The sequence below is a fragment of the Meriones unguiculatus genome, chromosome X, assembly GCF_030254825.1.
Source record: "Meriones unguiculatus strain TT.TT164.6M chromosome X, Bangor_MerUng_6.1, whole genome shotgun sequence".
In the NCBI taxonomy this organism is placed as follows: Eukaryota; Metazoa; Chordata; class Mammalia; order Rodentia; family Muridae; genus Meriones; species Meriones unguiculatus.
Window position 1 is genome coordinate 57,299,447 of NC_083369.1, and position 72,089 is coordinate 57,371,535.

The following is a 72,089-nucleotide window of genomic DNA, read 5'->3' on the forward strand; positions in this document are numbered from 1 at the left end:
AAGGAAATGTGAAATTCTGGGGAAATTTGTTGCCAGCCAGAATTCATACTCTGGGTATCCCGTTAAGATGAATTTCATGCAGTGTTCTAGGCCATTGGTTTTCAGATTTCCAAAACTGGTGGGAAGGTTCTTCTGAGTGCCAAGTCTGTGCTGAGTGCTGCATTTGAGGCTCTGGGTGAACAAAGGAAGTAATGCTTTATTTTTACCTTTACAGCCTGCTAGTTGTTATCTGATTTGTAGCTCAGGCACTGACTAAGTTTAGAGGGTGATCTGTCTTTTGTAAAACAAAACAAAACACCTATTGTAGATACCAAGCTGCCCTGGGAAAGGGTCTGAGTAGATCCATTGATGTGGTGCTTTTAGATACTTCTAGGAGGCTTTGGGGAGTTGACTTGTTATAGAAATAATATTCCTTCACAGTGAGAAATAAGAGACTAATAAAGGAAAAGCTCTTTACTGGAAAAGTCTGGCCAGCTGTTGCTAATGCCCAAAGAAGAACAGGCCTCCAATAGAAGGTTTTACTACCTTATATACATCTTAGGTTTACTAATTCTTATTCATTTTACAGTTGCTGTAATCCTTAAATTTCTTTCATGTCTAGGACCCAGGTTACACTTTGAATAATTTAAGAGGCAGGAGCCTGCAAGTCTAGCCACTTGGGCAGATGGGAGATTTACACAACAGAGGTATTGCCAGAATTGTTTTTAAGTATGCTAGAATTCTTTTCCAATCGTTCTTATTTGCATTAAGCTTGCCCACCTGACTAAATTATGCTTTTCCTGAAAAGAGCACAGGAGACCTAATTGCAAACCAGGACTTAATGATGGTTGTGACCCTACACTGCCCCCTTATAATGATCATTGGAGTCATGTTCTCTGGGGATGGAGCTAATGTCTGGTCAATCCTGGTGAACAAAAATGCACATCCTACCAAAAATGGTAATTTAATCTATCTTAAACAGACCTGCTTAGCACACTACTTATTTCTGAATAAGTATTTTGGAGAAATCCCTCCCTTGGCTAAGTTCTGCTTTCTGTGATTTATTGTCTCCTAAGCAAATCTATTTAGTAAATCCACTATAACTTTGATTCTATCACCTTGAGCTTCATTTGCATCAGACTGTACAGATAAGAATTGTTGGTGTGCAAATATGAGGACCCTAGTTTTAAACCCTATCACCCATGTAAAAAGCTAGAAGTGGCATCCAAGATAGGAAGATCCATGGGGACTTGCTTCCAGCCAGCCTAGCACCACTGTTAGTGAGATACACCATCTTAAGAGAATAGTGCTCAGAGTGGAGAGCCAGACATTGCCAATCCTCCTGTAACCTCCATGAACAGCTAACCCCCACTTCATTACACACATAGTATAACAAAAAATATTCTGAAGATAATCCCCATTACATGGGAGGCTGATGTAGGAGGATTCACAAGAGTAGACGGTGGTCATCCTTTGCTACATAATGAGTACTTGAGAACTAGCCAGGGCTCCATTGCAAGACACTGTCTCAGTCAACACACACACACACACACACACATACACGAGAAAGAGAGGGAAGTGTTGGAGGGTAAACTGCACAAAATATTCCTCCAGGCATGTTTCTTCATGGTGTTATCTCCATATGCCCCTTTGCTACAGAACTAAGTACCACTTAAGGCCTAAGACCCAAACTACTTAATTGGTTGTCAGATCATTTTCCCTTGCTATCGTAGGACCCTCTTGGAAAATCAGGTTTAGCCCAGGGCAAGAAAGAGCTCCATTTACCCATGATGCCTATAATTTCACATGAGGACATTGACGCAGGGCTTACCACCTTGCAGGCTTGAATACACAGAATACTTCTGTTCTAATTATTTGTTGTTGTTGCAAGCTTAATTCACAGCGGGAAATTGGGCACATACCATCAAGCAATATTTTAGTGATTTGGAATCACCTAAACCTACTGCTCTTAACTAGATACACAACTGGATAGCAGGTAATCTCAATCAGTGGTTCTCAAACTTACCTGTTTGAATCACCTAAATATTGATTGAAGTTCCCAGAAAAATGTCTTCACCCTTGTTAAGATGCTACAAGACTGATTGACTGATTAGAACTTTTATGCTTTTTTTTTTTTTTTTTTTTTGGAGAGTTGGAATGGTGCAGACTTGGAGCAAAATTATCTTGGGCTCTTTAGCTCCCCTCTTTCCAGGGTTTCTCTGTTTAGCCCTCCCTGTCTTGGAACTCACTCTGTAGACCAGGCTGGCCCAAACTCACAGAGATCCACCTGTTTCTGCCTCCTGAGTTCTGGGATTAAAGATGTGCAACACCATGACTGCCTTTTATCCTCTTTAATAGCCTTTTATTGCCCATATCTGTGTTTGGCCTAACATATTGGTGACTTTTAGGTAAATCTTCCACTTTCGAAAAGACAATTAGCTTCTTCCAACCCAAAAGCTAATATGTCATCATATAGTATCTGAGGTATATAATAGATTTCCCCACCTTGCTACATAGCCTGCCTACCTGATCTTCCTATGAGTACATTTGAAAATTGCCTCAAGCTGTGACTTCTTTTGTTCTATTACTATAATAACTTCATAACCCATAGTAATGTTGGAGCATGCTATTCAGGGCAACCTGAGCCTGTATTCCTTAGTCATGGTCACTGAAACTTGTTTCCAGAATAAACTGTTTCTTACTCCCCTTGAGATAACTGCTGTCTGTGGTTTTGCATTGACACTGGTTTCTTTTTTTTAAATAATAATTTTTATTTTTTATATTAATCACAGGTTATTTACTTTGCATCCCAGCCATAGCCCCCTCTCTCATTCCCTTCCAATCCCACCCTCCTTTCCTCGTCTCCTCCCTGCCCCTTTCCAAGTCCACTGCTAGGGGAGGACCTCCTCCCCTTCCGTCTGACCCTAACTTATCAGGTCTCATCAGGACTGGCTGCAATGTCCTCCTCTGTGGCCTAGCAAGGCTGCTCCTCCCTCGGGGGGGGGAGGGGAGGTCAAAGAGCCAGCCACTGAGTTCATGTCAGAAATAGTTTCTGTTCCCCTTACTAGGGAAACCCACTTGGATACTGAGCTACCACAGCCTATCTCCAAGCAGGGGTTCTAGGTTATAACCATACATGGTCTTTGGTTGGAGAAATATTCTCCTAAAAGACCCCTGTGCCCTTGTGTATTTTGTCCTTGTGGAGCTTCTGTCCTCTCCAGGTCTTACTAACTCCACCTTCTTTCATATGATCCCCTGCACTCTGCTGAAGGTTTGGTTATGAGTCTTAGTATCTGCTTTGATACACTGTTAGGTAGTCTTTCAGAGGCCCTCTGTGGTAGGCTCCTGTCCTGTTACTTATTTTCTCCTACATCCAATGTCCATCCCATTTGTCTTTCTAAGTGAGGATTGTTCATTGTGCCCTGGGTCCTCTTTCTTGTTTATCTTCTTTAGGTGTCTAGATTTCAGTATATTTAGCCTATCTTATAGGTCTATATAAGTGAGTATATACCAAGTGTGTCTTTTTGCTTTGGGGATACCTCACTCACAATGATCTATCCATAGAGTTCCTATCTGCTGTCCTGTGAGGGGCCCTGATTTTTTTTTTTTTAATTCAAAGGGACTTTATTTGTTCATTTATTAGCAACAAGGTCTTGATATACAGCCCAAGATGGCCTGAATCTTGTCCTGTGGTTCAGGGAAGTCCTAAATGGACGTTTATCTCCCTTATTCATCCACTTGAGTACTAGGATTACAAGTATATGCTAACATGCCAAGCTTTGGCTGTTTTTTTTTTTTTTTCAATGCAGTTTATTCAGGAACCTTGAACAATCATCTGACCCTGGGTAAAGCCAGCCCACTTTAAATAGCCTCTGGGTAGCCAACCTCAGCATGCCACGTGGGCAATGCAGATAGGTCCACATACATGGAAGCAAGCCAGATCCTCAGCCTTAGCCAAATGTGAAGTTGTTTGTGACAGAGAGCACTCACCATCGGGAAGGTGGAAGGCGGAAACCAGCTCCATCTTTAAGGCGCGGCATTACACAGCTCTCTACAGTTCCCCCTTTTTGTTTTGGACGCATCAGGCAAGAGTAGAGGTCTGATCTCTGATATTAGAAATAAATTGGGACTTTGTACTGATGTTCATTTAGGTGTCATCCACCCAAAGAGCATCAGACCCGTCAGATACCTTTTTCTCAGAGGCGGGACCTGGGGCATCAACCCACATGCAATCAGACATGCTCTTCTCTGGGTCCAAAGCGGCTGACCCTGAGTGCAGTGCTTAGCCTCGCATCCTGAGCATAACATTTTGGCTTTTTATGGTAGCCAACCATGCTTGGGGAGACTGTCCTGCTTCAATGGCTGTAAAGGCCTGAATGAGGGGCCCTGAATTTAAGTTGCAAACAAATACCATGGGTCAATATGTTGACTCATGGGCCATAATTAAAGAACTGGTGCTTTAAACAAAGATGACCTAAGAAATTTTTGTTTGTTTGTTTTTTGACATACAGGTTTCTCTGTAGCCCCAACTGTCCTGGAACTTACTCTGTATTCGAGACTGGCTTAAAACTTACTCTGTAGATCAGGCTGGCCTGGAACACACTCTGTAGACTAGGCTGACCTAAAACTCACAGAGATCCAACTGCCTCTGCCTTCTGAGTGCTCGGATTAATGGTGTGTGCCACTACATCTAAAATAACAAAACAAAACAAAACAAAACAAAAACACACAGAAAAATTCCTTAAAGCTAGAAGGCTGGGGGGTCTAGCTCAGTTGGTAGAGTACTTGTTTAGCATGCATGAAGCCCTATTCCCACTCCCAGAACTGTGCGAAATGAGGGTACTCAGGAAGGGAAGGCAGAGCTGGGCTGCATGAGACTGTGTCTCAGAAAAAAAAAAGTAGAGTCCCAGCCATAAGAATTTGTTCTTAGCCTGAGTGTGTACCCACATTAAGAAATAAAGAAAGGGGATGGAGAGATGTTTCAGCAGTTGAGAGTACTTGTTGCTCTTGAAGACGATTAAGTATGATTTCCAGCTACCATATGGGAGCTCATAACTATCTGTAACTCTAGATCCAGGGGATCTAAATCCCTCTTCTGACCTTGATCGGCACCAGGCATGCACATGGATCCAGAGACATACATGCAGGCCACACAGTCATACACATGAAATAAATAAAATCTTTAAAAAAATTAAAAAAAAATATGGAACAAATGAGGTTATTTATAGTTTTGTTTTTGTTTTTACCCTAAAACACAGAATAGAGAAAGTTTATCAGTTTTTCTCTGGCATGCACTTATCAGTGCTACAGCATAGAACAGATAAAATAAAAGTCAAAAAACACCTCTAGATTTAGCTGTGTAAGAAGTTAGTGGTACCTGGAAGTTACATTTTCTCCTGGCACCAGCCTCCAGGGATCTTGGAGTGGGCTATTTTCACTCTAGCATGGCATTTCACAGAGGACTCTAATTCCTGGGACATTTTGCAAAGTTATATCTGTAAGAAAGTCTAATTGCACCCTCAGTGCTCAGCTCTGAACTAAATCCCAGGTATGAAATAAAAATTTTTTATATAAGGAAAAACTGTTTCATTCATAAAGGTGCCCCATTTTCTTTATCCATCTGTTACTGGACACTAAAGTTGGCTAACGTGGTTATTGTCAATAATACAGCAATGAATATGGGAGTGCATGTATCTCTTCCATATACTGATTTCAGATCCGAGTGCGGAGAAGGTGGGATTGGAGGGTAGTCAGTGGAAGAACACCTGCTTGACAAGTGGAAGGTCTTTGGCCTGAGCTTTTTACACCACACAAAATTTAGCTTTGAAGCATTAAGTGGTTCTTCAGCTTTTAATTTTTAGGAAGTATATGTAGTTTTCCTTAATGATACTACAAATTTACATAAAATTACGTTCTCATCAATAATATGGTTCCCTTCACATCCTTTTTGTGTGCTTTATTTTTTTTATTTATTTTGTGCACGTGTATGTTTTGGTAAGTATCATGTATGCCATAGCAGCCATGGAAGGCTCAGAAGAAAACTTGGAGGAATTGACCCTCTCTTTCTACCATGTGGATTCTGAGGCTTGAACTCAGGTTGTCAAGATTAGCGGTAGATACCTTTACTCACGGAGCCATCTTGGCAGCTCTTTTTGTGGGATTGATAAAACAGGGGATCTTGACATGCTGGACAACACTCTGCCATTGTGCTACAATTCTAGCCTCTCATCTTTCCAATACATAGATACAAAGAAAAAAAAAACTTCACTTGCATGTGTAGCTTGCTGCACTTGGAGAAATCACCCCTTTTTTGACCATATAAGCAGGATGGGAGGCACTCTCCTGCCCTGCCTTTCTTGGTGTTGTAGCATTAATCCTATTAAAAAGCTTCTCCAGGGGTCGCTTGTTTTCTGCTGATAGGAATGTAGGGCCTACACCAGTAAGAAGAAGGGAGAAGCAGAATAGCTGCAGCTTCGGGAATGGCTCTTCAGATGCTCCTGCTGTCAAGAATGGCAAGGTGACCTGCTTCCGAGTAGCGGAAGATGCAGGGCTATGCGGTTGGCCGGCTAAGTTACAGAAGTGACAAGGCACCTGGTTGTACAACAGCTGAAGGTTAAGGTTAACAGTTCAAATGGGTATAGAAACGAGTTATAGAAGTAAGGCAGATGGAGAGCTGAGGCTGAAGAAAGATCAAGGGTTGCAAAGAGCCAGTTAAAAACAAAGGCCCTGGTTGCTAGGAGAGTTCCACAGAACTGTCAAGATTCAAACATACCCTAAGGCTTGAACTGGAACACTGGTCGATATACAGGTACAAGTAATGTCCATACATAGACCCGATGAAAAGCTGTAATACAAGCTGCTGCCAAGGGCTAAAGAAATCCTTGTTTCCCAAGTAGAAACAAAAGCAGTACCACTTGATATTTTTGATACTTCCTGTCTTTAACACCAGTCACAGTAGTCCCTATCTAGGAGGGAGCATCTTTTCCTGACAAGGTGGAAATGGTCTCATGCTAGAGTTCAGTGCAAATCAAAAATTCTCCCAAGTTCGCTTTATCTCCTCACATAGATAGCCTGTGGAACTAGGAGTGCATTAGGCACAGAACTAGTGCAGAGAGAAAAACTCAGCACCTGTGGAAAGTGGAGATCACTCATTATGCGAAATCACACACCATGTCACAGTCTGACACTTGTAACAGCAAAAGCACCACCCTACACTAAAACTGCCTTACTTGGGGCTGGGCCTTCAGAAGCCAGAGCAAGCATCTAGAATCACCGCAGTTCCCTCAGTACATCTGTGGAGTAGTCAGAGTAGAATTACTGGTGTCTAGGTAACCTACAAGATTAAGGCATCGAGCTTCCCCTTACAGCAAGCTGAGGAACACGGGAGAAAAGGAGTTTAACAACTTCAAGTTAAAGGGTCAGTGGTCTTGCTACCAATGTCTTTGCTCACCACAGGGAAATGAACATCATAAGGCATGATCATAATCAGAACTTACTACAGCTTGGTATAACATACACTGCTAATCCCAGCACTCATGAGGCTGAGGCAATAGGTTCATGAATTCTGGAACAGCCATTGGGTACATAGCAAGTTCCAGGACAGCCTGAACCACATAGCAAGGCCTCCTCTCAAAAACAAAGCAAAATAAAAACAAACGAAAACTCAGGAAACTACAGAAGTAAATCAACATTAGCAGTGATAATAATTTTAACTGGGGAGGGGACAAGATGGCGGCGCCAGGAGAACACTGCGTCTGAGGAGCAGGACAACATTTTCCAGACAGCGACCAAGAGACTGAACTCTGGGCCCTAAAACAACAGCGATGTGTTTCCCAGGTGAGAGGAAACCCCCACGGCGTGAGAATCAGTCTTGACCACGCTCATGTGATCCAGCCAGAACCCGGAAGAGATCCCAGTCATGCAGGCACTAGGTCGCCAGACCAGAGCCACACGCCTGCATGTCCTGATCACATTCCTAGGCTGATTGGTGGGCACAAAAAACACCAGAGACTGAGAGTCCCAGTCGCATGAAAAACCTCACAAGGAAGGAAGGAAATGGGACTGGCCACAGGTCACTCAGTCTTTCCCTGGAAAAAGTCTTGCAGACCTCGGGTACCCGCCGCCAGCATGAAGAGGGGCTGCTCGTCCAGCTCTCTGGCACAGACGGAGTTGTGTGCACCAGTGCAACAGAGACTGGGAGTCCCTGTCGGGAGAGGGCCCCACAAGGAAGGAAGGAAACAGTGCTGACTTGGGCCACCCAGGCTTTGCCTGGGGAAGATCTCGCAGACCAGCAGGTACGAGCCGCCATCACTGAACTGGGCCCAAGCAGGGAGCACAGAGAGTTGTTGGGCACCCAGATCTCCAGCACAAACAGAGCTGTGTGCCCCAGGACAACAGAGAAAGGGAGTTCCTGTCAGGAGTAAACCCCACAGGGAAGGAAAGAAACGGGGACCCGAATTAGGTCATCCAGTATATCCCTAGGAAAGGTCCTGCAGACTAGCAGGCAGCGAGTGTGCCACCAGCCTAGAGACCTGCTTTGTACCAACTATTCCTCACAGATAGAACTGTGCGCCCCAGGACACCAGAGACTTCGGGTCACTGTCCGGAGAAATCCTCACAGGGAACAAAGCAAGGGGGACAGACTTAGGCCACCCAGTATATCCCTGGAAAAGGTCCCACAGACTGGCCCAACCCAGGGACCTGCTGTGCACCAGATAGCCTGCTGTTACCAGGAGAGCGGTACTTACCCACCACAGATTACCACTTGGGTACTGGGGCACAAAGCCCCAACCTCAGACCTACAAAAGCCCGGGATCTCCGAGATCAACCCCCAGATACTGCTCCAAGGGGCAACCAGTTATCCCTAACAAAACCGACCAAACCATGGGACACACAGGTTACAGCAGAGGATCACTAAATTCACAGCAAGAAACCCAGAAGCAGGGCACCCATCTCCAGGACTTCTGCGGGTGAGAGGAGAACCCTCTCTACTAACAAGGACCACAGTTACCATTCAGGTCTCTGTGCCTGAGGTGAGCTGTGGCAACTCCTGAAAAACACCAGCTGTACAGTGACTATACCAAAAAAGCTGAGGAGGCTTCCTTCAGAAAAAACCATCTTCTTGCCAAGGGGATTCTCTTCACCACAGGAATCCAGGAACCACCAGAAACTAACTCTAAACACCTACGATAGCCCAATGGGTAGAAGCTAGCGTAAAAGCTCAACCAACAAAAGACAGAGCAATATGGCATCTCCAGAACCCAGTTATCCAGGGGCAAGTAGCCCTGGGCACCCCAGCATAAATGAAATTAAAAAGGATGACCTAACATCTATGCTCATGAAGAGGATAACAGAGGAAACAAATAAAATGTGTAAAGATCTAGAGGAAGATGAACTCAGATTATGGCAATCCATAAGGAAATAGAGGAAGATAAAAACAAGCAGATTATGGCCATCTGTGAAGAAATAGAAGAAGATAAAGAAAAACAGATTATGGCTATCCGTGAAGAAATACAGGAAGTTGCAGCCAAACAGTTTGTGGCCTTTAGAGAGGAAATATTTAAATCACTGAAAGAAATAAAAGAGACAGAGGATTGTTCAAACAAACAGCTGAAGGAATTAAAGGAAAAACAGGAAAATACAGTCAGACAGGGGAAGGAAATCAACAAAATGGCTCAAAACCTGAAGATAGAATTGGAAAAATTAAAGAAAACACAAATGGAGGAAATTGTGGAAAGAAAGAACCTAGGGAAGAAAATGGGAACTACAGAGGTTAGCATAGCCAATAGACTACAAAAAATGGAAGAAAGAATCTCAGGTGTGGAAGATACAATGGAAGAAATCCATGTATCTGTCAAAGAAAATGTTAAATCTAAAAAATTCCTGACACAGACCGTCCAAGAAATTCAAGACAACATAAAAAGACAAAACCTAAGAATAATAAGAATAGAGGAAAAAGAAGATTCCCTCCTCTAAGGCCCAGAAAATACTTTCAACAAATTCATTGAAGAAAATTTCCCCAACTTAAAAGAGAGGCCAATAAGAATACAAGAGACCTACAGAACACCCAATAAATTAGACCAGAAAAGAAAATCCTCCCACCACATAATAATCAGAACTGTAAGTATACAGAAAAAAAAAAAAAAGAAAAAATACTAAAAGCTGAAAGGGAAAAAGGCCAAATAACATATAATGGCAAACCCCTTAGAATCACACCTGACTTTTCAACAGAGACTATGAAAGCCAGAAGGGCCTGGACGGATATCATGCAGACCCTAAGAGAACACAGATGTCAGCCCAGGTTACTATACCCAGCAAAACGCTCAATCCTCATAGACGGAGAAAACAAGCTATTCAATGACAGAAACAAATTTCAACAATACTTACACACAAATCCAGCATTACAGAAGACACTAGAAGGGAAAATACAACCTAAGAAAACTAGCTACTTTCAAGGAAACACAGGAAATAATTAACCTCACTGCAGTAAAACAATAAGCAACCACGCACACAAACTTATGACTACAGCCAACATCAAAATCAAAGGATCTAACAGCCACTGGTCATTAATCCCTCTCAACATTCTCAATTCTCCTATAAAAGACACAGACTATAAGAATGGATGCATAAGCAATACCCAGCAATCTGTTGCATATAAGAAACATGCCTAAGTCACAAAGATAGACATTACCTGAGGGTAAAGGGTTGGAAGACAGGTTTCCAAGCAAATGGACTCAAGAAGCAAGCAGGAGTAACCATTCTAATATCTGATAAAATAGACTTTCAACCAAAATTAATCAAAAGAGATGGGGAAGGACACTTCATACTCATCAAGGGAAAATTCCAAAAAGAAGACATCACAATCTTGAACATCAATGCCCCAAACACAAGGGCACGCACATTTGTAAAAGAGACATTGATAAAACTTAAACCACACATAGATCCCCACATATTAATAGTGGGAGACTTCAACACCCCACTCTCAACAAAGGACAGGTTAACAAGACAGAAATTAAACAAAGAAACAATGTCTCTAACAGGGGTCATGAATCAAATGGACCTGACAGACATGTACAGAACATTACACCCAAACACAAAAGAATTTACCTTCTTCTCAGCACCTCACAGAACCTTCTCCAAAATAGACCATATAGTTGGTCACAAAGCAAGCCTCAACAGATACAAGAAGATTGAAATAATCCCCTGTATCCTGTCTGATCACCATAGAATAAAGCTGGACCTCAACAACAACAGAAATAGCAAAAAGCCTACACACACATGGAAACTGAGCAACTTGCTACTAAATGACAGTTGGTTAGGGAAGAAATAAAGAAAGAAATTAAAGTCTTCCTAGAACTCAATGAAAATAAAGACACAACATACCCAAACTTGTGAGACACAATGAAAGCAGTGCTAAGAGGAAAGTTCATAACACTAAGTGCCTTCAAGAAGAAATTCAAGACAGCTCATTCAAACAACTTAATGGCTCACTTAAAAACCCTAGAAAAAGAAGAAGCAGACACACCAAAAAGGAGTAGACGTCTGGAAATAATCACACTGAGGGCTGAAATCAATCAATTAGAAACAAATAAAACAATTCAAAGAATCAATGAAACCAAAAGCTTGTTCTTGGAGAAAATCAACAAGATAGACAAACCCTTAGCCAAGCTAACTAAAAGGCAGAGAGACACCATCCAAATCAACAAAATCAGAAATGAAAAGGGGGACATAACCACAGACACTGTGGAAATCCAAACAATCATTCGGACTTACTTCAGAAGTCTATATGCCACAAAATTTGAAAATCTAAATGAAATAGACAATTTTCTTGATTGATTCCACTTACCAAAGCTAAATCAGGACCAGGTAAATCAATTAAATAGTCCTATATCCTCCAAGGAAATAGAAGTGGTCATTGAAACTCTCCCATCCAAAAAAAGCCCAGGGCCAGATGGTTTCAGTGTAGAATTCTTCCAGACCTTCAAAGAAGAGCTAACTCCAATTCTCTTCAAACTATTCCACAAAATAGAAACAGAAGGAACATTACAAAACTCATTCTATGAAGCCCAAGTCACTTTGGTACCTAAACCACACAAAGACCCAACAAAGAAAGAGAATTTCAGGCCAATCTCCCTTATGAACATTGATGCAAAAATACTCAACAAAATACTTGCAAACCCAATACAAGAACACATCAAAGATATCATCCACCATGACCAAGTAGGCTTCATCCCAGGTATGCAGGGGTCGTTCAATATACGGAAATCCATCAATGTGATCCACCATATTAACAAACTGAAAGAAAAAAAAAACACATGATAATCTCCCTAGATGCTTAAAAAGCATTTGACAAAATCCAACATCCATTCATGTTTAAAGTCTTGGAGAGATCAGGGGTACAAGGCACATATCTAAACATAGTAAAGGCAAAATACAACAAGTCTATAGCCAACATCAAACTAAACAGAGAGAAACTTAAAGCAATCCCACTGAAATCAGGGAAAAGGCAAGGCTGTCCACTCTTTCCATATCTCTTCAACATAGTGCTGGAAGTCCTTGCTAGAGCAATAAGACAGTTAAAAGAGATCAAGGGGATACAAATTGGAAAGGAAGAAGTCAAATTATCACTATTTGCAGATGATATGATAGTATACATGAGTGACCCCAAAAACTCTACCAGGGAACTCCTACAGCTGATAAACGCCTTCAGCAAAGTGGCCGGATACAAAATTAACTCAAAAAAAAAAAAAATCAGTAACCCTCCTGTATACAAAAGACAAAAGGGCTGAGAAAGAAATTAAGTTAACCACACCCTTCACTATAGCCACAAATGACAAAAAATACCTTGGTGTAACCCTAACCAAGCAAGTCAATGACTTGTATGAAAAAAATTTCAAGGCTCTGAAGAAAGAATTAAAAGAAGATATCAGAAGATGGAAAGATCTCCCATGCTCATGGCTTGGCAGGATTAACATAATAAAAATGGTCATTTTACCAAAGCAATCTACAGACTCAATGCAATTCCCATCAAATTACCAACACAATTATTTACAGATCTGGAAAGAAAAATTCTCAACTTCATATAGAATAACAAGAAACCTAGAATTGCTAAAACAATCCTCTACAATAAAAGACTCTAAAAGCAACAATCAATAAATGGGACCTCATGAAACTGACAAGCTTCTGTAAAGCAAAGGACACTGTCATCAAAACAAAGCGACTGCTTACAGATCGGGAAAGAATCTTCACCAACCCTATATCTGACAGAGGGCTAATATCCAGTATATATAAAGAACTAAAGAAGCTGAAAAGCAGAAAACCAAGTAATCCAATTAAAAAATGGGGAACAAAGCTAAACAGAGAATTCTCTGTAGAGGAGTATAGAATGGCAGAGAAACACTAAAAAAAATGTTCAACGTCGTTAGCCATCAGGGAGATGCAAATCAAAACGACCCTGTGATTTCACCTTACACCCATCAGAATGGCCAAGATGAAAAACTCGAGTGACAACAGATGCTGGAGAGGCTGTGGAGAAAGGGGAACCCTCCTCCACTGCTGGTGGAAATGTAAACTTGTACAACCACTCTGGAAATCAATCTGGTGCTTTCTCAGACAACTAGGAATAGCGCTTCCTCAAGATCCAGCCATACCACTCCTAGGCATATATCCAAAAGAGGCTCAAGTACACAATAAGGACATTTGCTCAACCATGTTTGTAGCAGCTTTATTTGTAATAGCCAGAAGCTGGAAACAACCCAGATGCCCCTCAACTGAAGAATGGATGCAGAAATTTTGGTACATTTACACAATGGAATATTACTCAGCAACGAAAAATAAGGAAATCATGAAATTTGCAGGTAAATGGTGGGACCTGGAAAGGATCATCCTTGAGTGAGTTGTCCCAGAAGGAGAAAGACACACATGGTATATACTCACTCATATAGACATGTAATATAGGATAAACCTACTAAAATCTGTACATCTAAAGAAACTAATCAAGAGGGAGGACCCTGAATAAAATGCTCAATCCCTATACCAAAAGGCAAAGAATAAGGACATCAGAAGAAGAAGAAAACAGGAAACAAGCTAGAAATCTGCCACAGAGGGCCTCTGAAAGCCTCTGCAGACTATCAAAGGGGGTGGGAGGGTGGGATCGGGAGGGGTGGTGGGAGGGGCTTATGGAGGGGATACAAAGTGAATAAAGTGTAATTAACAAAAATAAAAATAAAATTAAAAAAAATTATTTAACTGATTTTGATAATTGGTGTCTCAGGAATATATGAATTCTCCTCATCAGTATCATTTATGGGCAGTTCTTCATATGTCTATTGACCATTTGTATGTATGCCTTTCTTCAAGAAATGTGTGTAGGACTACTCATTTTTAAAATGGGTTATTTGTTTTCCTGCAACTGAGTTCTTCACATTTTTGTTTGTTTGTTTGGTTTTTTGAGGGAGGGTTTCTCTGTAACCTTGGCTATCCTGAAACTTGCTCTGTAGACCAGGCTGGCCTCAAATTCAGAGATCCCCTGCCTCTGCCTTCTGAGTGATGGGGTTGAAGGTGTGTGTCACCACCCTCCAGTACAACTGAATTCTTTTATAGATTTTTAGCACCAGCCTTTAATTAGATGTGTTGCTTGCTGAGACTTCTTATTGACCTTGAGGTTGTCTCTATAATTTTCCTTTGCTGGGCAGTACTGTTTTAGTTTGCTGTACTCCCATTTATCTCCGCTACTTCTAGTTGCTTTTTTGGTTAAATCCTCCTCTTAAAATAATTGTGCATACCTGTGACATGTTTTTCAGGTTTCTTTTTGGTATTTCGTTTGACTGTACTAAAAGGGAATTGTTTGTGTTACCTTTGGTATATGCTTAGATGGTGGAACAAAGATAATCTCAAATTAAACAAGGGACTTTCCCTTCAAGTTTGCCTTAAAACCACACACGTTTGAAATGACAAATTACTCATTTTCAATTAAAATTCCTTTCTGAGTTATATTCAAGAGGTAGTCATTTACAATGGGACTCTTGTTCCCACTTCAGTCATCAGCATTAAAGAGGTGTTTCTAATATCTGACAAGTTATGTAGAAAAATATATTTGTGACAATAACTGACAAAAATATTAATTATAAGATTAATTATCAGAAGGTATAATCATTTTTTTAAAACTCAGGGCCACAGAGTCAGAAATGCAATTTTAGCAGACCTTTTTTTGATGTCTCCTTTCACAGATTCACTTTAAACAGTTTCCTAGAAGGAGGCAGCCCATGGTTACACCCACCCTTGAAACTCCCCACCAACCTGAAAATGGTCAGGACACACTGCATTAATTACAGACTCCCATCAGGCTCTCTGCCAAATCTGTCCCTACACAGATTACAAAACAAATGAAACCCAGCCCTAAATACACAGATATATATATATATATATATATATATATATATATATATATATATATAAAATAACAACAGAGCATCCAACCCGGCCAAGGCAGATCTCTTCTACCTCTGTTCAGGGGACCAGGAAGATGCTAAGATTGAATCCACACCAAACTTTGGGCAGAGTGCAGGAACTCTTACAGAAGAAGAGGGAGATAGAAAGAACTCCACAAGGAGACCAACAGAGCCAAAAAGCCTGGGGCCAGGAATGTCTGCAAAGACTGATACTCCAACCAAGGGCCACGCATGAAGAGGAAGCCCATAGGCTGCTCAGTTTCCAAGTGGTTTCCCTAGTAAGGGGAACAGGGAATTTCTCTGGCATGAACTCAGTGGCCATCTCTTTGATCACCTCCCCTTGGGGGGTGCAGCCTTGTAAGCCACAGAGGAAGATGATGCAGCCAGCCTTGATGAGACCAGATAGGCTAGGATCAGATAGAAGGGGAGGAGGTCCTCACTTATCAGTGGAGTAGGGGAGGGCCATAGGGGGAGAAGAGGGAGGGAGGTTGGGATTGGGAGGAGATGAGGGAGAGGGCTACAGCGGGATACAAAGTAAATAAATTGTAATAAATAAATAAATAAATAAATAAACAAATAAATAAATAAATAAAACAAAAAAGAAGAAGTAAGAACCTCCTGGGGGGGGGTCTTTTCTGAGACTGATTCTCCAACCAAGGACCATTCATGGATATAACCTAGAACCTCTGATCAAACATAGCCCATGGCAGCTCAGTATCCAAGTGGGTACCCTAGTAATGGGAACAGGGATTATCTCTGACATGAACTCAGTGGCGGGTTCTTTGACACCCCACCCCCTCCGAGAGAGGAGCAGACTTGCTAGGCCACAGAGGAGGACATTGCAGCCAGTCCTTATGAGACCTGATAAACTAGGGTCACATGGAAGTGGAGGAGGACCTCCCCTATCAGTGGACTTAGAGAGGGGCAGGGAGGAGATGAGAGAGGGAGGGTGAGATTGGGAGGGAATGAGGGAGAGGGCTACAGCTGAGATACAAAGTAAATAACCTGTAATTAAGATAAAAAATAAAAATTATTAAAAGAAAAAACAAAAACTCATGGGAATGACAGGTTGTGAGTGCTAGGGTCTCTTTAAAAGAGTTTTAGTATTTTGTAACTGGGGGATCCTGGGGCCTATGGCTAAATCTTTATGTGCGTAGTTTCTGATTTTACTTCAACTTTTTAAAATTTTTAGCTAAAATGTATTCAACTTAGGGTATCATTCCTGCTAAGTAAACACTCTCCCACTGTTTAATCTTTTCTGTAAGTTGTGTCATGGCCAAGAGAAAGGCAGAAGCATTGAAATTTTCTTTTTCCTCAGCTTTGGCCAAAATTTTCAATAAATTAATTAGCCTGTTTTATATAGATTTGTTTTTCTATTAATATACACAAGCATTTGGGCTCAACGCAAGGTCTTACAGCTGAAGGATCAATCAACTGGTTGGTCAGTACCTTGGAGGTTGTAGAATTCTAGTGTGTGTGTGTGTATGTGTGTGTGTGTGTGTGTGTACAGTGCTGGAGAGTCAGCCCAGACTGTTGCCTGCTAGGCAAGTGCTTCATTACCAATATACATGTCCAGCTCACTAACTGTTGTTCTGGGAAGGCATGGGGAGGTTATTATTTTGTCATTCAGAAAGTCCTTATACATAGGTTTTATTCTGTATAGGGTGCAATCATTTCAATATAAAATAATCCTGCTATGTGTGGATGTTTGAGTCTGAACTTCTTAGCAGTTGTCAGGATTTAAGCCTATATATATATATCAGTGTGGCTTATTCTTGTATCTTAAGAATTCTCCAAGATGGTCTTAGAGCTGAGGCTAAACTATGTTCAGGAGGAAGCTATTGAATGAGTACCATTGGCACTGAATGAGACCATGTGTTTTGCTCTTAACAGATAATTTCTTGGTCTGTGGATATGAAAGTACGGCTGAGACATCCCATAAATCCCAGGGATAAACAACTTCAACCCTCAAGTACAACTTTTGATCCCCAGGAAACTCTGTAAGAGATGAGAAAGAATATGATTAACTTTAATTGCCTCACTTAACATTTCACTCTGATGACTAAAGCATCATCAAAGGACCATGCATGGAGAGGATCTAGACCCCTGCACAGATGTAGCCCATAGGCAATTCAGTCTCCAAGTGGGTTCCCTAGGGGGGAAGGGGCAGTCCCTGACATGAACTCTGTTACCTGCTCTTTGATCACCTCCCCCTGGCAAGGTGGCCTTACTAGGCCACAGATAAAGAGGATCTAAGCAGTCCTGATGGGACCTGATTAGGGTAGGGTCAGACAGTAGAGGAGGGCTTCCCCTATCAGTGTACTGGGGACAAGGGATAGGGGAGGAAGAGAGATGGATGGTGGGATCAGGAGGAGATGAGGGAGGGGGCTCACAATCGGTATGTAAAGTGAATAAATTGTAAAACAAACAAACAAACAAACAAAAACATTTCACTCAGAGGTTTTGTGCCTTTCCAGAATTTTCTAAGTACAGCCAGAGTTCATGGAAAAAAAATGTTTACAGCCCCTAAATGAAATAATACTAAATAACCACCAGGTGGTAAGATTGCATATGGGTTTAAGCAGCACAGGCCAAGACCTGCCTCATTCCAGCCTAGAGGCCATGTTTATGTCTATATCAGGTTTTCTGTCTAGGTTACAAAAGTTCAAGTGGTGATTTTATTTCTTTTTATTCAGTTGGTTTTAGAACACTTCCCTTCCTGTCCAAGCTGCTTTGGGAGCCACGTGGTGCTGTACCTGCTGTGTCATTACCAGGTAGAATCGAGAAATCATGTACAGAATGCTTCTAGTTCTTTAGCTGTTGAGATTCTGGTTCCCACAGATCATCCCTGGACTTGCCACCATAGGGCTGTGTACAAAGGATGAGAAAAAAGCAAAAGTAACAGTTTTTGAGACATCAGATACTTTAATCAGAAATACAATATCTTTACTTAATTGCTATGAAAATATGAGACCCTGAAAGATAAATTTGTTGTTTCATCTATCACCTTGATTTAGTAATTATTTACTAGGCATTGCCAATATTGTTTCAAGTATAACTGGGCTAAGCCCACAGCCCTGTATTATTTTCAGGCAACTTGAAAGTAATATTCATTTTAGAATACTTTCACCCATACTACTAGAAGATAAGGACATTTAAAATTACAATACTGATAGGGAACTTAAATTCTAGAATATTATAATGAAATATCCGGCCAGTGTTCAGATTTACTTGGTTGTGTCATTTAAAAAAAATTTTTACATTGGATTCCAGGCAAAGTTTATACATTGGATTCACTTGAAGTGTGAACTATGAGGGATTTTATGTGAAGGGAAGCTCATGATCAGAGAAAAGCATATGTTCATTATCCAGGTAAGATTCTCTGCTTGTGGAGAAAAGGGAACTCTCCTCCATTGTTGTGGGAATGTAAACTTGTACAACCACTTTGGAAATGAATGTGGCATTTTCTCAGACAATTAGGAATAGTGCTACCTCAAGATCCAAATACCACTCCTAGACATATATCCAAAATATGCTCAAGTATACAAAAAATACATTTGCTCAACCATGTTCATAGCAGCTTTATTTGTAATAGACAGAATCTGGAAACAACCCAGATGTCCCTCAACTGAGGAATGGACAAAGAAATTGTGGTACATTTACACAATGGAATACTACTCAGCAATTAAAAACAAGGAAATTATGAAACTTGCAGGCAAATGGTGAGACCTAGAAAAGATCATCCTGAGTGAGGTAACCCAGAATCAGAAAGACACACATGGTATGAACTCACTTATAAATGGATATTAGACATACAATATAGGATCATACAATATAGGATAACCATACTAAAATCTGTTCACCTAAAGAAGCTAAGCAAGGAGGACCCTAGGGAAGTTGTTCAATCCTCATTCAGAAAGGCAAATGGCTTAGACATTAGAAGAGGGAGAAAACAGGGAGCAAGACAGGAGCTTACCACATAGGGCCTCTGAAAGAATCTACCCACCAGAGTATCGAAGGAGATACTGAGACCCATAGCCAAACTTTGGGCAGAGTACATGGAATCTTCTGAGAGAAGGGGGAGAAAGACCTGGAGGTGACAGGGGCTCCACAAGGAGATCAACAGAATCAAAAAATCTGGGCCCACAGGTCTTTTGTGATACTGATACTCCAACCAAGGATTGTGCATGGAGATAACCTAGAACCCCTGCACAGATGTAGCCCATGGTAGCTCAGTATCCAAGTGGGTTTCTTAGTAAAGACAACAGGAATTGTCTCTGACATGAACTTAGTGGTTGCCTTTTTGATCACCTCTCCCTTAGGGGAGAGCAGCCTTGACAAGCCACAGAGGAAGACAGTGCAGCCAGTCCTGATGAGACCTGATAGGCTAGGGTCAGAAGAAAGGGGAGGACCTCCCCTATCAGTGGCCTGGAGAAGGGGCAGGGGAGGAAAAGAGAGAGGGAGGGCAGGCTTGGGAGGGGATCAGAGAGGGGGATACAGCTGGGATACAAAGTGAATACATTGTAATAAATAAAAAAATTAAAAAGAGTCCAAAAAACAAAACCAAAAACAAAGAGTCTCTGTTTAATCTATTAGTCCTTTTGTTCGGGCTATGGATTTTAGGAAGCCATAGTCTTTGTCCTCAAGGAATTCGGTCTTGTGTTCCTATAATGATCTATGAGTATATGCATCACAAGCCTTGTGTAATTAATTTGTTTCTTCATCTGTCTTCTCAGATTGCTGGTAGCTTCATTTAAAGGCCAGGAACGGTTCATCTTCAATACTGTATTTCTTATACCTAGCATAGTTACTGGTACATAGTAGGAAGGAGTATACTTTTCTCTAACTTGAGAGTGGCCACCAGTGAAATTTTTGTAGCACAACTAATGCCATGATAAGGTTCTCACTAGAGGTAGACAAAAGTTGCATGGAAAATTGGAAGTTGAGAAGAGCTTATTGCAGAGTTCACCCTAGAGAGCATGAAGGTCAGAACTAGGGTGATGACAGTGAGTGTGAAGAAAAGACAGAATGTAGAGTCAGCAAGGAGGCAATTTGTCACAATCTGGGAACTTTTTCTTTTATTTTAACTTTTATTAAGTACACTTTAATCACTTTTTATCCCCCCACAAGCCCCTCCCTCCTCCCCTCTTAATCTCATCTTCCCTCCCCCTTTTTCATGAATGTCCCTCCCCAAGTCCACTGATATGGGAGGTCCCCCTCTTCTTCCTTCTGATCTTAGTCTATCAGATCTCATTAGGAGTGGCTGCATTGTCATCTTCTGTGGCCTGGTAAGGCTGCTGCCCCCTCAGGGGGAGGTGATCAAAGAACAGGCCAATCAGATTATGTCAGAGGCAGTCCCTCTTTCCATTACTATGAAACCCACTTGGACACTAAACTGCCATGGGCTACATCTGTGCAGGGGTTCTAGGTTATCTCCATGCATGCTACTTGGTTGGAGTATGAGTCTCTGGGAAGACCCCTGTGTTCAAATTTTCTGGTTCTGTTGCTCTCCTTGTGGAGTTCCTGTCCTCCCCAGATCTTACTATTTCCCACTTCTTACATAAGATTCCATGCACACTGCCCAACAGTTGGCCATAAGTCTCAGTGTCTGCTTTGATAGTCTGCAGGGCAGAGGCTTTCAGAGGCCCTCTGTGGCAGATTCCTAGCTTCTTTCCTGTCTTCTTCTTCTGATGTAAGCTGGTTTGAAACCCCTGAATTCTGTTGTTTGATCTTCAGGCCTGAAGGTTCAATTTAAGCTACTAGTCAGGAACGTGACTTAGGGCTATGTTGTGTCTAAGAGCCTTAAAAAGGAGGCTCTCGTCTATTTCTGACCTTTTCTTTGAAATGCCAGTTTTATTTCAGTTTCTTACTGCTTCTGGTTACTTGTCAATACTTATATGAAGTTTTTTTAAAAAATATTTATACAGTTGTTATATCTGAACAAAGGTCAGTTTCATACGAACTACTTGGGCACTAAGTGAAAACCACACTCGTGTAAACTGTTTTACATAACCTGTGGCACATATAGCATGAATACCCTGGTAGTACAGCAAAAATGTATACCTAGCGTACTGCCTAGTTTAATGTCAACCTGACACAAGCCAGAGTCATCAAACAGGAAGCCCCTTCCATGCTCCCAACCATGACGACACACATGTACACAAATGGCATGCTCTTGCATAGACATGGACACACACACAGACCAAACACACTCAAAATAAATAAATTCAAAATTATTTCATTACGTCTTAAATTTTTGTCTGTGTTTGTGTGTAGGCCAGAGGTCGACACTGGTTGATATCATCTATACTGTCTCTGACTTTGTTACTATTCTATTGCCCTGAAGAGACACCATGCGCAAGGCAACTTATAAAATAAAGGGGACTTGCCTGCAGTTTCAGAAGTTGAGTCCATAATCATCATGATGGGGAGCACGGTAGCAAGCAGGCATGGCACTGGAACAGTTGCTAAGAGCTTGCATATTCATAGAAAGCAAAAGAAAAGAGAGAGGTCAGGAGGAAGGGGTCTTGGCATGGGCTTTTGAAACCTCAACTTCAAAGCCCACCTCCAGTGACACACCGCCTCCAACAAAGCCACACTTCCTAATTCTCCCCCAAATGATTCCACAGACTAGGGAACAAGCATTTAAATATGTGAGCCTGTGAGGCCGGCCCATTCTCATTCCAACCATCATACTGTCTATCTTATTTTTGAGATAGGAATTCTTAGTGAGCCTGCAGCTCTTCACTTGAGCCCCAGCGGTCCTCCTGTCTCTGCCACCACAGAGCTCTAAGATTGCAAGCACCGCCTCTGTGCTGGTTCTTTTACATGGGTCCTAGGGAGCACAGGTTGCAGCATGTGCCTTACTGACTGAACTGTCACAATACAGTTCAGTACAGTTCTAATTTGCATTTCTTTGATTGCTAAGGATATTGAATTTGTTTGTTTATTTTTGGAGACAGGGTTTCTCTGTGTGTAGCTCTGGTTGTCTACTCACTCTGTAGACCAGGCTGGCCTCGAACTTCCAGCAATCTGCCTGCCTCTGTTTCCCAATTAAAGGTATTAAAGGAGTGTGCCGGCACCATCTGGCAAGGATATTGAACTATTAAGTTAATTAGTTTTAATTTTTTATTGATTAATTTATTTGTGTATTTGTATATTGTTTGTCTGTGAGTTTGTGTGTGCATGTGTGCATGCACACATACATTGCATACATATGGGGGTCAGAAGATAATTCAGGCAAATGACTTCTTGCTTAACATGGGTCCTGGGTATTCAACTCAGATCTTTAGGCTTGACAGCAAGTGATTTTACCAACTGAGTCGTCTTGCTAGCCCCTTAACTTAGCTTTTTTTTCCTTTTTTCATTTTTTTAATATTAATTACAGTTTATTTACCTTGTATCCCAGTGAAGAGTTTAATTTAGCCAGAATATAACTCCATTTTGAAATAAAGATTTTGACTGGGAACTGAATTCAGGTACCAGGAAATATCACAGAGTGTACACCTGGCAGAAAACAAAGTTAACTCTCCTAGCAACAGCCTGCAGGAAATATAATAGAATAAATGCTTCATAGAAAATAGAGACAAACTCCATGGCAATAATCAATGGGAATCGGTTAAAAATCGGGTGGGAAAATTCTCCCCAATGTTTCAGATATGGTTTAGAAAAATAGCCATTGTGATTATATGCCTTAGCCATTGTGATTGTGTGCCTCAGAAAAGGTCACCCTGCCCTGCTAAACTTCACCCAATTCTGTAACGCCAAGGCTTGTGTCCCCCTGCTTGCTGCCATGGAAACCCCCTGCTCACAGACTTTCCCTTTAAAAATCCTGTTCACTCAGAGCTCGGCGTCCCACTTCTCTACTGCTGCGCCAGTGAGACTTGGGGCCCGAGTTCGATCGCTCTCGTAATAAAGCTCTCTTGCAATTGCATCGAGTCATCTCCTGGTGGTCTCTGAGGGTCCCGTGAACCTGGCATAACACCAGCTGTTAGCCTCCTCCCTCATTCCCTTCCAATCCCACCCTCCCTCCTTCATCTCCTCCTTGTCCTTCTCTAAGTCCACCGATAGGGAGGTCTTCCTCCCCTTCCATCTGACTCTAGCCTATCAGGTCTCATCAAGATTGGCAGCATTGTCTTTCTCTGTGGCCTGGTAAGGCTGTTTCCCCCTCAGGGGGAGGTGATCAAAGAGCAGGCCAATCAGTTCATGTCAGGGACAGTCCCCGTTCACCTTACTACAGAACCCACTTGGATACTGAGCTGCCATGGGCTATGCCTGGGCAGGGGTTCTAGGTTATATCCAAACATGCTAATTGGCTTAATTAAATTATAAAGTAACACTTTTCATTAGGGTATTTTACAACAGCTTCTTTTTGTTGATATTCCCTGCCCAATCTTTTCCCTCATCCCCACCTTGTACACTGCATCTAGTCCTCCATTTTCAACTCTCATATCTTATGTATCTATTATCCTCCTCATCTTCCTTCCTTCAACCCTTTTTCTCACTCAGCCTCTTCTTAAAGTGTTATTATCATTTATCATTAAACATAATAATGGGTTTCAATATAAACATATTCATACATGTACATAATATATTTTGATTGTATTTACACTCTTTTTTCCCACTACTACTCCTACTCAGCCCCTTTCTATTCCCTTCTTTCCACTTTCATATGTGACTCAATGAGTTTCATTAGGATTCTTTATGGTAACATTGATGAGAGTTTGTTTACAGGAACATGAGTGTCTTGCCAGTGGCTACATGACTGAGAAAAATCTCTCCCTTCTCTGTCAACATTAACTATTTATAAATCCTCAGGGAGGGTTAGAGTCATGGTCCTGTTCCACCAAAAAAAAAAAAAAATGTTATATCTTCTTTTGGCAATTGCCTGTTCAATTCACTTGACTTATATTTCTGGAGTTGAATTTTTAGGGACTCTTTGTAGATTCTAGATAATCAATCTCCTCTTTATATACGTATAGCTGGTAACCTTTTTTTTTCTGCCATCCTACAAACTGTCTCTATCGTTCTTTCTTTGTTGTGTAAAAGCTTTATAAGTCCATGACGTCTCACTTGTTAATTCTTGGTATTATTTCCTGTGATAACTGAATCCCTTTCAAAAAGTTCTTGCTCATGCCTAACTCTTGAAAATATAATAATAAAACAACAACAACAACAACAAAAACCTCAGCAACAAACACCATTATTACACAAGCTACAGTGATGTCTTATTTGCCTTTCTGGGCTTTGATCTTCCTCAGCTATGACTCTATCTCCTTGCCATTGCCTACGTAACCATTTTCTCGAACACACTCAGCCACTTGATGCAATATAAGGAAGAAGCTCACCCTGGAAGAATTTATGGGCACCTTTTAAAATTTGTTGCCTATGTTTTTCTCCAGTGGTTTCAGAAGTAAGCTGAATTAATTATTTTGTCCAGTGTGAGAGACATGAATATAGTTTTTTTTCTTTAATTTAGTTTTCCCAGCACTATTTGCTGTATTTGTTTTACTCTTTTGTTGAAAATCAAATGGTTGTAGCTACATGGCTTTCTTTATGGGTCTCCTCTTTTAGCCCTTGTTTTTGTTACTGTGACCTTGTAGCATTAGATTTTGGGATACTTCCAGCACTGTTCTATCTGCTCAAGATTGCTTTGGCTAATTCAAGGTCTTTGGTGCTTCCATATGAATTTTAGGATTTTTTTCTAATTCTGTGGAGAACGTTGGAATTTTGTGGGAATCGTACTGACCTAATGCAAGAGTAATATTTTAAATACCAACATGTTGTTATATATTTTCAAATATGTTCTCCCACTCTATAGCTTAGGATTTTGTTCTGAGTATTTTGTAGAACAAGGAGTTTTACTTTTCTTTAATTTAAAAATTTATGTGAGCCAGGCGCGCTGTCACACACCTGTAATCTCAGCACTCAGGGAAGGAAAGGCAGGAAGATCTCTGTGAATCTGAGGCCATCGTTTCTACAAAGTGAGTTCAAGGACAGCCAAGACTTTACAGAGAAACCCTGTCTCAAAAAAACAAAACAAAACAAAACAAAACAAAATTTATGTGTATCATATGGTCTCATTTTGCCTGTGCCAGAAAACTTGAGTAAAGTAATGGACTAATTTGCTGAGCAGAGGAAATTTGAAAGCAGGTAAGCATTCAGGCTGGGATTACATTATATTGAGAAGGAGTAACAAGTAAAGCAGAAAGATAGGAAAAATGTACAATTTGGCAATGAAGAGACAGCCTAAACCTAGAAAGTCATCACAGTGGTTCCTTGCTCCAGAATGGATGCACAGGAACATATTTCCTTAGGGTCAGCACAAAGGTGCAGAAAAGGCCATTGAAACCATGATTTAACAGAATCAGGCTACATTTCAAGCTGGAAGCAGAATTAAGTATAGTCATTCACTGGGGTTCTGCTTTTTCAGGCATAAAAGAAGCAAGTATGAGTAAATCATGACTTGTTCCAAGTGTACAAAAAGCCTCTGAATTCGGGCACCAGGTGATGTTGCTGGATTCCATGGAAAGAGACCCAGAGAAGCCATTGCAAGAAGCTTGGAAGGTGAAGCCCAAGTTACAGTGGAGGGACCAGGATGTTAGAGAGTCTAGAACTGTGCTTACCTAGTGAGGAAAGATGCAAGAACAAAGTGGAGCAAGCCCAAAATGGAAGTTACATGCGCTGTAGGTGGCAGAAATGGAGTGCTGGTGCTGCCTAAATTTAGAGCTCAGGTGATTCCATCATGAGTTCTACATGCTAGACATGGAGCTATAGGATTAGGTGTTTGTTCTGCTGGGGGTTTGTTTTGCTTTAATCCAACTTTTCCTTGCCTTTCTACCATTATTTCTTTCCTGTTTGGAATGTAGGTGTTTATTCTTTTTATTGTTTATTAGAAGTGTTCAACTTGTATTTTGATTTTATAGGTGCTCAAAATTAATAAGATGTGTTCTCAAGTCTCAGAAGATACTGAATTTTTGAGCAGAGCTGTTAACTGTTAAAGACTATGGGGGCTTTTAAGCTATAGACAAAATGCATTCTGGGATGGACATGAGACTTTAGGAATCAGGGTAGAATACTAAGGTGATATGTTTACTTGTCAGGTTATCAGGAGGTAAAATTGTAATGATTAATTTTCATTGCCAATTTAATGAAATTTAGAACTCCCTAGGAGATAGCCCCGTGCTTGTGTGTAAGTGCAATTTTAGAATAATTACCTTAGAATTAAAATTTTGCTTCAAGTAAAGATTGTGACATCCTATGTGCTGGGGTTGCAGACTGAATAAAAGGAGAAATTAAGAGGAGTGCCAGCATTCATGTCTTTATGCTTCTTTCCTACATTTACCAAATATCATATGAGTGTATTTCTGTTTGTTTATGGCTTTTCTGTTCATTTCTAGTTTGTGTCTTGTGGTACCCCAGTAAGACAATCTCAGTAAACTTTGTCTGTATAATAAATTTTAATATCTGATAAAGCAATTATCCCTAGTTTATTAATTCTAAAGTGTTATGGCTATTCTCATTTCTTTCCTTTTCCTTGTATGTTCTAGAATAAGCTTGGATATATCTATGAGAAATCTTAGCAAGATTTTTGACAGCATTAATATTAAACTACACACACACTCATATGTATATAATTATATAGAGATAATTTAATAAAAAAGGACACCTTTAATATCGTACATGCTGTCTTTTAACACATAGTCTCACTAAATAGTCCAGACTCTTCTAATGTAACCCAGGGTGACCTTGAGATCACGGCAGACATCCTGTCTCAGTATCCTGTGTGCTGAAATTATAGCTGTGTGCTACTGTGCTATACAAAAGCAGGGTGCAAGTGTGTAATCTTCATTTTCATTTTGTATCAGTCTCCTTTGCTTCAAGTTACTAGGAATTCTAATCAATGAACAATATGTGTATCTCCATCAAAAATTATTGTTTATTTATTTTCATCAAGGTTTTACAGGAACTGTTGTACTTAGAAACATCTAAGTAAAAGGGTTGTCTTAAAAAACTCTAAGTAACTTCATCTTAGAGTAGAGTAGAAATGCTGCTTGGTCTGGGAATGCTGCAGCCCTTCATTTGCTTGTTTGTGATGATAGCTCACTCAGGGTCATTGGGAAGATTTAAAGAGACAGTGCATATTTGAGCCCTGCCTCTGACATATTTACTTTGCCCTTAACTTTCCCCTCATATTTACTTGTTGGTCTCCTGATCACTCATCTGTGAACCCACAAGCAATAATAGAGGGATGCCTCAAAAATTGTGAAGATTGAATTGAGAAGTTAAATAAAAATCAAGCAGAATAGAGATATCATAAACCATGGCTCTTAATATTGTAATGTAGATATGATTTGGTATATAGATGATTTATGCATTTCAGTGAGGGGAAGTGTTGATAGAATCCAAGTAGCTAGTCCAAAGACCCATAGGCCCAGGACACGCAGTAAGATCTTGTTGTAGATTTAGGACAGTGGAGGTGTTGCCAGTGTTGTTAGAGTAACAACTTTGGTTCTGGCAGCGTTAATAAGCTAGGCTCAGCTACCCTCTTCAATAGGCTGGCCCCAGGCTTCAACATTTTCCTTCTCACTACATGAGTTTCCTAGGCAAATTACATTTCTTTTGGGCTCATTGTCTCAGTACTTGGATAATCAAAATGAGGGAAATAGGTATCTTTTAGAATATCTTTACTCCTGCCAGGCTTATTGAAGAAGCAATCCATTCCACCACAGTAGAAATCACAAAGAAAATTCTCAATATTATGTAATGTCCATGACTCAACTATTATGGGAAAGAGTAAGAATATATATGTCTCTGTGTTACAGGGAGCTCATTAGAGATGAACATTCAGATATAATTCACAGCTGTTTGAAAGTCTTTATTTCAGTCCTCTGGGACTACACTCAAGTATTAAGGATCCAAGTATAGTCCTGAGTATTTAGAGCCAGGGTCTCTTAAACGCAAAAACCACATCCTGGTATTTCACTTTGTAGCAGCGGGAGGGAGGGGTTGTTTAAGCAAGCAGTTTAACAGAAGCTGAGATGAGCTGGTAGCTGGAGGGGGCATGCACAAGCAGGCAGTTATTAGAAACTAAGATATTTATCTGGGGAATCTTGATCTTTGTTTTCTTAAAAAGAGTTGGGTAACAGAGTTGGGATTCTACATCAAGGAAGTCAAATTGTATTCAAGCCTAACATGGCCTCAGTAGAAATACAAGATGTAAAAATATCTGCAGTGCCTTTACCTGTCACATGTGTTTGTATAAAAGCAGATTTTGAAAAATATGCACCAAATGTAACTCTGAGGAGCTGGGAAATTTTCATTTACTTTCCACCTTTCTTTTTTCAAAGGTATTCTGAATCTGGAGAGCTCATTGCTATTCTATGTTTGGGAGTGGAAGCAAGCATTCCAATATAGCTTGTTCCACAGCAGTTAGAATCTCTATAATTTATACACTTTAGAAAAAACTTTAGAAGTTTTAGCTCACCATGATAATGTGAGTATTATTATTATTATTATTATTATTCCCTAGTATTATTCATGTGTACTGAAGAAATGGGGAATCATCAGACTTATAATAAATACGGGTTGAGAATACTCAAGTACCTGTAATCAGAGGAGTTAGTCATTTCTCAAGTCAGGTATGGAAGAGGATGGGCTGTGCTCTTATGAGTGGTTGGTAGTCTAGATGAGATGTTAATATAGGGTGTTTTAGGTTTGAGGAGGTATAGGAGATGGAAATAGAAAGACACAGGAAATATTTTGGAACTACATGGAGGGGCATGCTGACAACAGGTGAAGGAGAGTTCATAGATAACACCCAGGTTAGATTTTGATTAGAGCTGGGAATATCACTCAGTGATAGCGTGGATGCCTACGCATAAGACCTTGAGTTCATCTCTAGCAGCAAAAAGAGACTTGTTGACTTGAACAGCTGGTGAATTATGGTACCATTTGCTGAATAAGAAGAAACTGAAAGGGAAATAATAGAGGGGCAGAAATTTTTTAGAATTTATTTAAATTTCATGTATTTATTTTTTTGTTTGTATGAATTGCTTCTTTGCCCTAGACATCAGAAGAGTTCATCAGCTCCCCCTTCAGCTGGAGTTATAGATAGTTATGAGCTTCTTGATGTGAGCACTCAGAAACAAACTTGGTTCCTTCTGTAAGATAAGTGAGCTCTCTTAAGTGCTGCGCCATCTCTCCAGGCTAGGGAACAATTTTCATTTAAAGAATTCTGTTTTGAGTTTGTTCAGTTTATTGCTTTAATTAAAAGTGGGTGTGTAGAGGCTATTTAAGCTGTGGGCTGGCTTTCCCCAGGGTCAGATGATTGTTCAAGGTTCCTGAATAAATTGCATTGAAAAAAAAAAAGTGGGTGTGTGTAATATGCCATGGGTTATGAGTCTGAAGACCATAGTTAGAGTAGAGCATGCAGTTTTGGAAAATGGTATGAAATATAGTGGAAGTGAATACTAACATATGTAGAACTATATAATAATTAAAAATCTGCTTGCCATTAAAGCTTGTGGAATACAAGCAATTCAAGCAGTCGCCAATATTAATTTTATGGCCAAAGTATACATATATATACTGTATATAAAATGAAGACTGAAAGGAAATGTAATATATTTTCAATATAATAATATAAGCAAGAGAGAAAAGAGACTATACATGTTGGTGGAAGACAAAAAAAGAAGTGATGTGAAAATCAATCTAAAAATCAAGTTGTACAAAAGACTTAATACACCTATGTAGAAACTGGCTCAATTTAAGAAACATGGTTGAACTAAAAAAATATTTGTAACATGTACTCAGTGTCACTGAATTGTACACTGAAATGTTTAAAATGTGAATTTTATATGACTTCAAAAAATGAGCAATAAGAGAGAGATGTATGTTATGGGTACAGTATATAAAAATCATATTATTTTTATGTTGTCTAATAGTTTAAAAATCCATTAGAGTATAAAAGATTATAGATGAAACAAGTTATTTAAAACATGAACAGTTCCTTTTTTTTTTGGCTGTTTTTGTTTTATTAAGACAGGGTCTCACTATGTGGCTCTGGCTGTCCAGGAACTCATGTTGTAGACCTGGGTGGCCTCAAACTTGCAGAGATCCATCTGCTTCTGCCTCCCAAGTACTAGGGTTAAAGGTGTCGCCACTACACCGAGTATTAAAACATGAACAGAGGTAAGCAGATCTCTGTGAATTCGAGGCCAGCCCAGTCTACAGAGTGAGTTCTAAGACAGCCAGAGCTACACAGAGAACCTTAGTCTCCACAAAACCAGTAAACAAACAAATAAATGGATAAATGAAATAAATCATGAACAATTTTTGGAGCTGGTTGATGAGTAGATGAAGTTTCACTAAAATATTCTCTAAACTTTTGTGTGCTTGAAAAATTCCATGAAAAAAAATTCTTATAATCATTTGAAAATATAATAATTTGGAGCACTTTGTAAAGTTGAATTGACTGTTACATAGTAAAGACTCTAGTAGCTCAGAGTATTAAAGGCAAGTTAGGAAATGGTGAAGAGTCTGAATGTGAAGTAGGTCATGCCAAGAGCTGCCTCCCTCTCTCTATTCTGCTTTTTGGGGAGTACAGTCTTTGGCTCAGCAACTTTATTTCTTGGAATGTATTCCCAGGAATTAGTTACACACACAAACCTGTTTGTGGATAGGCTGCTCTTCTTAATGGACTTACCATAGTAAATCATTGGAAACAATAAATTGATCAATTTTATGGTTGCTCTTTTAATCATAGTGCTGGGCCAGTGAGATGGTTCAGCAGGTAAAGGCACTTGTTTAATGGCATGAGTTCAATCCCCACAACCCACCCACATGGTAGAAAGACAAACCCAACTCACCTAAGCTATGCTTTGACCCACATGCAAGCTGTGGTTGAATGTGTGCATACACGTTGTCAAAACAAAAAAAACAAAACAAAATGACATAAACAACTTTGTTTTGTTACCCTAAGACTCCATGAAAGTACTTCTACATTAGAACCTGGATTTGAGAACACATAATCCCTGTTTCAAGGCCATCGTCATTGAGATTTGGCTTCAAATAAGCTATCTATTTCTGTTTGAGTTAAGACTTGTATTTTTTTCCAAACACCACACACACACACACACACACACACACACACACACACACTTTTCATCCATGGTTCATAGATCATTACTTTTTCCCCATAGCTTGCCTAGAAAACAAAAATGTCTCATCAAATTGGCTCATAGAAGCACTGCCTTTCCATGACTTTCTATCTTGGACATTGCCAAGAACAAACTCTGATTACCTTTTACCTATGTAGTAGTACATATGATCCTCCTCCTCCTCCCAAATGGATCCATGCTGCTCAGAGAAGCCAAGAGGTATCTGAAAAAGACAGGCATTGATGTGTTTTCTTTTTTTTTCTTTTTTTTAAAGTCCCAATTTTTTACTGTTTTTCTTTTTTTAAAATGCTTTATTAATTACACTTTATTCACTTTGTATCCCCTCTGTGGTTCTCTCCCTCCTCCCATCCCCATCCCTCCCTTCTTCCACCCTCTGCATGCATGCCCTTCCCCAAGTCCACTGATAGGGGAGGACTTCTTTTCCTTCCTTCTGATCCTAGTCAATTAGGTCTCATCAGGAGTGGCTGCGTGTTTTCTTAACAGGGTGGGCTAGGTATCTATCCCTAAAACATTAATTAGACATGTAATAGTGACATGCAGAGAGAGAGAGAGATTTATTCAATGTGACCACATTGGGAAGAGGGACTGATACCTCAAAGTCCATCTTTTCGGTACCCGCATGAGCTTTAGGTTTAAATAGTGGCGACTGGGACAAGGGGCAGGAGTATGCATAATTAAGCAGGACCCTTCTAAGTGTGGCCTAGTTAGTCAATTGCCTCAGTCCTGGTTCTGCATGGTGGTCTGACGAAGTCCTTATTGCTTTCATTTCTTGAGAGAGTCAATATGGTTCACTGGAGATGATTGTTTCCATACTAGCACGCAGCTGTGCCATGATAGAGACTTGCTCTCATCAGAAGGAATATCTTTCATGTGAGATTCTGCTGTTCCAAGAATCCATGGTGATCATAGGTTTAGGACACTGGATTTTCTCTATACATTCAGCCTTGAAGAGGAGTGAATACATGGAGGCACTCCTTGAGTGGTTAACATGCCTATGTGCAGAGGTAAGCAGGGACAAAGAAAATGAAGACAAAATGCCAGCTTTTCTCCTCTTGCTATCTTTCTGTTAGAGAAGGTACATTTAAAAAAAGTTTTTATTAATTTGAGACAGGGTTTCTCTGTAAAGCTGTGGTTGTCCTGGAGTTCCAGGCTGTAGACTAGGCTTGTCTCAAACTCATGGAGACCTGCATTTGCCTCCCAAGTGCTGGGCTTAAAGGTGTGCTCCACTACACCCAGTTTGTACATATTCCTTGAATAAATTCAGTGTCCCCACAAACTGAAACAGAAGTGCATTGTTTTTGGCAATGGTGATATAGCATATATTCTCATAAATACCTGCTTTCTGAGTGAAACTGTAAACCTGGGGAACTCACTCAGGAACATAGAGTAAGACAAAATGTAAGTAGCCAAGGCAGAATCTATTTTATAATCTGGGAATCAGGATAGATTTGAAAGCGATAGAGATGAGGAAAGAGCTATAAACTTGAAAGAAGTCTCAGGACCCCGTGGCTCTGTAGGCCTGATGATTTGTCCTATGCAGAGAGAAGTAGGGGACCCCCCACCTTGGCTCCTTTGATATGGAAGTGACTGCCAGGAGCCCAGAATTATTCCAAAGGATGTGAGAAATGGCCCCCTTGAAACTATGTCCTTGGCAAGTTCTCCTCCAAGGCCTGGAAGGTGAAGGAGGCCCTGAGACTTTAGGATAACATGAAGTGCTGGGCAGAGCACAGAAGGTTGCTCCCATTACCAAGAAATGAGTGTGGCCTGTGCAAAAAGCGGTGCAAAATGGTATTGTGTGGGGAGGGATGGAACAGGACAAGAAGCTAGGACCAAGCAAAGTCAAGTAGGGTGATTCTAGGAAAAGCTCTCTAAGGGAAGCTGTGAGTGCAGCATCGCAGAGAAATTAGGCTACATAGCTTGCATGTACCACCTGGCCTTAATTTCTCTTCCAGATACAGCAGCAGCCTCTGCTGTACACTCTCCTCTCAGACCAGTGTATACCCTGTTATATTGGGGTAAAATGATTCATAGAATGTCTGCAGAGACATCTCAGCAGTTGAGAGCACTTTTTACCCTCAAAGCCCTAGGTTTAGTTCACAGTACTTATCTATATGGTGGCTTACAAACTCCAGTTACAGGGAATCTAACACAGACTTCTAGCCTCTGTCAGCTCATATAATACATGCAAGCAAAAGGTCCTACACTTCAAATAAAAATAAGTCTTTTACAAATGCATCAGATCTTTAGGTCAGCATTCATCACATTCTCCTGTCAGTTTTATATGCAATCATTCCCTATCAGTCTTTTAAGTATAAAGCTTAATGTACCACCCACAAGAAAGATGCCCAAAGACAGATATCAGAAGTCATCTTCAGCCTCTGATCTCAGGCCGAAGGTGAGGCAGAAACAGACAGGGATAGCTCCTTTTTGGCCCATGGGCAGATTTCTCAAGAAATATTTGAGGACAGTGAGACATTAACTAGTTGGTACAGATGGTTCTGTAAACTGAGAGGATGGCCAGTTGTTATAAGAGGCTTTAAAGAGATTTTTAGTTCATTTAGCATCCCTTTTTACCTTTAAGTAAAACTCCCCTACTATAGCTGTTACAATTTAGTTTCTGGTTTTATTTATCTTCCCCAAAGATATAGTATGCATGACATTAAATTAGATTCATTTATATAGAAGACCACAATATATACTACCTGTTGAAAAAATGCATAGTATAGAACAGCAATTATCTTTTTGGGCACACAGGTACAGAGAAATATACAGAAGGACATTCACCAAAGAGCTGACAGTGATTGTATCAGGGTGAGATTTTCACGTGTACTTTAATGTTTTCGTTTTTTAAATTTCATTTGGAACGTTAAAAAAAAAAACACTTCATGGAGAGATTAAAATCAGTACAGAAAGACGCACACACAGAGAAACAACCATTAAGCAGTCAGTGGAATGAGCAAGGAATTATGTGAGACCATCCCTCTCTGTTATGTGGTATATGAGTCTGAGTCTGCTTTTCCTTCTCCAAAGAAAACTGGTTTTGAATGAATTCCTTCAGTTAGTTTTTTTATTTTTTTATTTTTCCAGATTCTGCTTCTAAGAGGAGTTAAACATTGACCTGGGGCTGAGTCTCCCACCTTAGTATGGTGCAAAGGATTTTGATCTCTCCATGAGTCACCACCTGCAGAGTGACTACCAGATTCTCAAACACCTGGGCCTTGTTGCTGGTATTGTCACAAGTTTCTTTTGCATGGCCCTCTTCACCACAGTGGTGACAGCAGATTAGGTACTTTTGCTTTCTGGTTTTCTGAAGATCCCCTGGCCCATTATTCCTTTGCCCAGAACCACTGCTAGTGGAAGGAGACTCATCAAAATTGTTGGGAGATTCAATAACTAGCATTTGATCCTGAGTAGTGGCTCTGCCTTTGAGAGTTGGGGCTCATGAGAATGAGAGTGAGGGGTCCTCAGACTCCACCAGGATCACATCTTCATCTGAGTCATCCTGTGAATCATCTATTTCTATCACATTGCAGTCAGCACTGGTTGTCATTTAGGGCAGGAGGCCCTGAAATATTACAGGGCTGGGTGACCTCTCCATTATTGTCTCAGATTTTCTGGGCAACTTATTTTTAAGAAAAGTGTCATGCCAGTCTTCTTTCTCCCTTACCCTTCTGATTAACTCCAGGAAATCAGGAAGGCCATCCTGCTCATTATGTACATGCATTTGGAGAAGACCCTTAAGCTTGATGCAAAGGTCCCTACTGAGCTTAGCCCCTACAAGGAGCTGATGCAAGCCAGTCCTGTTTGCTTCACTCTCAGCCAGGACCCCAGCCTGAATAGCATGCTGTAGCTGCATCTCTAAAGGGATCACACACAGGAATGGTTTCTCTCCCTGTGCCTGCAGGGTTTTTTTTAAAAATTACCATGTGCTGTTAGACTCTCCAAACACCAACTTCATTGCCCAAAAATATTCTGCCACCTTTAGATTAGGATTGGCATCCTGGAGCAAACGCATGACCTCTCAGGCAGGGCCCCTATAGCTTCTCATCAGCCATCTAAGCTTTTCCTCCTCAGGCATATGCCAATCTGGTAGGACCCTGTGGACTTGGCTTAGCTAGTTCTCAAAGGTTTCTTCCCCCTGGGCTGTCTATGCCCTCCCAAAGAACTACTTCATGTTTCTCTCTGCCATGTTGGCTATGAAAGTAACAAGATTCCTCCCAGCGACCTCAGCATGGAATGGGCCAGGGGCAAAAAAAGCTGCATTCTACCGCCTACTGTTACCCATTTGAGAAAGCATGCTAGCCATGTCTGACAACAATTGGATTTCCAAATAAAAAATGCTTGGGCTTTCTGGGAACAAAACCAGCCTAATCTGAAGAAACCCCCAAAGAAACGTTCCTCGGCACTGTCTTCCTTGTCTCAGGGTAGGAACTGTAAAAGAAAGAAGAAAAAAGGTTCAATAATACAGTGGACTCCGAAACAAGCTTCTAATCACATTTTCTGCAGTATTGAATATTTGTCTACTGCCCTAAAACTACTCAGCAGGAAACTGGGACTTAACAACCTTCAGGAGCAATAATTTCTCTGTGCTAGTGATGCCTTTGTCAGGGACACATTTACTCCCACCCCACTGTACCCCACCTCACTGCCTGTTCTCTAGAAGAAGCAACAACTGTTGCTTGGAATTCTAGCTACAACAGCCTTTGGAGCCCATACTAGGCTCTTAAAGTAGAGGACAATAGAGTAAGCCTCACGAAATGATGTTAATGAGTAAGGCCTGAAAGATTTTAGATAGCAATGTCCCATTACATGCCCACACCCTGTACAGGGCCATCCCCCTTTCCCTCAATTCTTACCAGAGCTCAGAAACTGGCCTTCACCTTTCTTTCAAGCCCAGCCTTTGCAACAGGTGCTTTCTGTGGTCCTGGGTAGGGTTGAGCTCTATCTGTTCACAGGCCTCTCAGATCCAGTTGTTCTGGACCTCTAGTTTAGACTGTGCCCACAGCAAAGGGAAAGGAAGAGAAGGGCCTTACCAGAAGTAGTCTCATCATTCTCCACTGTCGCCAGGGGGGGAACCCTACTACCTTCAGAATAAAAGCCAAAGGGTCCACCCCTCCCCCATCCTACCAGCTCCACAATCAGTCACACAGAATTGAAATTTGAAATTGGCTTTGATGAGCTTCCACGGAGAAAAAGAGAAAGAGAGAGGGAGAGAGAGAATTTGGATACTTTCTCACCTCTGTGTTTCTACCCAGGAAGAGATAACAGAAAATTCAAATTTGAGCTGCCATGGAGAAAAGGGAAGATAAGTTGGATACCTTTCCACCTCTGTATTTCTATCCAGGAAGAAATGACAGACTGATTGTGAATTTTTCCCTCTGCCTTTTGCTACCTCACTGGGATTAAAAAAAAGTCCTCTCTCCAATCCAGGCAAACTTCAACATCTAGGTAAAGCTCATCTCATCCCACCATATAGCCCGGCCACTAGGGTATTCACTCCTTTGCTTTGAAGTTGCCAGTTCTGAAGGCCAAAATGTTAAGGTTTCATCCTCCCATCTCCACATTATGCGGTTGCACCTCTCTTTCCTTACCTGGACTTTGTAGATGGGCAGAGGATGGATGCCCAGGAGTTGTGAATAGCTGTCTCGTCTCTTGGGCCCTGCAGGAGAAAGGATGGCGCCTCAGCCACTGAGATGTCTGGGCTACCCAACAGAGCTAGCCTCTTTGCAGAGTTGCCCAGCCAGTGGTAGCGGAGTAGCGGCAGCCATTTCCAAGGCAACTAGCTGCAGCTGGTCCCGCCCTCCAGTTCAGTCTGCTGAGCAGTCGAGGCTGCTTTTAGCCTCTGCCCATTGAGACAAAAGAGCATGACGAGAGGAGTAGAGTGGCCAATCAGCGGTGCGCAGGGGCGGCCTCCCAGCAAAGCCTGGGCCAGGATGCTAATGCCTGCCCGAGAGGGGGGACCTGCTGGAGGGGGCTGCAGCAGACTGGCGCGGAAGCGGGCACAGCAGCGTCAAGTGCAGCTTGGACTCACGGACCTGGCCCATTTACATTTCACTTGTGAGTTTGTAGCTTCCCCTCTCTTCCCTTCTTCCTATCGCCTTCCGTCTTGGCTCTCCTCTGATGCTTTGCAACCGGATGCCTTAAACATGAGGTGGGACCAAAAGCAAGTGAACAATGAGAGTTCTTCACCTTTGTATAGGGGATAGGGGATAGTAATTGCTAAGCGCTTTCTGTGTGGCCAAAGTGCTTGCACGGACATCTCATTTATTCCTCTCATCAGTCTTGTGATAAAACACAGCAGCGTGCCCATTTAACAGGGAGAGGGATGTAGCACCTAGGCAGTACGGGTAGGGAGCACAGAATTAACAGCTCACACTCCAGTCCTGGCATCTAAACTCAAAGGTTACACTTTTTAAACACCTCTCCTTAGTGTTAGATTAAGGGTTAGAAAAGCTAAAATGAGGACGAGAGGACCAGTTTAGGGCTACATAAAATTAATGGCCAAGAACTGCTGTCTGCAACTTACCGATGAGAAAACTGAGACACCAGGAGCTTTGGCATCTTGTCCTGTATCATGCAGCAAAGAACCTAATAGTGTCGGATTTTACACCTCAGTCAGCTGTTCTGTTGATGCCAGTGTTTTGCTCTGTGCTGATGCCAACAGTTTGCCCTGCTGGGCTGCCCAGAGAGAGCATTCTCACTCTTACATATGTATCCACCAACTGTCTCAGCAGCTGGGCTGAAGAAATGATTGTGCCGAAGCAGGAAGTGGGGAGAGATGGGAAAGAAGAGGAAGGCAATCTTTATTATATGCATTATACTGAAGAGGAAACTGAGGCACTTTTCTGCTCACATTTTTTTTACACTAAAATAAACCACCTGTGTATAAAAATAGCAGCATTTTTGTATGACCCCAAAGGAAATTGGCCTAAAATTCCACTGTGAAGCCAGAGCTCTCAATCCAGAATTTGGGCTACCAGGAACTAAAGTATGAGTGTCCAGCTGGCTATCACAAAGTCATTTTTGAGGTCTTATTCAAGATGCACATTTCTGGGCTCCAGCTCTGAGGATCTGGCCTCACTGGGACTTGGAATGAACAATGTCATTTGTATTATACCTGTTGCTCTAATTGACTCTAGGTTGTAGAGAAGCTGTGAACCTCTGTTCTAAACACCATACCATGCTGAACGCTATCAGTAAATGGCCATCAGTATCTGCAACTTAAATGTTTGTCCACAGTCTATTTGTCACGAAACTTAATTCCAGAGCAGAAGTTCCTACCTCAAGTCCTTCTTGAAATAACATGCAAAGAATTTGACCACTTCTTTCTGATACCATGGGCTCTGTGAATTTTCAGATAGGCCCATGGCCTCCAAACAGTTAAGATCCACTGCCCTACAATCTTCATAACAACTTCCTCTTTCAACACCTGCTTGAGGGAGAAGTGTGAGAAACAAAATACTATTTGATCTAACCCTCCCCCCCAACCACAGCGCTCTGCCGCTGATATAGCTCTTTCATTTCCTGGCTCAAGGATAGGTTGCTAGGTTGCCCTTCTGTGAGCTCTTCAGGGGACTTCTCCATTGCTGGATTTGGCATCACTGGCCCCAGAGAAGGAGCAACTCCATGGAAACGGCATGCAAGGCTGCCCAGAGTGAATGGGCCGTGAAGCCAGAGGCTAGAAAACCTGCTCCACTTTCCCTGCCTTCTGGTTCTTAGACAGCAGGTTCCACTTCTCTCATTGAGATGGTGGCTAGGGTGGCCCCTGTATGGTTCACGTTTGACTCCTGATGCTTGTAAGCACGGGAACCATTTGAAATCCTGCAATTGCCGTTGACTTCATCTTCAGTCTGTAAAGGTATTTCACCTATTTCTGTCTGCTTTCTTATTAACAACTGTAATGACTAGAACTGCATACACAATCCAATTTTGGAAGGAAGCTCCCTCCGCATTAATGTTGTAGTCTTTCTCATGGGGATGGAGCAGTGGAGATAGTGGTGGTAGAAAGGAAAGAGCATGGTAGGCACATAGGAGGCCGGTAGCTCACCTTGAAGAGTTGGCGTGGGGCTAGGAGTACCTGGTGGGTTTGCTTCATACTCTTGCTTCTGTTCTCGAGCACCATGACATTAGACAAGACAACAACTTCACAGCAGAGCCTTGGTCTGTGTTTACATTGGCTTCATCATCAAAGTAGATGCTATGTTGGACCTGGTAGCTAAGAGCAAAAAATTAAGGATAGACTAAGAGTTCTGATAAAAAAAATAATGAAGAGACTAGATTGTGGTTAGGTTTAGACATTGAAGCAAGAATGTTTTAGAACAGTTACCAGCAAAGTCTGTTGGGATACAGAACATCATTTATCTCTGGCCACATGTGTGAGAGTGTGCAGCAAGTGATGGTTCTAATGAGGCCATATTTTCCAATTTTGACAAATGAACCTTAAAAGCCTGAAGGTAAGGAGATAAAGCTTTCAGATGAAATAATAGTGGCTAGTTTTGGCAACAGGAGTCCTCTGTGCCAGGAACTTTCCATTTGCTATCTCATTTAAACTTCTTGGCAGCCCTGCTGACACAGGCATTGTATACCTTTTTATTTTTTTCAGAAAAGAATATTGAGTTTCAAGGAGGTGAAGTCTCTTGTATAAGGCCACACTATTTGGAAGTGGACACACTGGGATGCTAGCCCAGGGCTGCCAAACTCCAGAACCTATGAATACTTTCCTTTTCCATTTTGAGAGGAAAAGCATAAATGTATCCTGCAGGGCTGGGTATGCAGTCTAGCAGAATAGTATCTTCTTAGTGTGTTAAGACAAAACAAAACAAAACAAAACAAAACAAAACCTGACTTTGATTCCTAACACTGAAGGAGAAAAAACAGGATGAAAGAAATCATTGTAATAGAAGATTCAAATGCAGCCATTCCACGTTAGCAATTTTGTCATAATTAGACCTTAGCTGCTACTGATTCACTCTGAGACATGAAACTTGCAACACAAGCTCTTCATATACTTTATTACATGCAATCTTCATGAAAATCACTTTTAAACTAATGATACAGGGGTTGACATGGCTTCTGGTAAATGTACTTGCTACCAAGCCTGATGACCTGAGGTCAATCCGGGAACCCATGGGGTGGAATAAGAGAACTGAGGCTGCAGTTGTTCTCTGACCTCCACAAACATGCTGTACCACCTTTCCATACCAAAAATAAGAAAGAAATGTAAAAGAAAAGAATAATGATAGTAAGGTTCAGAGGGTTGGAGAGAATTGACCAAGGTCATAAAGCTAGGAAATGGCAGAGTAGAATTGAAACCGAGGGTTGTCTGACTCCAATGTTTTGTTCTCTACAGCATACATCAGTGGAGAAAATAAACATGACCCTCATTGTGACTCCTTGATGTTAGCCTCTGCTCTGTCTGTTTTGTGTTTCACTGTCTAACACCAGCATCATGGCTATTCTGTCTTCACAGAATATATATTCCTGAATCTCAGTCAGGATCAGGTGAAGCAGCTTGCAGAAATATAACCAGTATTCCTATGGGAGCCAAAGAAGATATTTCTTCTATGAATGTAAAGGCCAAGCATAATGTTCTAGGACAGTGGTTCTCAATCTCCCTAATGCTGCAAACCCTTAATGCAGTTACTCATGTTGTGGTAACCCCCAACCATAAAATTATTTCATTGTTACTTCATAACTTTAATTTTGCTAGTTATAAATCATAACATAAATATCTGATATGCAGCTGGCCTTAAGCGACCCCTGTGAAAGGGTCGTTAAACCCCCAATGGGGTCACAACCCACAGGTTGAAAATTACTGTTCAAGAGGTACCTACCCGTGCCAACATTAATTTTTGTCTTTTAGGTCTCTTCCTTAGCTTAAAACATCTATTTCCACTTCATCACCTAACAAGAGTGGACTTATTTAAGGATTATGTCACATCTTTCCTTAAAAAATTATTAACACATATTAATTGCACATTTTAGTGCACTGGGAAGTCTTGAGTGACTCCTGACTTTTGCAGATCTCTAGCACTTGAAGGGGGTTCAGTATAATATTGCCTTATGTGAATATAGCATGCATCAATCAGATTGAACCATCCTTCTTATACTCCTTACCTTCCCAATCAATAACAATTACTCTTCTACTTACAGGTCTACAATTTTAAATTTGGACACATAAAAGCATGCTACATTTGATTTCCTGTTCCTGATTAATTTCACTTAACATAATATCATCCAGTTTCTTCCATTCTGCTGCAGATGATAGGTTTCACTCTTCTTTGTGGTGGAATAATACTCCATTTACTAATCTACATACATCATTTTCATTATGCACTCATTTGTTAATGGGTACTTATGCTGATTTGTAGCAATCATTGTGCATAGTGTAGCAACATACTTGGACAATTCAGCTGTCTCTTTGGTAGGCTCATTTTATTTTTTCCAGGTATAAACTCAGGAGTGGAGTATCTGAATCATATGCTTTATCTATTTTGATCTTTTTGAGGACCCTTCCGATTGATATTTACAGTGTCTGTGTCCCATAAATAGTGTATCCTGGTTGTCTTTTCTCCACATCCTTACCAGTATTGATTTTTCCTTGTCCTGTGTAAAATACATTGTTCTTGTGTCTTCTTGGACCATGAATATTTTTATTTTGTCTTCCAGTGTGGATTAGTCCATTGCTGAACTATCTACCCTACTAAATTCCTGTGTCTTGAGGACAGGTACCAAATCCTGCACATCTTTTGCTCCATAATGATTTACCTATGACTTAAAAGATGATCAATACAAGTTTTTTAATTGACTCAAGGCCTGGCTGTCATTTCCCCAAATGAACAGATATATGCAGGCCTGATTCTTAGGATGCCCACCCATGATACCCATCTTCACTAGACTAGTCTGGGAAGCCTTAGTTCCCATATACTCATGTGATTTGGTTTGTAGACATAGGAGACAGATCACAGGATTTAGATGATAACTATTCAAGGAAGCCTCCAAGCCCATTCTCCATGCCATACTTTGAAATTAATGTTAGGGTGCCAGATTCTTCTGGAGGATTATGTTGAACCTTTGAATTTATAGAAGAAAGCTCCTCTCTGGCTCCTACAGGAATAGTGGATATGTTCCAGCATGCCACTTTATCTGGCTTTAGCTTGTCTTCAGGAACATGTACTCTGTTAATACAGACAATGTGGTTGGGAATAACATTTTTTAAAGTCCCCAAGTCATAAATTTTCAGCAACTTGTTCTTATTTTGTTACTAATCTTTACACAGCCTTCTGTGTAAGCCTTATTTGTCACCACTTTGTAGCTGAAGAATGTGAGACAGTGAAAGTCCTGCCTCTCCACCCTCCACACCCTGCCAGATCACACAGCTATGTAAGTGATGAAACAAGAATGCAGTTCTAGATCTATTTGTCCCCCAAAATATCTTCAGAGAAAAATTTCCAAGAGAAATACGAACTTTCTTCCTTGGGTAAAATACAAGTACTCAGATTTATAAAATGATGTATGTGATATTTAAAATATGATGTTTCTAAATTACTTTTCATTTTAATACCTCAAAATTATTATCATAAATGGTAGAAGGATTTCGTGGCACAGGTACAGAGTCTCCCATATTTAAGCCCTTGTGACAGAATACAGTTTAGGGGATGCCTACCAAAGAGTTTTCCCTGCCTGATAATTTTATAACTAACGCAAAAGAGGTTCCAAGACACCATTAAATTTCTAAAGTCCTATAAAATATGAACCAGAGCTTACAATGTAGGTGTGCCAAAGCTTTTCCTTCTACTAAGTTAGACTGTCGTTTGGAGTGACGTACATATCTTTATAAAATGGTGGGTATGAACTGGAATGTTACTGAACCCAGGGTTAGATGACTTGAAAAGCCTTTATCTCATCACTTGTCCTTACTAAGGCCAAGGTAAGATTTGGGTTAGAGAGCTGTAGACTGTTCCAGGCTCCATTAGCTTTGGAGGTCTGAGTGACCTAGGCAGGAAGATGTAGGGAGGGCCCCCTTTAGCTCATTTGATATGGAAGTGACTGCCAGGAGCCCAGAATTATTTTGAAAGGATGCAAGAAATGGTCCTCTTGAATCTTTGCCCCTGACAAGTTCTCAGCCAAGGGATTCCCAGGAACAAAGACCCTTCTACTTTCCTTCTGGTCTTGAAGGTGAAGTGGGTTCTGAGGATAACATGAAATGCTGGGAGCAGGGGAGGTGGTAATGGGCAGAGCACAGAAGGTTGAGCTACCCCCACCATCACCAAGAAATGAAGTGTGGCCTGTGCAAAAGGGGGTGCAAAATGGTATTGTGGGGGGAAGGATGGAACAGGACAAGAGGCTAGGACCAAGCAGAGTTAAGTAGGGTGATTCTAGGAAAGGTTCTCTAAGGCAAGCTGTAAGTACAGCATCCTAGAGAAGGCTGCATAGCTTGCACTTTGCCTCTACTCCTCACTATGGGCCTCAGCCTGATCAGCCCATTGTCCCTATTGAGTGATCCAGATAACCTAATTAACATAATCAGAGTCTCAACCACCAGACCACAGTGTCCCAGTGTGTGAAACTTGCTGTCCACAATTGTTGCTAGACTTTCTGTTTCTGCCTGCCTTCCATTCTGATCAACAAGTACTCTCTCCTTCCTTGTTTCTACCTGGCCAGCTGTATGCTTCCTTTCCCTGATATGCCAGCTGCCACTGCTGGACACCCTCTTTTCTCAGTCCTATGCAAGCCTACCCTCCCTCTCTTTCCCTTTCTCCCTCCCCCCTTCTTTCGCCATGATTCCTTCCTTCTGTCCTTCCTTCCTGACAGGGTTTCACTATGTTATTCAAGAAGCATTGAAATTCAGGTTCAAATTCAAGTGATCCTCTCCTACCTCAGCCTGCCAAGTAGCTCAGACCCCAGGTTTATGCTACCACATCTAGCTCTTGTTTTTTTCTTGATTGTAAAGTTACCTTCTGTGTCCTGGCCTCCAAACTGATTCAAATACTACTTCTCCATGTCTTAAGATTTCTTAAGGATGGGGGAGGGAATGTCTCATATTTCCTCATTTGGCCTTGAACTTGATAAGTAGTTGAGGATGGCCTTGAACTTCTCATCCCAGTATGTTTACTTCCCACATGATGGGTTACACATAGACACCCCTGTATACAGTTTATATAGTGATAGGGGTCAAACATACGTTTTAGTAACATCAGGAAAGCACTCTGTCAGCTGAGCTATATCCCCAGATAGAGATCTTTTGATTATCACAAATGTCGATCCTGAATGGTGCTTCTGTTAGACAGTGCATAGTAGCCAGGCACACTGATAAACATCCTTCAGTGACTAAGACTAAAAATAATTATCTTGCCCCAAATGTCAGTAGAGCACAAAATGAGAAATCCTGCTGTATTATATAGCTATGTACATAAGAGGTAAAGTGTGAAAATTGCCAGGTGTTGAGCAACATGGTATGAAACTTTCAGAAGCAGCTGCTTTTTCCTTCCTTCAATTATGGAGGAGTAAGGTATTGGCATGAGACAACTATATTTTGGGCATGAATCTACAGATGTAAATAAGAGGAGGTTCTCACCCCCAAATTTACAACTGACTTTAAAAGGAAGTCTGCATTGCAACTTTTTAGCACCCTAAAAAGGTTTTGATGAGGAGAAGGCTGAATCAGTGAAAGGCTTGTTCGGCAAGCATGAGGATCCATGCCTGGATCCCCAGACTCTACATGAAAATGCCAGGCATGGTGGCACATGCATGTAGTTCTGGAGCTGGGAAGGCGATGACAGGAGGATCTCTAGAACTCCTGGGTCAGCTATTCTTGCCAAACTGGTGAGCTTCAGTTTCAGCGAGATGCCCTATTTCAAAAGAGAAGTTGGAGACTTGTAGAAGACCAACAGTACCAATTTCTAGCCTCTATGATTATATGCATTCATGTACATGAATGCACACACCCACCCACAGCTGTTTGTGTGCACTAACATAAACATATGATAACACATACACACACCAAAAAGAAATTGTGGGGTGGAGCCTGTGAATCTGCTTGTAGACTTGCCTGACGCATACAAAGTAACCTGAAACATGGCAAAAAGTAGTTTGGGAAAGAGGGAAACACGTTGCTTGTCTAGTAGAGTAATAAAATGCAAAGTTTGGGGGATGAAGCAACAGCTCAGCAGAGGACCAAGTTTTAGTTCCTAGCCCCACAATAGGTCACTCACAGGGTCTGTAACTCCGTGAGATGCAATGTCCTATTCTGGCCTCTGTGGGTGCACTCTCACAGGCACAAATGTACATTTTTAAAATGCAAAGTTTTTTTGGTTAGAATTAAGGTAAAAGCTGGGTGTGGTAGTGCATGCTTTTAATCCCAACACCTGCGGAGGCAGAAGCAGGCAGATCTCTGTGAGTTCAGGTTCAACCTAGTCTACAAAGCTAGTCCAAGTCAACCAAAGCCACACAGAGCAACCCTGTCTCAAAAAACCAAAAGGAAAAGAAAAAGAATTAAGGTGATTCGTTTTAAAACCCCCTTTCTCCATTTCTATAATTTTTAGTCATAATTCTTTGAATATTTGAACTTTATTGTGTCACTAAAGTAACACAGACTATTGAGGGAAACAAATTAAAGTTTTCATTTAAGGTTGATAAACCTAAAAGTGTTTCCTGACACCTGAGTTTTTCATGTTTCTGTGTCAGACCAAGTCAGGAAAACGCTTGCCAAGACATTTAGACTATTAGCCTAACTTCTTGTCTCCTCTTACTAGTTTCTTCCATCTGTGTCCAGTTGTCTTCAGCATGGAGGAACAGAATAACTCTGCTGGGAAGGAGCTTCAACACAGGACACAAGCAGAAGTTGCAGGAAAGAAAATCTGGCACTCACAGGCCTACACCCTTGGGGCCATTTCCAACTTTATGTCTACTTTTCTGACCTTTCCTATCTATAAGGTGGTGTTCCGGCAGCAAATCCATGCTGTGGCAGTATCAGAGGCTGTGAGACAGCTTTGGCATGAAGGCCCTCAGTACTTCTACCGGGGCATCTACCCTCCTCTTCTCTCCAAGACCCTGCAAGGGACTCTGTTGTTTGGCACTTACGATAGTTTGCTGTGCTTTTTCTCCCCAGTTGGGCCACATTCCCTTGGACAGCGCTGGATGGCGGGGCTTATGTCTGGTGTAGTAGAAGCTGTAGCACTCAGCCCTTTTGAAAGAGTACAGAATGTGCTTCAGGATGCTAGAAAGCAAGCCAGCTTCCCTAGCACCTTCAGCATTCTTAAGGAATTCAATTCTTATGGGCTTTGGGGGCGGCTATCATTGGGATATTATCGTGGTTTCTGGCCACTCCTTGTCAGAAACAGCCTGGGAAGTGCTCTCTATTTCTCCTTCAAGGATCCTATCCAGGATGGCTTGGCAAGGCAAGGACTGCCCCATTGGGTTCCTGCTTTGGTGTCTGGTAGTGTCAATGGAACAATCACCTGCCTGGTTCTGTATCCTCTGATTGTGCTAGTTGCCAATATGCAGTCTCATATTGGCTGGCAGAGAATGCCAAGCCTGTGGGCTTCAGCACAAGATGTGTGGGACACTCGAGGTCGAAAAGTACTCTTGATTTATAGAGGAGGATCCTTGATCATCCTCAGGTCCAGTGTGACATGGGGCCTCACTACTGCTATTCATGACTTCTTGCAGAGAAAGGCTCACACCAAGAAAGAGACTGACTAAATGAAGTGTGGCTATGGTATCTTCACTGGTTGGTTGTGTATAGTATATTTCTTTGTCTTGATTACCTAATACAACTGCTATTTACTATCTTTAAACTGTCTCTGCATGGGAGAAGCTCCTACCTTTTTACCTGTTAGTCATGGACAAAGCCTACCAGGATTACTTGGTCAAAGAAAGTCTCCCAAGTCTATGCACAGCTTCAGTAGCCTCAGAACCTGGAGTCTTTAAATAATCTGTAGCCCAGATTAAATGTCATTCCTTTAAGGATTTTTTTCAAATAAAAGGAAACTTTAAAAGAAGACTCTACTCAGTACTGTGAGTCTGGAGTCCTCCTGACTAGACTGAGTAGAACTCTAATTTTAACAAACTGTACTAGGCTTTCAGGCCAACTTCAGAGATGCCTATATTTTACTGACACTGCTCACTGCCTCTACCACAGCCGCTCTCATTTTAAGCTATGGGTCCCTCTTTCAGGGTACCCACTCTGATTACAAATCCTAGATTAGTGTTCACTTCAACCCGTCAGAATGGAAGATGCCACAAGAATGGAAGATGCTGGACACGTGAAGACATTTGGTTCCTGGATAGAAAGAATAAAGGCTTTGAAGCAAGAGGTTTAATTAATTTAAGTACATGCCAAATAGAAAAAAGAGAGCCCTGTAGTTTGGTTTGGTGTTCTCTGTTAGGGCCAACGCACACACATGTACATATTTATGTATGTTTATATACATGTGTGTGTGTGTCTGTGTGATTACAGTGCCTACAAACCACTTAAGTTTCTATAAAAAACCTGGAACTAACATGACCATATCTCTTCACAATTAATTGCTAATTCTGTTGATGTGGACAACTATATAGTAACTACAGTATAATGATCTTATCCTATCATTCAGAGCCATTGACAATGTGGACCCCATATAACTCTCTGTATATTATCACACTACATGCATGGACTGCACTATGTATGTTTTTCTCTCCCCAAACATTCCATGAACTTATCCAAGACCTTACTCTGCCTCCACTGTCCTCACTACTTGCACTGCATTCCCCCCTGGCGCTAATAAAAGGCCTCCAATTTACAAAAGTACAGCTCTGATACCTCTGCCTGTATGGAGCTCATTCTCTATCCCCCCACCCATATGAATGTGACATTAACTTTGTGATACCCCCTTCCAAGAGCTCATCGACATGCACTGATTCCGTTATGTTACTGATCCAATGTGGCCCTATGTTCTTGCTGTTCTTCAGTACCTCCTACTAGATTGTAAACTTCTTAAAAGCAGGGATTCTTATTCTTAAATCCTCCATTGTGCCTAGGTGCTCAATAAAGTTTGTGAATTATTGAATTGATTATCAAGCTGTGATATGGTCTATATCTTCAGGGTGCTATCCCTATTACATGAAGATAATGTTACTGACCCATTGTCAACAAGACACATGCCTTTGGGATGTGTTCATTTTCTTTTAGTAGTGGATTTAGTTTTGTGCTAATTATAATGCTAATGATAATAACAATAATAATAAAATTGTGTTCAACCAGAATATCTAGTGAGTTTGTGGTATTTACAATATGCTTGCTATTATAATGACTTTAACACCAAAATTTCACGAACAGAATCATATTGCACAACTGTCCTACTCCTTCAGCTCAAGAAGTTTGAGTATTTTCAAGATGACATGTATAACAGTTCTTGCTTCATACATGATACCATGATAAATTTCTTTTTTTTCAATTAAATGTTTTTTTTAAATTTTTTATTTAACTTTTATTAATTACACTTTATTCCTTTTGTATCCCTCCATAAGCCTCTCCCTCCTCCCCTCCCGGTTCCACCCTCCCCCCCTTTCTGCATGCATGCCTCTCCCCAAGTCCACTGATAGGGGAGGTCCTCCTCTCCTTCTTTCTGATCTTTTTTTTTTGTTCTTCTCAATCTTCTCAATGCAGTTTATTCAGGAACCTTGAACAATCTTCTGACCCTGGGGAAAGCCAGCCCACAGCTTAAAATAGCCTCTGGGTAGCCAACCCCAGCGTGCCTCGTGGGCAATGCAGATAGGTCCACATACATGGAAGCAAGCCAGATCCTCAGCCTTAGCCAAATATGGAGTTGTTTGTGAAAGAGAGCACTCACCATCAGGAAGGTGGAAGGTGGAAACCAGCTCCATCTTTAAGGCACAGCATTACGCAGCTCTCTACAGTTCCCCCTTTTTGTTTTAGACGCATCAGGCAAGAGTAGAGGTCTGATCTCTGATATTAAAAATAAATTGGGACTTTGTACTGATGTTCATTTAGGTGTCATCCACCCAAAGAGCATCAGACCCGTCAGATACCTTTTTCTCAGAGGCGGGACCTGGGGCATCAACCCACATGCAATCAGACATGCTCTTCTCTGGGTTGAAAGTGGCTGACCCTGAGTGCAGTGCTTAGCCTCTCATCCTAAGCGTAACATTTCAGCTTTTTATGGTAGCCAACCATGCTTGGGGAGACTGTCCTGCTTCAATGGCTGTAAAGGCCTGAATGATCATGGCTGCATTACGCTGTTGTGAGACTCTAATCTTGCATATACACCACAGGCAAACCAAGGAGACCAACACCAGAAGGCCTGCTAATGCTCCCATGCCCGCCCATTCCTTCAGATGATTCATGGCTGCAGCAATCCATGATGATAATCCTGTGGCTAGTCCTGTGTCCACTCTGGTAGAATTTGCTGTAACAATGTAACACTCTCAGCTGCTCCATCATAGTATCGAATTCTTCAGTCCAATTACCTAAAATATAGCTAGACAATTGTTTAGACAGATTTGCAGCACGGGAAAAATTCTCATATTGTATGCTAGTGACACAAAGTCCAGCATACTTCCATTGACAGCCAAGTTGAGCGATTTGCCATAGGGTATCAATTTGCTCCTGCACGAGGTCAATCCTCTGATTGAACACCATCAAGTCTCCTTTTAGTTGAGCATTAATTCCTTTTTGTACATCTAATGCATGAGCTACATTGGCTAAAAGATTATTTAGGGTCTGAGCAGTCTGCATAGTATGACTCATGGCTAATGCCGCGGTGGAGCTCCAACAGCTGCCAATGAGATGGCAGTAACAATGGCGGCTGTAATTCCAAGAACCCTTTTCTGTCTGAAGAGAGTCATAGCATGAGGGGCATCAACGGGCACAGGCACCCAGCGAGGCATGCGAGTAACCAGGGCATACCTACATTCACTAGCATTCCGGCATTGGGCAAAAAAGCAGTATCATTACCACAATTACTTGGCTCTATCTGGCTAACAAGAATAAAAATGGGGGATGTAAACAAACAGATGTGGACTTATAGGAAATATTACGAGAAGCCTTAACCCCCTCGTTGGAACATCCTGCATCAGGTCTAGAACTAGCAGTGATGATAAATTTCTTCATCCACACCTACCTACTGAACCAAAGTTGTCCTTTATAACAACCCATTTGTCTACCAATGAGAATTCATCACTGAATGCTACAGGCATTAAAGTCAGGATTACAGGCCATAAGAATGCTAGTATTTTTTTACCAAGAAGGTCAATACAAAATGGCCTTCCAGAAGAGCTGCTGATAAGCTTCCATATAGTAGATGTGAGTAGACTGGGGCAATGTTGTTAGCTTTTCTTACCTGCAGATTCTGCTTTTATGAATTACAGATAGAAAATATTTGTGGGAGAACTACACGTCTTAAATATGTGCAGCTTTTTTTGCTTGTTATACATTCAAACAACATGGTATAAAAATAATTTGAAGATCACTTAACCATGTATTAGATACTATAAATAAACTAGAAATGATTTAAAATATGTGGGATAGAACAGGGCATCATGACATATATCTTTAATCCCCTTATATGGGGATAAGAGGAATAGGGATTCAAGGGCAGCCTATACTACCTAATTCCAGGACAGTGTGGGCTTCATGAGATCATGCCTCAACTCTTCCCTCCCCACAAAATTTAAAAAAACATAAACAAAAATGAAACAATAAAATGGTTGTTTCATGCAAACAGATTTATACAAGTTTTGAAAATATGGGACTTCAGGAGTAGCTGCTTTTGGTATTTCCAGAGAGTCTTGGAACCAAATCCCCATGGATACTGATGGCTATCAATCAATACTTGTCCATTCAAAGACGTACAATGCATACTCAGAAAAAAATAGAGCAGCAGGTAGTTATACTTATGTCTAACTTCCAAGAGAAAATATTGTTCACAAAGATGTGTAACTAGCTGAAGAGAAATAATGAACACTATTCCCCTATATTTTTATCCAAAAGATGCATTTATCTCCAAGTACACTATAGATTCCCTGATATCACTCTGTCAATTTGTATCCCCTTCTCCATTCTAATAAATTATTTAGAAATAAATTTGAGCTTATAGAGAATTTTCATGCATAATGTTTAAAAAACATCTATATATCCTTTACTCAGATCTGAGTGTTAACATTTTATCTCATTTGCTATATTTTTTGAGCATGCATTCTGTCTATATACAGAAAAACATTTTCCTAGACTGAAAATTGCATACATTGCCTCCCCCCCCCCCCAATTTTTTAGAGACAGGTCTTCTCTGTGTAGCCATTGCTGTCTTAGAACTTACTTTATATATCAGGCTGGCAGCCAAACACTGGTGGTGCACACTTGTAATCCCAGCACTCAGGAGGCAGAGGCAGATGGAACTCTGTGAGTTCAAGGCCAGGCTGATCTATAGAGAGTTCCAGAACAGCCAGGGCTATTTACACAGAGAAATTCTATCTTAACCCCATCTCCACAAGATAGACCGGGTTGGCCTCAAACTCAGAGATCCACCTGTCTCTGACTCCCAAGTGCTGGGATTAAAGGGGCACAACACAATGACCAACCCATAACTCACTTTCAATGTTTATAGAAATGGTATTCATATATTCAAGTTCTCTTTAAAAAAAATCTTTCTGATAATTCTGTAGTGCTGTAGCTCAGTGCTAGAGGCCTTACCTAGCATCTTCAAAGACATCCCCAGAACCACAAAATAAATAAGTGTATAAAATGCAGTTACTACTAGACAGTTTTTGATCCAGAGTCTCTAGTCCAGGCCAGTCTTGAACTCCTTATATTGACAAGAATGACCTTAAACTTGTGATCTTCCTGCCTTCTGCCTTCATCTCCCAAGTTCTGGGATTGCAGGTATGCATCAACATGTCTCATTTATGTGGAGATCAAACCCAGAGCCTTCTAATATGCTTGGAAAGCAGTTGAACTGAGCAATAGCCCAAATCCTGATTGCAAAAGATTACAAAATTTCACATACCATATTTTAAGACTAATTGTGGTAATTGTTTAAATTTTCTCTAATTGCTTTACACATAAGTTTTAAGCGTATATGTTTAAGTTTGAAGTTATGGAATTATATGCAAATATTTATAAACAAAGCATGGAATAATTTATTTGATTTTTCAAAAGTCAGTTTATATAAAAACCTAGGCAATGCTGTAAACTTACATAGATCTATTGATTATTTTCATTTAAATATTCTGTAAAATTATTGTCCAGTGAATTTAAATAGAAACATTAATATTTCATTTTGTGATGATAATCTAGTCATTTTCATATTTGAAAAATTACTTTTAGGACTTGAGATCAACAGAATAAGGAGCTAATAAACACCTATATTGGTTTAAAGACATAGGAAATTTTGAGTTTAACACCAGCATATAAAATGGTTAAAATAGGCAAATATATATATATATATATACAATATGATTTAGCCATAAGTAATTTCACCTTGTCTACATGTGTTTGTGAGATATTTTTCTAAGACTGGCATTGCTGGTTTGTGGAGTGTGCATGCTTTCAATTTCACTGAATGCTGCCTAACATTTTCTAATGGCATGTTCACCAGTTCCTGTTGCTCCACCTGCAGACCAACACTTGGTATTACCTGAATTTTTCCAACCCAGTAGCAGCAAAATGAAGTCTCCTGCTTTGGTTTTTCTGGTTATTAATAATGTTGAGCACATTTCCATGTGCCTATTGGACATGAGGACTTTTGCTAATCATTTATTCAAGCCAGTTGACAGTTTTCCTTTTGCATTTTTGCCACTTTTTCAAACTTATTTATGGGAGTTATTTGTTCTAACTTCAGTCTATTGTCTTATATGTATGTTGCGTACAACTTTCCTCACTTAGTTATTTTGTCATTGCCTTTATATTTTCTTTTGATAATTGTAAGTCACATTGCTAGTCTATTCTCTTTACAGTAAGCATGTGTTTATCTCAAAGAAATCCTTCTTTGAACATACAGTCTTAGTTTTTTCTTTCACATTTATTTCTCCAATATATTTGGAATTAATTTTATGTAAAATGTGAGGATACTGTCTGGAGATAGAATGCTTTACTAGCGTGTTGAAAGCCTTAGGTTCAATCCCTAGCAAGGAAACACTATGAGGCTAGAGGTCCATTTCCATATTCTCTCAATAAATACACAGGTATCCTAATATCATTTGTTGATAAGCCTTTCTCTCCATATTCATTTATGACAAAATTCTATCAAATAATGAAGCATTTGTATATTCTTTGCTGTTCTGTTCCAATGTTTTACATGTATAAGTCTGTGCCATCATACCATTGCCTTATATTGTAGGTTTAAAAAGAAGTCTTGGATGAGGCAGGGAAAGGAGAGAGAGAGTACTGGAATGGGGGGTCATCTCTGGGACAAGCTAGAAACCTAGGGCAATGGAAACTTCCAGGAATGTATAGGGGTGACTGTGGGTAAAACTAGTGATGGGGGATATGAAGCCTGAACCAGCCATCTCCTTTACCCAGGCAAAACTTCCAGAGGAAATATTGGGACACCAACCCAGACACAAAACCTTAGTACCACAATTTTTTTTGCCTACAAGATATGCAGCTGGAAAGGTGGAGCAGAAATTGAGAAAATGACCCACCAATGACTGGTCCAGCTTGAGACCCAACCTATGAAAGAGAGCTAACTCCCGAAACTGTTGTTAATATTCTGCTGTACTTGCAGACAGAGCCTAGTATAACTGTTCTGTGAGAGGTTTCACTCAGCAGCTGATGAAAACTGATGCAGAGACCCACAGCCAAACATTAGGGAGGAACTTGGAGAATCCTGGAGAAGAGAAGGAGGAAGGATTGTAGGGAGCAGAGGGGTTAAGGACACCACAAGAAAACACACAGAATCAAATAATCTGAGTCTATAGTGGCTCATAAAGGCCGAACTACCAACTAGGTGCCTGCATGGGACTGACCTAGGCCATCCGCGTATATGTTACAATTGTGTAACTTGGTCTTCATGTGGGACTTCCAACAGTGTCAGGGATGTCTCTGACTCCATTGTCTGCCTTTGGGACCCTTTCCCCTAACTGGGCTGTCTTGTCAAGCTTTAATGGGAGAGGAGGTAACTAATCTTACTGCAACTTGATATACAAAGTCTGGTTGATATCCATAGGAGGCCTCCCCCTTTTTAAAAGAAAGGGAAAAGAGTACATGAAGTGGCAGAGGTAGGGGGAAGGACTGGGAGGAATGGAGGAAGGGGCTGTAAAGTCAATTAATTAATTAACTAATTTAAAATGAGGTAATTAGAAGTGTTAAAGTTATTTTTATAAAACTGTGTTTCTTCGATTCTCTCTTAATCCCACTACCACACAAATAATTGACTCTTTTATATTTGTTTAATAATAAGCTTCACAACACAATAACTGCACAGTTATTGCTCTCTTGTTAACCCTCTAAGCTAATTTGGTTTCCTCCCAGTTTACATCACTGGGATACTTGTACTTTGTAGCTTTCCCCACTCCAGCCACTTCACCTCTACTGAGGCCAAAATCCCCTACTTTCTCTTCTTAACCTCCTCCTCTTAGTGGCAGGAAGTTCAGCCCTATTCTCTCCTCTTCTCAGCGATTGGCTGTTAATTGCTTTATTGATATATCAGAGGACAATTGGGAAGCAAAACACTGAGACAAGAGATTCTCAGAACAAGGATTGCATCAAAATTGGGGGGGGGGGTTTACAGAAATCAACATTGGAATTACACAATAACCGTATGCCTACACAGAAGAGTTTAACAAGGATGGAAATCTCAGGGCTTAATTTAAACAATGTGTTAATTACTACAGAATTTTATTATTAGTTACATTTTATTAACTCTGTATCCCAGCTGTATCCCGCTCCCTCATTCCTTCCCACTCCCACCCTTCCTCCCTCATCTCCTCCCTGCCCCTTTCCAAGTCCACTGATGGGGAGGACCTCCTCCCCTTTCATCTGACCCTGTTTTATCAGATATCTTCAGGACTGGCTGCAAAGTCCTCCTCTGTGGCCTAGCAGGACTGCTCCTCCCTTGGGAGGTGGGGAGGTCAAAGAGCCATCCATTGAGTTCCGCTACAGTACTTTTTAAATGAAAATAAAGTAAAATAAAGTAAAATTGGAATCATATAAAAGGAAGAAGTCTTGGGATCAAATAGGGAAAGTCTCACATTATATCTGTTCCTTCAGAATTTAACTATTCCTATTACTGTCTACAAAAACAAATAGATTTCATTTTATCCAAAAGATGTCAAGCCTTTGGCTTTCCCCAGGGTCCAAGGATTGTTCAAGGTTCCTGAATAAACTGCATTGAAAAAAAAAAAAAAAGAAAGACAAATGAACTTAAAAAGATCATCCTGAGTGAGTTAACACAGACTCAGAAAGATTCACATGCTACATACTTACCTATAAATGGATTTTAGTCATATAATAAAAGCTAGACATACTATAATGCTCAGACCCCAAGAATATGAGCCCAAAGGGCTTCTTAGGCTTCATGTGGACCCACTAATTTAGGGGAGTGGGGAATATCTCTGACATGGACTATGTTGTTTGCTTTTTGATCACTACCCCCTGAGAGTATTTCCCCAGTAGGCCACAGGGGAGGAGGACTAACTCAGTCCTCATGTGAAAAAGATGAGCTGCAGTGTCTGGATGGCAGGGAGAAGGGATGCAGGAGGAAAGGTGAGGCTGGTAGAAGAGGAGGAAGGTTCCTATGACTGAAATGTAGATTGAACTAATTAATTAATTAAAAAATAAAGAAGTTAAAGGCGAAAGATTTATACGATCTGAAGAGAAACAGCCAGTCCTGAAGATACCTGATAAAACAGGATCAGATGAATGGGGAGGAGGTCCCCCCCATCAGTGGACTTGGAAAGGGGCACGGTGGAGATGAGGGAGGGAGGGAGGGAGGGACTGGGAGGGAATGAGGGATCGGGACACGGCTGGGATACAGAGTTAATAAAATGTAACTGATAAAAAAAAATAAAATTAAAAAAAAATAAAAAAAATAAAATAAAGAAGTTGACCTAGAAAATAAAAAGGTTATATGTGAATGTCTTTTGAAGACACTTGTGTTGAAATCTGTTAATACATGTTACAGAAACAGAATGTTTATGGAATGAAATGTTTAAATAAAAATGAGATATTCCTGTTAAAAAAAAATGTCAAGCCTTTAATTTTAGCATAAGTAGGCAAAAATTGAAGGCTCTGGATATACTTCAGTGGTAGAATATCCATCTCCTAGCACTCAGAAAACCCTATGTTCAATCTTTAACATCATGACAAATAAATAGAAAACTATTATTTTAATGTAAACATAATTGAGAATCTAATTTTAATGTTTCTCAAAGTTTCATAATATTCTTAAGTTATATATTTTGTGTGTGTGCATAGCACAATTATTAAAAGATATCTGCATGTGTGTGCATGTGTTTACATAGGCAGCATATGTATGTGGAGGCCAGATGACATCTACCTTGTTGTTTTTTTGTTGTTTTGTTTTTTTTTAAAGAAAAGGTTTCATGTTGGTGTAACTTTAATTTTCAAAACTCTACTTTATTTGGGGGTGTTTATGCCTCTATCTCCTTTCTATCAACCCCCCAACCCTAAGTAGGAAAGAGGAGGTTAGGGGCGTGATGGGGTGCAGACTCCTTTACTTCTCCTGGCTGTTTAGGATTGAGAGGTCTTGGGGGGATATATCAATCTCTGTCAACAGCAAATGCAGCCAGAAGTCTTCTCCAAGCTGCTGCAGCCAAAGCATTTCTCTCCATCTGTCTGTTCCAAACTGCCACACTGTCTGTCTCTACAAACTGCTATAGGCAATTTGCCAGCACAACATACCACTCTTTCTGGGTTCTCAAATATATATACTCATAGCCCTAGACTGCTTCTCTATGATGCATGTGGCAGGCCATGCCCCACACTAGAAAATTAACAGTTTTGGATAGACTAAAGCTCAAACTAAAATTCCACACTTGGGATTAAAAAAACACACATACACACCTCACAACACAACTGAGTCTCCAAAAAACCGCAAACTTCCACTACATGTTGGCCTGGTACTTGTCAAGTAGCCTAAGCTGGCTGGCTGGCCAGTGAGCCTGAGGACCAGCCTATCTGATAGCAGGAAAAAAGTGACACTGTAATTGGCTTTTTTTTTTTTTTCTTTTGTATGTGGTTTTGAAAATTGGACTCAGGTTCTCTTACTTGCCCAGCTGAGCTATTATCTCAGCCCCTTCCTCACAATTAAAAAAAAAGTTTTGGATTTTATTACTTGGCTTTTTCCCCCTCTTCTCTACCTTGGTGTGTGCATTGGGTGGGGGTTAAGGGTGAATGTATTCCTTATTGAGTCCTACCTTACTTTTTGAGACAGGGTCTCTCACTAAACCTGGAACTCTCCAATTTGAATAGATTTGTTGTCCTAGCCAACCTTCAGGATCTTACTCTCTCTGTCTCCCAGCACTGGAGTTACTGACGTTAATTGTCCCATCTGGCCTTTTTACATGGTACTAGGGATCAAAATTCAGCTAGCAAGACTGCAAAGGAAGAACTTTACTCAGCAAAACATCTCTTCAGCCATAGTTGTTTATGTTTTTACAAATTATTGACAGCAAAAAAAAAAAACAAAACATTCTCATGACAAGATTGTTTCTTGCAAATACAGCATCTCTCTTTCATTTCAAGAAAAAAAAATACTATTTTTCACAGAATCAGAAAAAAAATCAAAGGTTCGCTGAGCACCATCATCCAGGCCAGTGCTCTATCTACCTTCGCAAATAGGTCTGCCAGCCACAGGAACATCCCGGTTAGACCCTTCCCTGGAAAATCCCCTGCCCACCAGGTCCTCCTGGTGCACAGGCAGCATTGGTGAGTTGAGCTTTGTACCCTGAGCTACATCATCAAGGCTATCGATCTGCCTGCCTTCCCAAGGAGGTCTGCTAGCCCCAGGAGCACCCAGGAGTCAGGTGGCAACAGAGACAAGCAGAAGGCTAATGGCTGGCTTAACAACAAAATAAAAAAGAGCCAGGGCAATATGGCACCCCAGAGCCCATCTATCCTACTGCAGCAAGTCCTGGATATCCTAACACAGCCAAAGCACAAGAACATGATTTTAAATCCAACATTATAAAGATGGTAGGGGCATTTAAAGAGAAAATGAATAAATCCTTTAAAGAAATATAGGAAAATACAATCAAACAAGTAAAGAGAATGAATAAAATTGTTCAAGACCTGGAAATTGAAATAGAAGCAATAAAGAAAAAAATAAAATTAAGGAATCCTGGAGATGGAAAGCCTAGAGAAGAAAACAGGAGTCACACACACAAGCATCAACAATAGAATATAAGAGATGTAAGAGAGAATCTCAGGCGTAGAAGACATGATTGAAGAAATTGATACATTAGTCAAAGAAAATGTTAAATCTAAAAGGTTCCTGATACAAAACATTCAAGAAACCTGAAACACTATGTAAAGACCAAACCAACTCCAATGCCCAAAAACTATTTTCAACAAAATCATAGAAGAATATTTTTATAACCTAAAGAAAGATATGCCTATAACACAGGAAATTTACAGAACACCAAAAAGATTAGACCAAAAAAAAAAATCCTCCTGCCACATAATAACCAAAACATTAAATGTACATAACAAAGAAAGACTATAAAAGCTGCATGGAAAAAAAGCCAAATCACATATAAAGGCAGAACTTTCAGAATTACACCTGACTTCTCAACAGAGTCTAAAAGCCAGAAGGGCCTGGACAGATGCCTTACAGACCCTAAGAGACCACAGATGTCAGCCAAGACTACTATACCCAGCAAAAATTTCAGTCACCATAGATGAAGAAAAAAACATATTCCATGACAAAATCAAATTTAAACAGTACCTATTTGTATATGCAGCCCTACAGAATGTACTAGAAGGAAAACTCCAATCCAAGGAGGTTAACTACACCCAAGAAGACACAGGAAAGAAATAACACCAGCAAAACCGAAAGAAGGGAAGCATACTCACACACACACACACACACACACACACACACACACACACACTCCCAAGAACAACATCAAAATAACAGGAATAAAAAGTCTTTAAAATCTCCCAACCAAGGAAACCCCAGGGCCAGATGGTTTAGCACAGAATAGTTCTGCCAGATCTTCAAAGAAGAGCTAATATCAATACTCCTCAAATGATTCCACAAAAGTAGAAATGGAAGGAGCATTGACAAACTCATTTTATGAGTCCACAATCATCCTCATATTTAAACTACATAAAGACTCAGCAAAGAAACAGATTTCGGACAATTTCCCTTATGAACACTGATGCAAAAATACATAATAAAATACTTGCAAAACGAATCAAAGTACATGTCAAAAACACTCATTTCAAGAAAGCTTCAGTTTAGGGATGCAGAGATGGATCAACATACAAAAATTCATCATTGTAATCCACCATAGAAATAAACTGAAAGAAAAAAACCTCACATGATCAGTTGACAAAATCCAACACCCCTTCACTTTAAAAGTCTTGGAAAATCAGGAATACAAGTTGTGTAACTAAACACAATAAAGGCAATATACAGCAAGCCAATAGCCAACATAAAATTAAATGGAAAAAACCTTAAAGGAATTCACTAAATCAGGGACTAGATAAGATTGACCACTCTCTTCATATCTATTCAACATAGAACTTGGAGTTTTAGCTACAGCAATAATACAACTAAAGGAGATAAAGAGGATACAATTTGGAAAGGAAGAAGTCGAAGTATTGTTATTTACAGATAATACGATAGTATACGTAAGTGACCCAAAAATTCTACCAGGGAACTTCTACAGCTGATAAATACCTTCAGCAAAGTGGCTGGGTGCAAAATGAACTAAAAAAAAAAAAAAAAAAAAAAAAACTCAGTAGCTCTTCTGTATACAAATATAAACATGCTGGAGAAAAAAATAGGGAAACAACAACCTTCACAAAGGAAACACATACTATAAAATATCCTTGTGTAACTAACTAAGCACGTGAAAGACTTCAAGACGAGAACTTCAAGTCTCTGAAGAAAGAAACTGAAAAAGATATCAAAAGATCTCCCATGTTCATGGGTTAATATAGTAAAAATGGCAATTCTACCAAAAGCAATCTATAAATTCAATTCAGTTCTTATGAAAATTCCAATACAATTCTTTACAGACCATGAAAGGACAATACTCAACTTGATATGAAAGAAAACAAAACAAAACAAAAAATAGAATAGCTAAAACAATCTACAACAACAATAATAATAATAATAATAATAATAAAATTTGGAGGTATCACCATCCCTGATTTCAAACTATACTATAGAGCTATAGTATTAAATTCAGCATGGTATTGGCATAAAACCAGACAGGTTGATCAATGGAACAGAATAGAAATCTCAGATGTAAATCCATACACCTAAACATGTCTGTTTTTTTTTTTTTTAATAAAGAAACCAGGAATAAACAATGGAAAATAGAAAGCATCTTCAACAAATGTTACTGGTCTAACTGTATGTCAGCATGTAGAAGAATGAAAATAGATCCATATTTGTCACCCTGCACAAAACTCAAGTCCAAGTGGATGAACATAAAATCAGACACACTGGGCCTGATAGTAGAGAAAGTAGGAAATAGCCTTGAACTAATAGGCACAGGAAACTATTTCCTAAACAGAACACCAATATCTCAGGTACTAAGATCAACAATTAATGAATGGGACATCAAGGAACTGAAAAGCTTCTGTAAAACAAAGCACACTGTCAAGGGGACCAAATGGCAGCCGATAGAATGGGAAAAGATTTTCAACAACTCCACATCTGACAGAAATAGTATCCAAAATATATTTAAAAAAAATAAGAAACTACATGCCAACAAATCACATAATCCAATTAAAAGTGGAGTACAGACCTAAATAGAGAATTCTCAACAGAGGAATCTCAAGTAGCCGAAAAACACTTAAAGAAATGTTCAACATCCTTAACCGTCAAAGAAATGCAAATCAAAACTGGTTTGAGATTCTATCTTATATCTGTCAGAATGGCTAAGATCAAAAACACAAGTGACAGAACATGCTGGAGAGGATGTGGAGAAAGGGAAACACTCTTCCATTGCTGGTGGGAATGTAAACTTGTACAGCCACTTTGGAATCAATCTAAAGGTTCCCAAGAAAATTGGAAATTGATCTTCCTCAAGACCCAGCGAGATTACTCTAGGACATATAGCCAATGGATGCTCCATCCTACCGCAAAGACACCTGCTCAACTATATTCATAGCAGCTTTATTCATAATAGCCGGACACTGGAAACAACCTAGATGTCCCTCAACCAAAGAATGGATAAAGAAGATGTAGTGGTACAATTACACAATGAAGTATTCTTCAGATGTTAAAAAAAATGACATCATGAAATATGCAGGCAAATGTATGGAACTAGAAAAATCATTCTGAGTGAGGTAACCCAGACTCAGAAAGACAAGCATGGTATGTACTCACTACTAAGTGGACATTAACAATTAAGCCATGCTATCATCCACAGACTCAGAAAGACTAACAAAGATGAAGTTTGGTCTCTTTGGAAACTCAGTTGTGTCATGTGAATATGCTTTTTTGTTTTGGTCCCAAGTTTGATATGTGGGAATTTCCACTCCCCGCCCCAGTGGAAAACAGCTCCCTTGGAAAACAGTCTTCATAAGAGGATGTGTGATGTTGGTCTGCTACAAGCTATCTCAAGTGAGGGGTGTGGTTTTTGTGAGCTGCAAAACATCCTAATGTAGACTTTGAGAAGGGTTAAATAGAAGCCCACAGACAATGAAATAATGGTTTCTGCATCTCTATACTTTTGCACTGTTATGGGTCACATCTTTTTCTGGTCTTTGCAGAGAGAAATGCTCCAGAGAACTGCTCATGCTGTTCTCATGGAGTTTTGCAGCTTTGGTGGACTTGCTCCATTTGGGTAGAGTCTAACTGCTTCTATTGAACTGTTCTGCTTCTGCTGATTTGTATTGCTGCTGTTTTGCTAGTCTGCTGGTGTCCTGATGACTGAGTTTGGTAATTCCCAAAAAATTCTTTTCTTACTAATCTCCTACATAAGGATGGGTTGTTGGAAGGGAGGTAAAGGAGTTTAAGAACTTAAAATTAAGTAGGTGTTTGAAAAATAGAAGCCTATACAAGGAAGACTCAAGGCTGGTCACATGGGTCTCCTTGGGAAGGGGAAATAAAATAGATATTGTGGGTGGACTGGTGGTTACAAGAGGGTTCAGGTTGAGGTAGGGAAGCAATGAAAGGAGAGAGTACTGGGAGAGATGACTGGATTTGGTGAGGGGTTGAGGGGCAAAGTAGAAACCCAGAGTAGTAGAAACTCTCGAATCTATGAGAGTGACAATAACATTGTCTCCTGGTAATGGCAGATATAGAGCTTGATCCAGTCACCTTCTATAACCAGGCAAGGCTTCCAGCATTGGGAGTGGGACATCAACCCAGCCACAAACCTTTGACCTACAATATGTCCTGCTTGTAAGGTGTGCTGGGGTAATGGTGGCAAAGAACTTGTGGGCATTGCCAATCAATGAGTGGTCCAACTGGAGGTCAGCACCATGAAAATGAGCCCATGCCTGATACTACATGGATGACTGAGAACCAGAGGCTGGGCAGCCCAGAGACCCAGAACAGAACCAAGTACAACAGGCAACAAAATAAACAAGAAGTCAATGAAATGATTCCTAATGGTATTCTGCTCTACTCAGACATTGGTGTCTAACTCAAGGTCATCAGAGAGGCTTCATGTAGCAACTGATGGGAACAGATATCTGCACAGACCCACAGCCAAACACGAGGCAAAGCAAGGCGAACTCCATATAAGAAGAGGAGAAGGAATTGTAAGAGCCAGGAGTGGTTGAGGACACCAGGACAACATGGCCCACATAATCAACTAAGCAAGGCTCATATGGGCTTACAGAGACAGAATCAGCAATCATGGACTCAGTATTCATCTGACTTAGGTACTCTGTATATATGTTATAGTTGTATATATTGGCGTTCTTGTGGGACTCCTAACAATTGGAATGGGAGGTATCTCTGACTCTTTTGTCTGCTCTTGGGAACCTTTTCTCCTGCTGTGTGGCCTTGTCCAACCTTGATATGAGTGTTTGTTGTAATGTAGGCTTATTGTAATCTGTTATGCTGTGTTCAGTTGATATTCCTGGGAGGCCTGCTTTTTACTGTTACTATTATTATTATTAATTAATTAACAGAAATTGAGGAAGAGTGGCTCTGGTGGAGAAGGAGGTGAGTGAGGACTGGGATGAATGGTGGTAGGGGAAACTGCAGTTGGGGTGTAACATATGTGAAGAATAAAAGTAAAAACAAAACAAAGCAAAACAAAAAAAAATCACCTGTACTAAGAAGTTAATTAGCGAACGACTAAAAAAAAAAATGAAATGCAGTAAGGTGGTGAATTGTGCTTAGGATCTCACACAGGTAAAGATTTAGATCATGATTCTGAATGGATTTGTACCTAAGTAAGAACAAATACTTTAGTGAAAAATAGGAAGGGCCAGGCTGGCCCTAAAATATAAGGGCAGGTCTACTATAACAAGCCCTTGAACTGTGGCGTTTCTATTTCCCCATCTGGTATATCAGTATACCTTCTTTTTCTTTTAATGACAACAAAAATAACCTCATCCACCTTATAACATATGTTTAGCATGTGATGTTAGGCAGAGCATGGTGGCAACACCATTATTCTTGTCTTTAGAACTGGGGAAACAGTAATGGGGGTGGAGAGGAATAGGATTAATGTCAGCGACAAGCTCATCAGGGTTAATAGGAGGATAGCAATTATAATACTCTGGTTATGGCCTCATGACATAGGTCAGTCCTTCAAGAATATAGTAGGAGGGTCCTCCCTTTATACACATATCAAGTGCATTGTCCTAGGACAGGGGATGGTACTGGTAGCAAACTCAAAGTAGGTAGGAAGTTTAACTCAGTTACCTTGGGGCAGTGTAAGACAGGTTATTATAAAAAAGTAAATGAGCACACTGAAAGGCCCATTAAATTTATGTATGACATAGATAGAGGAATCCTTTGTGACCTGTTCCAGTCACTTGGAACTGTCTCAGTCAGATCTACAGAGAATAAGGTTTACAACATGATTAACTCCAGGGGGACTTGACATTATGACTTCAACTTACAGGTGTTTACTTCCAGGTTTGAATCAAGAATTGAGCTGTAGACTGTTGTATTAAGTGTCCACTGTGCTTAGACAAGTCAGCTCCCAGGTGTGCAACTAAAACAGGGCTGTAGATCCCTCAGGCTTCAGCTGTGCATAGATTAACCAGGTTCTAGTATGGTCAGAGCAAGGCGATGGGCTCAAAACGTGATCCTGAGAACCTCCTTAGCTTGCTGTCTACTTGCTTATAGTGGTTCAGGTGTGATACCAATCTTCACCTGGGAGTGAAAGACCCAGTTGTTTATACCTGTAATGTTCAAGGCTGTAGGGATGGGTAGAAGCATAGAGGCCTTTCCTTGTGTATTTGAGGGGTTTTTTCACTTATTTATTCATACAAAATCTCCTAGTCTTTAAAGGTGTAACAGGGTTGCTTAAAGGCATAAGTCGTCTCTCTAGCTCCTACTGGTATAACTGTGGCTATGAGTTGTGACAGCATAGATTTTTAGATTTGCCATTTCCCTTCTGTCTCAGGGTACTTTCATGAGAAGAGTCTTTCGAACAGAATTGCATAGTGTGAGAGCTTGAGAAACTGTACACAGAACAGGTCTAGACCAATCAAGTTTCCTGACAAAATTTGCTTAAGGTTTATATTAAAGTCCACTTCCTGTGTTCACCTTTCCCTGAACTCTAAGTCTGATAAGCCATGTGCAAGCTCCATTTAACTAGTAGGGCTCTTCCTAGTCCTTGTGTAATGCTGATCATGAAAGTGGGCTCATTATCCATCCCAATTCATCTAAGTCATTCTCTACCTTGGTAAGAATCCAGTCAGCAAAAACCTTGTTACTTCCTGACATTATCAGCTCTGAGCTATACCTCTCCACAGCCTGAGCAGGCACACACATAGAGACTAACAAATATGCAATCCTCTCCTGGGTGGTAGTTCAGTACACCCTATTTCCAGGTTTTCAAACATGCTTTGTCTGGGTTCTCTGTATTCCCAGTGCCTGGGAGAGCTCTTGTTTAACATTTGTTGTGGGCACAAGTTTGGCATCTCTGGGGTACATTTCCTCAAAGCCGTTTGGTCACATAGTAATGCAAGTTTATCATGGTTTCTAATGCTGTTTTGCCCATATGGTTGTTTTCATACAATTTCATTTTTTTGTAAACCAGGGGATATGCCAGATGATCTGAGACAAAGAGATGTTTGTCAGGAATAAGCCATCATCCACCCAAACACTTGGTACTCCTTTTTTATTCAATTCTCTTTCTTCTGAGCATAATTTGGACACTCACACAGGACTATGGGCATTAAAATTTTGCCAAGAGAGGCCTAAGGAGTCATTCTCATGGCTTCCCATTTTGCTTCCATGTCTACTCTGATATACTGTAGTTATAAGGATCTTCTCCCCTATAATGTCTTCAGTAGAGTATGATGAGATTGCCATGGATCCCAGACTGCTTCCTGAAGACATAGGATCTTGGTTTGATTCCATTTTAAAGATTTATCTATTTTTATGTACATTCCAGATCCTATGGAACTGGGTTACAAACTGTTGTGCGCTGCCATGTGGGTGCTGGGAATTGAAGTCAGGGCCTCTGGAGGAGCAGCCAGTGTTCTTAACCACTGAGCCACCTCTACAGCCCTTGGTTTGATTTTGATAGCCTTTCCTCCTGTGGTGAGGAGTCCTCTTTCCATATAGAGGGCCCTATGTATAAGAAATGCACCCATGGTAGCTCAGTATCCAAGTGGGTACCTTAGTAAGGGGAACAGGAACTATTTCTGACATAAACTCAATGGTGGGCTCTTTGACCTCCCCACCCCTTAAGGGAGGAGCAGCCCTGCTAGACCACAGAGGAGGACTTTGTAGCCAGTCCTGAAGATACCTGATAAACCAGGGTCAGATGAAAGGGGAGGAGGTCCTCCCCTATCAGTGGACTTGGAAAGGGGCAGGGAGGAGATGAGGGTGGGATTGGGAGGGAATGAGGGAGGGGGATACAGCTGGGATACAAAGTTAATAAGCTGTAACTAATATTAAAAAAATAAATAAAAAAAGAGAAGTTCAGTGAAGGCATACCTCACGTTTGTGTAGACATCTACTCTCTGTCATTGACTTAATTTCTGGGCCCTGCTTAAGTGCAGCAGCTCTGCTCATTGGTCTGGATACCCCATTGGAAGGGTTCCTGTCTCAAATATTTCTCTTTCTGTCTACATCTGGCTGCATATCCTGACAGATGTTTCCTATCCAACATGAAGCTACTTCCAACAGTATAGAGGATGTATTACAGGTTGGCCAAAGGCTGAACTTTGAGGTCTGGGCAGCTCCAGTAAATCTTGTCTGTTGTTTCAGTGTAGTCATGATCAGGAGCCCCTGAGTCAATAGAAAATTTGGCCAGGTTTAAGTTCTGACAATTTCCAAGTATGTTTAGGGGATTATTTTGAGGAATCTTTGATAATGGCTCATACATGAATTGGTGAGACAATGGTTCATTCAGTCATCTGTAAGGGTTGTGACTGAATGTAGGATTTGATATTCAGAACTTATCCCATAATTGTCTGTCTCTTCCACCAATAGAACAGTGGCAGCCAGACCCATAGGCAGAGTGGCCATCCAACTGTCACTGTGCCTAACTATTTGGATGCCTCAGGTCATCACCAGGGTCCTGTGATTTGGATTAGGACTCCAAAAGCCATTTACTTCCTTTCATGAACAGATTGACTTCACAGGTCAAATCTGGAAGCCTCAAAGCATTGACTATCAATGGGAAGTTAGGGCTACAAATCTTACAAAAGCTGGTTGCCCCTGGAAATTCTCTAATCCATTTTTCTATCTTCAGGGCTGGGAGGGTCCAGATGGTTTTCTCCTATTCAGGCCACAAGGTGCAGTATCCATTTGAGACACAAAACCTCAAGTATCTAACATCTTTTTGACAGATTTGGGCCTTCTTGAGGAATAGTCTATATCAAACCCTTTATATCAGATATAGTCGTGCCTCTGTTTCCCTTACAGCAGCCCATCTAGGTGGTGCTTTGCAAGAACAGATCATCCACACAATGAACGAGTGTATATTTTACATCTACACTTGGAATGTGTGCCAGATCATCTAAGAAGATTTCTCTCAATCTTGTAGGGAAGTTTGTGAACACCTAGGGCAATCAGTTCCAAGTCAATTGCTCCTTGGCTAGTGAATAGGTCTTTTCATTCAGAAGTGAATATTGGTTGACTTATAGGTGCCATTCAAATGCAGAAGAAGGCACCTTTCATATTTAGACAGATGAACCATTGGACCTCTTCAGATGTGAGGCCCAAGAATGTGCAGTGTTAGAGATGACTGGTTTTGGATGTTCAGCATCAGTGGCCATCACAAAGTCAATTTAGGTTTCTCCTGGCTCTGACTTTGACCATGGGCATATGGAAGGTTTATTGAACCCATTCTTATTTAATCTGAATGATTTTGGCCTGCCCAGTGAAGTTTTCTGTGTGTGGGGGGGAGGGAATGTCACACAGCTTGGTATGGAGTTTGGTCCTTTGTTTTTACCCATAATGTAAGTTTATTCTTCATTAATTCTTCAAGTGTCTGATTTCCTTGCAGTAAGCACATTGATCTTTTTTAAGGGACTCTGTGACTTGCACCTTGCTCTTCTTTGCCCTAGTCTGGACTCAGATGGTGCTGGTTGATCCAGGGCTGCCACCAGGAGGGCTTCTTTGCTTCATCCTATTGTCTTCTTCCCTCTTTTGAAGTTTGTTCCTGATTTATTAACATCTTATTGGTTTCCTCCAGGAGTTGGATGATATTCATATCAGCAAACCCCAAAGTTTTGTAGTTTTTTTTTTTTTTAATATCACCTTGTGCCAGGCCCAGTAAAACAGTGCCCATCATTTATTTAATTTCTGGAACCTCAGTATTAAAAAGGCTGAAGAGGAAGAATTCCTCACATAGTCTTTCATAGAAATCAGATAGGCTCTCTTCTGAATTTGGAAGGATCCCAGTGATCTTTTGCTGGGTCGATATCTGGCAGGTGGAGCTGAGAGGAGGGTGGCCAGTCCAGCTGGATGCCCTCTGTAGCTGAGCCGGATGATGAGTGTCGATGAGTGGATCTCCCCGGAAGCCCCAGGGAATAAAACACCACCAAGCCGGGAGATCTGTTGAAGCAGGAACTCAGCTTATTGAATAAAATGGTCCTTTTTATAGGTTTGGGTCAGGATGCAGGATTAAGGAAGTGAGGTAAGATGACGAAGAGGGTAAGGTTAGGTAGTGCAAGGAGAGGTGGGCCAGCGACAAAACTCCACATAACAGTAACAGTTACCAGGTAGGGTTGATTTTAAGGTGGATATGCTGAATCACTTTTGCCCAGAAGTGGCACCTCTTAAATCAGAAGCTAAAGATAGGTCTCCAAACCCAAGCCAGGCTCAGGTAGATGCAGCAGGCCATATCAGACCCAACTGTCTTTGATGGGTTGGTAAGTTTCTTTGTTCCCCATTTCAGTTTTTCTTGGTAAGTCTGTTGTCTATTAGTATCTCTACAAGTTGGCTCTACCACCATCTCAATTTGTGTGCCACTGGGGTCTTGTTCTGGAAGGGGGTTCCTGACCAGTGGCTCTGTCTTTAACTTTCTTGATGGAACATAAGCCACCAAACATTTCCGGGCCTCAGTTGCCATTCCTTGGTGCTGAAAAGCATCAGGGGTTGCTGGTGACAGTCTCTCCAAGTGGGGAATATACATAGGGGGAGACAGATGGACTCTACTAGGTAGAGCATAGCCTAAAATTCCAAAAAGAATGGGACGGGGTGCTTCCAATTGGTCAGGTTGGTAGTGGTAAAAGACTGGTAATGAAAACACAGCCTGTGTTCCCGGATGCTTCTGTCCTGTACCAAGTTCTGAGAGGGCTCCTAATCTCAGAGTGGAGGGGCAGGCCACTGGTTCTGGGTTTAACAAAGGCATCTTTCCAGTGATTTGGGTTTCTCAAGTTTTGGGGGAGATACCAATGATGGTGAACTCTCTGGTAAGGCTAGGCATCTCTGGTTTAGGCATAGTGGTGTAAGGGGACAGTGGTAGCAGCAGCTCATCTGAGTCTCCCTGGAGGAACAATGGAGCCTTGTGTGGACTCTGTTTCTTGGTTATGGTTGCTTCTTAACTAGGAGGATTTTTTAAAAATACTTCTCCTGCATGTCATTGCAGAATTGTGTCCAAGGGGGGTGAACTAATGCAACTTACAGCTAAAAATGTATTTATAGAAGTTGCCTTGGGTGACCCTATTTCCCAGTTATCATCTGGTGCACTGACTTTATCACACCAAAAGTCTGCCATTCTAGTTCACAGAAGGTTTTTGGCTCTCTTGGATATATCCTGACATCATAATCTCATGAATACTCTTTCTTGAAATTTTGATCATACAGTAACAACAGCGGATTTTGAAGATGATTAGTATATTATAGAACATAAACAATGACTTCCTTGACTGTCCATGAAAGAAAATAAGTTCTCCAAAGACTGATTTCAATATTTAGCTATGAGTCACCACTGAATTGTAGGTTTGTATTCAATAAGACTCTAGTAGTTTCAGGGCCATGGATTCCCCACACATATTCACTTCATATATACTGCCCTTTCTACCAAATTTCTCGAGGCCTTTTGTTTTACAGAAGCTTTTCAGTTTCATAATGTCTCTATTAATTATTGTTCTTAGAGCCTGTGCTGTTGGTGTTCTGTTCAGGAAGTTGTCTCCTGTGCCAATGAGTTCAAGGACCTTCCCCACTTTTTCTTCTAACAGATATAGTGTGTCTGGTTTTATGTTGAGGTCTTTGATCCACTTGGACTTCAGTTTTGTGCAGGGTGATAAATATGGATCTATTTCCAATTTTCTGCATGTAGACATCCAATTAGACCAGTAGCATTTGTTGAAAATGCTCTTTTTTCCATTGTATGGTTTTAGCATCTTAGCCAAAAATCAGGTGTCCTTAGGTGTGTGGGTTTATTTCTTGGTCTTCTGTTTGACTGCATTGATCCACCATTCTGTTTCTATGCCAGTACCATGCAGTTTTTATTACTGTTGCTCTATAGTACAGCTTGAGATTATGGATGGAGATACCTCCAGAAGATCTCTTATTGTACATGATTGTTTTAGCTCTTCTGGGTTTCTTATTTTTCCATATGAAGATGAGAATTTTTCTCTCAAGGTCTATAAAGAATTGTGTTGGTAATTTGATGGGAATTGCATTGAATCTGCAGATTGCTTTTGATAAGATGGCCATTTTCACTAGGTTAATCCTATCAAGCGGTGAGCATGGGAGATATTTCTGTTTTCTGATATCTTCTTCAATTTCTTTCTTCAGAGACTTGGAGTTTTGTTTTGTTTTGTTTTGTTTTGTTTTCATACAGGTCTTTGACTTGCTTGATTAGAGTTACACCAAGGTACTTTATGACCTTTGTGGCTATTGTGAAGAGTGTTGCTTACATAATTTCTTTCTCAGCCCATTTGGCTTTAGTATACAGGAGGGCTACTATTTTTTTTTTTTTTTTTTTTTTTTTTTTTTAGTTAATTTTGTATCCGGCCACTTTGCTGAAGGTGGTCATCAGCTGTAGGAGTTCCCTGGTAGAACTTTTGGGGTCACTCAGGTATACTATCATATCATCTGCAAATAGTAATAATTTGATTTCTTCCTTTCCTATTTGTATCCCCTTGATCTCCTTTAGTTGTCTTATTGCTCTAGCAAGGACTTTAAGAACTCTGTTGAAGCAATATGGAGAAAGTGGGCAGCCTTGCCTTGTCCCTGATTTCAGTGAGATTGATTTTAGTTTCTCTCAGTTTAGTTTGATGTTGGCTATAGGCTTGCTATGTATTGCCTTTACTATGTTTAAACAAGTGTTTTGTATCCCTGATCTCTCCAGAACTTTAAACATAAACAAATGTTGGTGTTTATCAAATGCTTTTTCAGCATCTAAGGAGATGATCATGTGGTTCTTTTTTCTTTCAGTTTGTTTACATGGTGGATAACATTGATGGATTTCCATATATTGAATCACCTCTGCATACCTGGGATGAAGCCTATCTTTGATGTGTTCTTGGATTCAGTTGGCAAGTATTTTGTTGAGTATTTTTTCATCAATGTTCATAAGGGAGATTGGCCTGAAATTCTCTTTCTTTGCTGGGACACTGTCATGAGAACAAAATGCCAGACTGCAGACTAGGACAAGATCTTCACCAATCCTTTATCTGACAGAGGGCTAATATCCAGTATATATTAATAACTCAAGAAGTTAAATAGCAACAAATCAAGTT

General features: G+C 40.6%; 2 protein-coding genes across 2 annotated transcripts; one reads left to right on the forward strand and one right to left on the reverse strand.

The window, feature by feature from the left end:
• Nucleotides 1-31,838: 31,838 nt before the first annotated feature.
• Nucleotides 31,839-37,424, reverse strand: Zcchc18 (zinc finger CCHC-type containing 18). Its single transcript, XM_060374511.1, is given in 3 exon segments — nt 31,839-36,040; nt 36,466-36,602; nt 37,201-37,424. A coding segment is annotated over 1 exon segment (1,200 nt). The 5' UTR covers nt 35,916-36,040; nt 36,466-36,602; nt 37,201-37,424; the 3' UTR covers nt 31,839-34,715.
• An 89-nt stretch (nt 37,425-37,513) lies between these two features.
• Slc25a53 (solute carrier family 25 member 53) lies at nt 37,514-48,847 on the forward strand. The gene is made up of 2 exons (XM_021629288.2): nt 37,514-37,666; nt 46,363-48,847. The coding sequence occupies exon 2, from the start codon at nt 46,394-46,396 to the stop codon at nt 47,309-47,311; it is 918 nt and encodes a 305-aa protein (XP_021484963.1). The 5' UTR covers nt 37,514-37,666; nt 46,363-46,393; the 3' UTR covers nt 47,312-48,847.
• Nucleotides 48,848-72,089: the final 23,242 nt, after the last annotated feature.

What these genes read in the sequence shown, in the direction of transcription:
- Slc25a53 (XM_021629288.2), top strand. Translation starts at nt 46,394, where the DNA reads ATGGAGGAACAGAATAACTCTGCTGGGAAGGAGCTTCAACACAGGACA.